A 72,089-nucleotide genomic window follows, 5' to 3' on the forward strand; every position below is an offset into this window, starting at 1 on the left:
AGCTTATCAACCTGAAACTTTTTCATATAAGCGTCGCAGCCCCAAACTTTTAAGAAACGACAACTTAGGTTTCTCTAAACCATAATTCATACGGTGTCATCTCATCGGAATTACGTGGTGCCCTATTTAAAGTGAATGTGGTTGTCTCTAATGCCTAACCCATGAACGATAGTGGTAATTCGATAAGAGACATCATGGTACGCACCATATCCAATAGGGTGCAACTATGATGTTCGGACACACCATCACATTATGGTGTTCCAGGCGGTATTAATTGCGAAACAATTTCCACAATGTCTTAATTGTGTGCCAAAACTCGTAACTCAGATATTCATCTCTATGATCATATCATAGACATTTTATCCTCTTGTCACAATGATCTGCTACTTCACTCTGAAATTACTTGAACCATTCAATAATTCAGACTTGTGTTTCATCAAGTAAATATACTCAACATTTACTCGAATCATCTGTGAAGTAAGAACATAATGATATTCACTGCATGCCTCAGCACTCATTCGACTGCACACATCAAAATGTGTTACTTCCAACAAGTTGCTATCTTGTTCCATCTTACTGAAAATGAGGCTTTTCAGTCATCTTGCCCATGTGGTATGATTTGCATATCTCAAGTGATTCAAAATCAAGTGAGTCCGAACGATCCATTTGCATGGAGTTTCTTCATGCATATACACCAATAGACATGGTTCGCATGTCTCAAACTTTTCAAAAACGAGTGAGTCCAGAGATCCATCAACATGGAGCTTCTTCATGCGTTTTATACCATTATGACTTACATGGCAGTGCCACAAGTAAGTGGTACTATCATTACTATCTTATATCTTTTGGCATGAAAATGTGTATCACTATGACCGAGATTCAATAAACCATTCCTTTAGGTGCAAGACCATTGAAGGTATTATTCAAAAATAGAGTAACCATTATTCTCCTTAAATGAATAACCGTATTGCGATAGACATGATCCAATCATGTCTATGCTCAACGCAAACACCAATCTCGGTGGTAGAGGGAGCGTGCGATGCTTGATCATATCAACCTTGGAAACACTTCCAACATATATCGTCAGCTCACCTTTAGCTAGTCTCCGTTTATTCCGTAGCTTTTATTTCGAGTTACTAACACTTAGCAACCGAACCGGTATCCAATACCCTGGTGCTACTAGGAGTACTAGTAAAGTACACATTAACATAATGTATATCCAATATACTTCTATCGACCTTGCCAGCCTTCTCATCTACCAAGTATCTAGGGTAATGCTGCTCCAGTGGTTGTTCCCCTTATTACAGAAGCACTTAGTCTCGGGTTTGGGTTCAACCTTGGGTTTCTTCACTAGAGCAGCAGCTGAATTGCCGTTTCATGAAGTATCCCTTTGTTCCCTTGCCCTTCTTGAAACTAGTGGTTTCACCAACCATCAACAATTGATGCTCCTTCTTGATTTCTACTTTCGCGGTGTCAAACATCATGAATATTTCAAGGATCATCATATCTATCCCTGATATGTTATAGTTAATCACGAAGCTCTAGCAGCTTGGTGGCAATGACTTTGGGGAAACATCACTATCTCATCTGGAGGATCAACTCCCACTCGATTCAAGTGATTGTTGTGCTCAGACAATCTGAGCACAAGCTCAACGATTGAGCTTTTCTCCCTTAGTTTGCAGGCTAAGAAAATCGTCGGAGGTCTTATACCTCTTGATGTGGGCACGAGCCTGAAATCCCAATTTCAGCCCTCGAAACATCTCATATGTTCCGTGACGTTTCGAAAACGTCTTTGGTGCCTCTACTTAAACCATTTAATTGAACTATCACGTAGTTATCAAAACGTGTATGTCCGATGTTCGCAACATCGACAAACGACGTTGGGGTTCAGCACACTGAGCGGTGCATTAAGGACATAAGCTTTCTACTGATCGCATAATCGCTACTATCAACTTTCAACTATATTTTCTCTAGGAACATATCTAAACAGTGGAACTAAAGCGCGAGCTTACGACATAATTTGCAAAAGGTCTTTTGACTATGTTCAGGATAATTAAGTTCATCTTATGAACTCCCACTTAGATAGACATCCCTCTGGTCATCTAAGTGATCACATGATCCGAGTCAACTAGGTCGTGTCCGATCATCACGTGAGACGGACTAGTCATCATCGGTGAACATCTTCATGTTGATCGTATCTACCATACGACTCATGCTCGACCTTTCGGTCTCCGTGTTCCGAGGCCATGTCTGCACATGCTAGGCTCGTCAAGTTAACCCTAAGTGTTTTCGCTGTGTAAAACTGTCTTACACCCGTTGTATGTGAACGTAAGAATCCATCACACCCGATCATCACGTGGTGCTTAGAAGCGACGAACTGTAGCAACGGTGCACAGTTAGGGGAGAACACTTCTTGAAATTTTGTAAGGGATCATCTTATTTACTACCGTCGTCCTAAGCAAACAAGATGCATAAACATGATAAACATCACATGCAATCAAATAGTGACATGATATGGCCAATATCATTTTGCTCCTTTTGATCTTCATCTTCGGGGCTCCATGATCATCATCGTCACCGGCACGACACCATGATGTCCATCATCATGATCTCCATCATCGTGTCTTCATGAAGTTGTCACGCCAACGACTACTTCTACTTCTATGACTAACGCGTTTAGCAATAAAGTAAAGTAGTTTACATGGCGTTCTTCAATGACACGCAGGTCATACAATAAATAAAGACAACTCCTATGGCTCCTGCCGGTTGTCATACTCATCGACATGCAAGTCGTGAATCCTATTACAAGAACATGATCAATCTCATACATCACATATCATTCATCACATTCTTCTTGGCCATATCACATCACATAGCATACCCTGCAAAAACAAGTTAGACGTCCTCTAATTGTTGTTGCATGTTTTACGTGGCTGCTATGGGTTTCTAGCAAGAACGTTTCTTACCTACGCAAGACCACAACGTGATATGCCAATTGCTATTTACCCTTCATAAGGACCCTTTTCATCGAATCCGTTCCGACTAAAGTGGGAGAGACTGGCACCCGCTAGCCACCTTATGCACCAAGTGCATGTCAATCGGTGGAACCTGTCTCACGTAAGAGTACGTGTAAGGTCGGTCCGGGCCGCTTCATCCCACAATACCGTCGAAACAAGATTGGACTAGTAACGGTAAGCATATTGAACAACATCAACGCCCACAACTACTTTGTGTTCTACTCGTGCAAAGAATCTACGCAATAGACCTAGCTCATGATGCCACTGTTGGGGAACGTAGCAGAAATTCAAAATTTTCCTACGTGTCACCAAGATCTATCTATGGAGAAACCAGCAACGAGTAGAAAGAGAGTGCATCTACATACCCTTGTAGATCGCTAAGCGGAAGCGTTCAAGTGAATGGGGTTGATGGAGTCGTACTCATCGTGATTCAAATCACCGATGATCCTAGTGCCGAACGGACGGCACCTCCGCGTTCAACACACGTACAGCCCGGTGACGTCTCCCACGCCTTGATCCAGCAAGGAGAGAGGGAGAGGTTGAGGAAGACTCCATCCAACAGCAGCACAACGGCGTGGTGGTGGTGGAGGAGCGTGGCAATCCAGCAGGGCTTCGCCAAGCACTACTCAGGAGGAGGTGGAGTTGGAGAGGGGGAGGGCTGCGCCAGAACTTCGTATATAGCTCCCATGCGCCTCCCCACTATATATAGGGGTGGAGGGGCTGGTTTCTTGCCCTCCAAGTCCATTGGGGCGTTGGCCAAGGTGGGAGGAAAGAAATCTCATTATTTCCTTCCCCACCGATTGTTATCCCCCCTTTTTAGGGATCTTGATCTTATCCCTTCGGGATATGATCTTATTCCTTCTAAGGGGGGATCTTGGTGCGCCTTGACCAGGGGTGTGGGGCCTTGCCCCCACTACCCACGTCCATGTGGGTCCCCCCATGCAGGTGGGCCCCACTCCGGAACCTTCTAGAACCTTCCCGATACAATACCGAAAAATCCCGAACATTTTCCGGTGGCCAAAATAGGACTTCCCATATATAAATCTTTACCTCCGGACCATTTCGGAACTCCTCGTGACGTTCGGGATCTCATCCGGGACTCCGAACAACATTTGGTAACCACATACAAACTTCCTTTATAACCCTAGCATCATCGAACCTTAAGTGTGTAGACCCTACGGGTTCGGGAGACATGTAGACATGACCGAGACGTTCTCCGGTCAATAACCAACAGCGGGATCTGGATACCCATGATGGCTCCCACATGTTCCGCGATGATCTCATCGGATGAACCATGATGTCAAGGACTTAATCAATCCCGTATTCAATTCCCTTTGTCTATCGGTATGTTACTTGCCCGAGATTCGATCGTCGGTATCCAATACCTTGTTCAATCTCGTTACCGGCAAGTCACTTTACTCGTTCCGTAACACATCATCCCGTGATCAACTCCTTGGTCACATTGCGCATATGATGATGTCCTACCGAGTGGGCCCAGAGATACCTCTCCGTTTACACGGAGTGACAAATCCCAGTCTCGATCCGCATAAAACAATAGATACTTTCGGAGATACCTGTAGTGCACCTTTATAGTCACCCAGTTACGTTGTGACGTTTGATACACCCAAAGCACTCCTACGGTATCCAGGAGTTACACGCTCTCATGGTCGAAGGAAGAGATACTTGACATTGGCAAAGCTCTAGCAAATGAACTACACGATCTTTTGTGCTAGTCTTAGGATTGGGTCTTGTCCATCACATCATTCTCGTAATGATGTGATCCCGTTATCAACGACATCCAATGTCCATAGCCAGGAAACCATGACTATCTGTTGATCACAACGAGCTAGTCAACTAGAGGCTCACTAGGGACATATTGTGGTCTATGTATTCACACGTGTATTACGATTTCCGGATAATACAGTTATAGCATGAATAAAAGACAATTATCATGAACAAAGAAATATAATAATAATACTTTTATTATTGCCTCTAGGGCATATTTCCAACACCTTCGTCGCTCGTCAGTTTGTCTTCGCGACTTCATCCTCTCGTCGACCGTCAACCTGTCGCTCGGCTCCTTGGCCGCCGTTAGTCGTCGTTGCTGCACGCGCGGCGCGGTCATCCGGCATCCGGCAAGGCGGCAATACGTATACTAAACGGTACGTATTCATGAATCCATCCATGTACATGTTCCTGATGACATGATCCATCCCCGATTCCCCCAAAGCCTTATTCCAGTGGTTTTTATTTTTATTTTTTAGTACATATTTAACTATTCATCCATCCATGATCCATCCTAATTTTCTGTCATTCTATGTACACATCTAGGGTTTCAATCATCCGATATATAAATTTCTAATTTTTTCTATCCTCTTTTCTTCATAAATTATTTGCAACTATGTTGCAAGACAAATTGAATGACTTGGCTATGTGCTGCATTGAGAAAGATATCTTGGACAATGTTGATGTTGATCTTGATTGTGTCTTTAATGACTTTGCATCAAGAAACACCCGAAGAAACTTTTTCTGAAGCACCGAAGTATTATTGTTGTCGATGGAGTCAGTCGAATTTGGTTCTTATTTAAGGTAATCATGTCATGTTCCATTTTTCTATAATTTTAGCATTTGTGTCGTAATATGACATTGTCCAAAAATTATTATAGTCAAATCTCAAACAAAAGACATGTGGTTGAAAGGTTATTCTTAATATCTTTATGTATAACGCACACATATACATATATATGGTCTTAGGACATAGGGCCCATGTCCTCGAGTTCGCCTAGGACCTCCCAAAACACAGGGCCGGCCCTGGGCGCAGGTTGCACCTCCGCCATGACGGCATTGTAGTGCGTCTGCGCCTGCTCCATGGTGAAGTCGGCATGCATAGGAGGCGCGGGAGGCGGGGCGGGTGTCATGGGAGCCCGTCTCCATCGTGGTCTCTTCCTCATCGTCGGAGACCTCGGGCAAGCTGGCCGGCAAGCCGGCCTCGATCCGCCTGGCATGGCGGCTCTGCCAAGCGGCGGCCACGGTGTGCTTCATCTCCGTGAAAAGGCTCTCCCACATAGCTTTTCCACCTGCAGTCATGGCGGATTGAAAGATCGAGGATGTCGCATAGAGGGGGGTGAATAGGCGCTTTTAAAATAATTACGGTTTAGGCTTGAACAAATGCGGAATAAACCTAACGGTTAATTTGTCAAGCACGAAACCTAAAACAACTAGGCTCACCTATGTGCACCAACAACTTATGCTAAGCAAGATAAGCAACTATGTGATAGCAAGATATATGACAAAGAACAATATGGCTATCACAAAGTAAAGTGCATAAGTAAAGGGCTCGGGTAAGAGATAACCGAGGCATGCCGAGACGATGATGTATCCCGAAGTTCACACCCTTGCGGATGCTAATCTCCGTTTGAAACGGTGTGGAGGCACAATGCTCCCCAAGAAGCCACTAGGGCCACCGTAATCTCCTTACGCCCTCGCACAATGCAAGATGTCGTGATTCCACTAAGGGACCCTTGAGGGCGGTCATCGAGCCCGTACAAATGGCAACCCTTGGGGGCGGTCACCGAACCCGTACACTTTGGCAACCCTTGGGGGCGGTCACCGGAACCCGTCAAGATGCTCGGGGCGATCTCCACAACCTAATTGGAGACCCCGACGCTTGCCCGAAGCTTTACACCACAATGATTGAGCTCCGAACACCACCAACCGTCTAGGGCGCCCAAGCACCCAAGAGGAACAAGCTCAAGGGCACCAAGCACCCAAGAGTAATAAGCTTCTCAAACTTCACTTCCACATATCACCGTGGAGAACTCAAACCGATGCACCAAATGCAATGGCAAGGGCACACGGAGTGCCCAAGTCCTTCTCTCTCAAATCCCACCGAAGCAACTAATGCTATGGAGGAAAATGAGAGAAAGAACAAGAAGGAGAACACCAAGAACTCCAAGATCAAGATCCAAGGGGTTCCCCTCACATAGAGGAGAAAGTGATTGGTGGAAATGTGGATCTAGATCTCCTCTCTCTTTTCCCTCAAAAACTAGCAAGAATCCATGGAGGGATTGAGAGTTAGCAAGCTCGAAGAAGGTCAACAATGGGGGAAGAACACGAGCTCAAAGGATAAGGTTCAATGGGGAAGAAGACCCCCTTTTATAGGTGGGGGAAAATCCAACCGTTATGCTCACAACCCGCACAGAGCGGTACTACCGCTCGTCCTCACGGTACTACCGCTAGGGATCGCGGTACTACTGCTTGCGGTGCAAAAAAAATACTTCCATACCTACCTCCGCAGGACTTGGGACGAGTTTTTTGGTTCGGAGCGGTACTACCGCTGTAGGAGCCGCGGTAGTACCGCTCTGGAGCGGTAGTAAAAAATTACATCCGCTCCAATTCGCGGTAGTACCGCTGCAGCCTTTTCAGAACACTAAAACTGCCACAACTTTTGCAAACGGACTCCGAATTTGATGAAACCAAGTTTGTTGAAAAGCTAGCGACAAGGGCTAACACAATCCTGAAAGAAATATCAATAAGAAGAAAATTAGAAAAGGCCCATACGAAAATGGTGAGAACCCTTCCTCGGATAAGATCGGTAAAACCTCCAACACCGAAAACATCATAGTAGACGCATGCGAACTCCGTTTTCGATGAACTCAAGCTTGTCATCAAGATGACCATAAGCTCTAAGACTCACAAAGAGAACCAAACAAGAACCAAGAAACATGATGCAAGGATGCAATGGTTTGAGCTCTCTACTAACGATACGATCAAGCTACCAACTTGAGAGCCCCCCTTGATAGTACGGCAAACGATCCTATAACCCGGTCTCCCAACTACCACCATGAGACCGGTAAAATAGAAAACCTATCAAGGGAAAACCTTTGCCTTGCACATGGTCCACTTGAGCTAGATGATGACGATCTTGACTCCCTCAAGTTGGACCATCTTTCTTGATTGCGTTGGCTCGATGAAGACTAGATGATTGCTCCCCCATAGTCCACTATGGGTGAGCCACTCTTCGGCACATCTTCACAAGTCCATTGACACCACAATGGATGGCAAGATTCAAGCACTTGATCTCTTCATGATGCTCCACTTGAACTTGCACATGGCAATCTTGATGACGATCACCACTTGATGTCATCCTTTCCATGGGTTGTATGATATCTTCCTCTTGACGCAAGCCCATGGACACGTACCTAACCCCATAAAGAACTCTAACATAGACCATGGGTTAGTACACAAAGTGCAATGGACAATTCTTACCATACCATGGGATCACTTGATCCCTCTCGGTACATCTTCTACGCTTTGTGAGTTGATCAACTTGATTCACTCTTGACTTAGTCTTGATCAACCTTGAATCTTTCCAACTCTCTTCATTTGGATGATGTCTTGAAGGTAAACATGAATGATCACACAATCTTCTTCTTCAAGACATGCTTGCAATAAGCTCAACACTCACATGACCAATCTTTGGATAATTCCTTAATAGCACCTTGGTCAATTCATAAACTCCTTGAAACCAACACATGGACTTCAAGAAAAGCCTATGGACAAATCCTTAAAATATAACTCAAGACAACCATTAGTCCATAGAGATTGTCATCAATTACCAAAACCAAACATGGGGGCACCGCATGTTCTTTCACGGATGTAGTGAAAGGGAGGAGGATGTGGAGGGGCTTGTGTTGTGGTGTGGAGTTAGCCAAGTGTGGCTGCCTTTATATAGCGGATTCCGGTGAGGCGAGGCATCCGGGTACGTCAATGCGCGGCGCCGGAGTGGGTTTCTCAGCCGGCGAGCCTACTTAATGACGGCATACGGACGACATTAAACAGACGTGATATATATTTGTCCCGTCCCATCCAGTCAAGGCGTCAAGCGTCTCCGGCATTGAACAGGCGAGGACACCGGAGACGCATTGCGGGCGGCGCCCTTGGCCACCGCACCGCTTCAATGACGAAGGCAGTGAAAGGTCGCGTCCATCCTGAGCCGTCTTCAATGTTGAGCGGCGCGCTCTATAGCAGCATGAATGCTGGCAGCTGGCGCCGGACGGGAATGCACGCGGGCGAGGGAGGAGGGATTTTGGTGGACCAGGGTGGTCAAAAGAGGGCCTAGGATCAAACCCCTCCCCCCTCCACACGTTTGTTTTTGGTTTGCAGGAGAAATCGCGTCCGGACCGCCCCGCTGACCAATACAGACCCGCGTTGGATGGCTTCCGCTGTCTGAACGGCGCAGTCCGTACGCATGTGGAATGTTTGCGGGTCAACGTTGGAGATGCCTTAACTGCCTATCTTTTCTTGTGTAGGGTTGCAAGAAATAACCAACTTGAAGCAAGTTTACATTTCGATACTTAACATGCTTTCTCAAAATAAATCCAACAATAAGGTTCAAATTTGATTGTGTGCATCATCTTGCAAAATTGCAGTGGATATGTCTTTTTCTTAAAAAAATAGTTTTTTTAATTCCAAAAACAGGCGATGTCTTCCCTGTTTTTTCTTGTGAAAAAAGGTTCGTAGTACTAGTAAGCAGTATGTCGGCCTCGGACAGGCGCCTGTCGAGTGGCTCCGGTCGACAGGCCAAGAAGACTGCGGGGAGGAAGGCTGGGAGCAAGACGGTGGCCTCGGAGGCTGCGGGGTCGGTAACGACGCTGGGAGGTGAATTGGGTGCGGCTTTGGTGGCGTCAGGGCCGGCAGTCAAGGCCAAGCGTACAAGGGCAACTCCGGTGTCGTCTCGGGCTCCTAGCGCTCGTGCCAAGGCCAAGCTTGGAGACATGACCTCTCTGGAAAGTGCTAAGCTCCGTGCTGCTGACAAGAACATGGACACGACAGGTAATCCTTCCCCCTCCTTTAAGATTCTGAATGCTTTCTCTGATGAGCATCTCGCCGAGATTCTGCATGATAGTGGTGTAGCGCTAGACTCCTCGTCTTTGGATTTGATTCCTTTAGTGCGCGCGCGCGAAGAGGCTCAGGCCGCCCTCGCGGAAGCAGCCGCCAGGTGCGTGGCTGCTCAGGCGGTGGAAGCCTCGGCCGCAGCATCAGTAGGGGCTGATGCTGTCCCCATGCCCAACGAGGGAGCCGAGGCCGGGGTGGCCTCGGTCTTGCCTTCTTCCAGTCGAAAGCCTGCTAGGAAGCGAGTGGCCAAGGCGGTCTCCTCCCGTGGAGTTCGCCTGCGTAACAGGATCATCTGATGCGTTATTTTTTCTAGAATATCCGCGGATGCGGGCACGGGGGGCGTCGCACGCAGCTCCGCGAGTACATGTCCAAAGAACACATTGACTTTGTTGCGCTTTAGGAGACAATTAAGGCCGATTTTTCTTTTAGAGACCTTTTGGCGTACGATCCGCTCCAGCGCTTTGATTGGTTCTGGATTCCGTCCGTCGGCCTCTCTGGGGGTCAATGCAACAAGGATGTGTGTGAGGTAATTTTGTGGGAGGCCGGCACGTTCTATATAGCTGCCACTGTTCGCCACCGGGTCTCCCAAGACTCTTGGGTGATCGCGAGTGTTTATGGGCCGGCTGACCATGCGAGGTCCGCTGATTTCTTGGGAGAAATCACAGCTATGGTGGGGGCCAAACAGTCGTCCAACCTGCCCGTGGTGGTGGGAGGTGACTTCAACTTGATCCGCTCGGGGGCGGACAAGAGCAACAACAATATTGACTGGGCTAGGGTGTCCATGTTCAATAATGCCATTGCGTCCGCTGCCCTTAGGGAGATTGCGCGTACTGGGGCAAGATACACTTGGACTAACAAGCAACATGAGCCAATTCGATGTGTCCTTGATCGTGTATTTTGCTCTAGTGACTGGGAGGCGATGTTTCCCCTCTGCACTTTAGTGGCGGAAACGCGCATAGGATCTGACCACGTTCCGTTGATCCTGTCCTCAGGGGAGGATAACGCACGTCGTAGTCATAGGTTCTTCTTTGAGACACAGCTTGGTTCGAACATGAGGGTTTTAGCCAGCTAGTCACAAATCGCTGGTCCCTGATCGGCAACCAGATAGGGCGCCAACGTGGACCAGTTGAGTTCTGGTCCTCAGCGGCTGTGGCTTTGCGTGCTTTCCTTAGGGGCTGGGGGGCTAACCATGGCAGTGAGTCCAAAAGGGAGAGGGAGCGCATCACGGCAGAAATAGCCCTCCTCGACTCGCAGGCGGATGTAAGAACCTTCTCTGGTGACGAATGGGAGCTTAGATACTCCCTTGAACATCAGGTCCTGGATATTCTCAGGGCGGAGGAGGAATATGGGCGCCGTAGGGGTGGTGCCAAGTGGGTTGTGAAAGGCGATGCCAACACAGGATACTTTCACGCATACGCTAACGGTCGCAAACGTAAGAGTACTATCCTTAGGCTTCAGTCGGAACGTGGGACGTTGATCACCCAGACCGACATAGTGAAATACATCTTTGACTTCTTCGTTGAGCTGTTGGGAACAACTGAGGTTAAGAACCTAAGTCTAAGGGAAGACTTATGGGGTATGCACGAGCGAGTCTCGCAGCAGGAAAACGACGCCTTAATGGTGTCCTTTTCGGCCCAGGAGATTGACTGCGCGCTTGCGGGTATGAAGAACGACACGGCCCCAGGGCCTGACGGCTGGCCGGTGGAGTTTTTCAAGCGCTTCTGGCCGCTGCTTAGGGACTAATTCCAAGCGATCATAAACGGCTTCGCCCTAGGTACGGTGGACCTGTCGCGTCTAAATTATGGGGCTATCTGCTTAATCCCCAAGGTCAAAGGGGCAGAATCTATCAAGCAGTTTCGGCCGATTACGCTCATCAATGTACCTTTTAAATTATGCGCCAAAGCTTACGCTTCTAGGCTAGCGCCGGTCGCCCAACGAGTCATTAGTTCGAGCCAAACTGCTTTCCTTAAAGGTAGGAACATCCTGGAAGGGCCCATAGCTCTTACGGAGATTATTCACGAGTTAAAACGATCACATGGGCAGGGCGTTATCCTTAAGCTAGACTTCAAAAAAGCTTACGATCGTGTAAACTGGGAGTTTATACGCGAGGTCCTCCTCAAAAAGGGTTTTGAGGCAGGGTTTGTTCACCGGATCATGAGTCTGATCTCGAGTGGCAACACCTCGGTCATTGTTAACGGCGAAATGGGAAATATTTCCGTAACAGGAAAGGGCTTAGACAGGGCGATCCCATATCCCCACTCGTCTTTAACTTTGTGGCTGATGCTATGGCAGCCATGCTGACCAAGGCCAGGGAGGCCGGTCACATCAAGGGGCTCGTCTCACACCTCATCCCGGGTGGCGTGACTTACAATATGCAGACGACACTCTGTTGTTGTTTAAGCCAGATTACCATAGTATTGCTACGATTAAACTTTTGCTACTAGCCTTCGAGCTCCTCTCCGGGCTCAAAATTAACTTTAGCAAGAGTGAGGTCATTACCATGGGGATGGATGACTAGCAAAGCTTACGTATCGCAAACCTTCTTAATTGCAAGCTAGGGAGCTTCTCAATTAAGTACCTTGGGCTCCCAATCTCTAACCGCAAACTCTCGATCCTAGAATGGGAGCCCCTGTACGGGAAAGTGGCTAACAGGGTAAGCCCGTGGCGAGGGCGTTTCATGTCCTCCGCTGCAAGGCTCATTCTTACAAACTCGAGTCTCTCTTCCCTCCCCCTCTTCACTATGGGGATGTTTTTGCTTGCTGATGGGGTACATGCCAAGCTAGACACTCCGAGATCCAGGTTCTTTTGGGAAGGAACTGGCAACAAGAGGAAGTACCACCTCGTCAAGTGAGCGGCGGTTTGCAGGCCTAAGAAATTTGGTGGTTTGGGAATCCTAAACTCCAAACTAATGAACATTGCCCTTCTTGCCAAATGGTGGTGGTGGCTGGCCCAAGATGAGTCGGGGCTCTGGGCAAAGCTGCTTAAAGCCAAGTACTTCCCGAATGGGAACCCCTTCACAGCCTCGGCCAACGGATCCGTGTTTTGGAGAGGGATCCAAGCGGTGCGGTCTGCTTTCGACTTAGGGGCCAAATTCCAGACCAATAACGGACTATCCACTCGGTTCTGGCTTGACCATTGGCTGGGTGATTCCCCCCTTTGGCAAAGTCATCCCACCTTATTCCGGATCGCCACAGATACTAACATCCTAGTTGGGGAGGCGGTGCATATCGATCCGCCGGCGATCCACTTTATGAGGGCCCTAACAAACGAAGAGCGTGCATCTTGGGACGGGCTGGCCCAGCAATTAGGCTCTTATCGCCTTAGGACGGGGGCTGACGCTGTTAAGTGGAGTTTGACAGCGTCTGGGAAATTTTCAGTGAAGTCCTTATATAACAAGCTTACTGGAGGGCCAGTGCTTGACATAGCCAAGGGACTGTGGAAGGCAGGCCTGCCCCTGAAGATCAAGATCTTCATGTGGCAAATGCTTAGGAATAGGCTGCCTACTTCGGACAACGTAGCTAAACAGAACGGTCCGGCCGATGGCTCATGCGTGATCTGCGGGCAAGGTGAAGACGCGAATCATGTTTTCTTTCGGTGCCACCTGGCCAGGTTTGCGTGGAGTGCAGTTCGGGAGGCCTTTCACACAGACTGGAATCCCGCTTCGGGGACCCAATTGGTTTCGATCCTTAAATCCACGAAAGGGACCTCTAACAGAATTGCCTGGCGTTGCGTAGGGGCGCTACTGTGGGCACTTTGGACGACGCGCAATAAAATTACAATCGAAAAGAAATTTCCTAACCACCCTGCAGACGTGATCTTCAAATGCCATCTATTTCTGCAGATGTGGACCCCGTTGGGGAAGGAGCGCAATGCTGAGCGTATGACAGAAGCCATGGTGCGTATCAAGACGATACAGATGAGGGCAAGACAGAACCTGGCGAGTTGATGTTGCTTTTGTAGCCTTCCGTGGAGTGTTTAGTTGCTTAGGTCATTGCACTTGCTGGTCCGTGATGTTTATTTTGATGCGATGAACCTTGTTGTTTGATGCCCTGTTGGGTGTGTAGCTGAACCTGTTATGGTGTAACCGTTGAACCTTGCTGCCTTTCAGGCTTTATTAATTTAAAGCCGGACGCTTCTAGCGTCTTCGTTCAAAAAAAAAAACAGTATGTCGTGGTATTTCCGAACTGTTGACTATCATAATCCGCGGGCGCCGTAGAACCCTAGCGCGTCTCATTAAACCCTCAACCCCCACCTTCCGTCCCCTTCCGACTCGCTTCCAGTTCTGCCCTCCGCACCAAGAAAAGCACAGCCGAGAAATAGCCGACCGACCGCACCCTTCCCCTTCCTCAAGCCAAGCCACAACCAAATCGTGAAGCTCGATGGACCACGTGAGCTCCATGGAGGAGAGGATCGTGGCGGACCGGATCCGGAAGAAGCTGGAGGAGGTGAACGTCGCCGCCCAGAAGCACCTCGAGGGCGTGCAGGACCATGTCAACTTCACTCTGCAGGTGAGCCCGCCCCGCCGCCTTAGACCCCAAATTCGGGGTTTGCCCTATGATGCGGTTTAGGGCCGAGGGGCGGGGAACCCCGATGCCTTGTTCACGGAATCTCCGGTTGGTTCGGGGGATTCGTCGATTTGTTCTGCGAGATTTTAGGGATCTTCTTCTCATGGGATGGGTAATCTCAGGACGGAGGATGCTAATCTTGCGGCAGTCATGAAATTTGTTGGTGTCCAGTTGCGCCGCAGTCCGATGCTAGTTGTTTTAGCTGTTTCAGGGGCATGAGATACTTGGGTTGTTCTAATGTAGTTCATGGGATATGATTGGGGTTCTTTTTAACTCAGGGTAGAGATTTGAGATGGAAAGACCTGAACTTTGGGGGATTGTAGCTGCTGCTAGATATGTAGGAATTTCAGTAAGCCCAGTAGTGGAGCAAGTATACTATTTATTGATATAATATTGGTTCTCGGTGATAATTTTGTAATGTTTGTCATAGTTCTGTAATTTTCTTAGCATTGCTCTGTTGTACGGTGTGAGCACTTGAAATATTGGGACATTATTGGGAAGGGGAACGATGCATGGTTTACACTAATCGTTGAAGGTGACCGCCATTCTCTGTCATATTGGGAAGGAGAAAGATAGTTCTACATGAAACATGCTGATATGCTTGATATATTCGTAGCAGGGGGTTAGAAACACCAATGCTGACGCCTGTTTGGATTTATTTTTCTCTGGTGATTTTCAGAAAGAGTACTTCAAGTGTGCACATGACTGCTTTGATAGGCGACGGACTCAAGAGGGGATCACCAGCTGTGTAGACAACTGTGGTGTGCCCGCTCTTTCTGCCAACAATGTTGTTGAGACCGAGATGGCCAAGTTCCAGGTACTTTCTGTTTCATCCACCTATCATTATTATTTTCATACATCTTATATACTAGTTTCTATAAAAAATAACTTAAGACCAGCTTTGTTTGTATTGAGTTTAGCCACTGTATCATTTTCTTGCAATAAAGTTATAGTTCTGTTGCTGTATCATCTACTTTGTAGTTCTTTGTGGAAATCAAACTGCAGCTATTTGCGCTGCCTTCTCAATTTCTATTGAATTATGCCTATGACTTATGCTCTATCTGAATGAACATGCCATATTCACCAAGTTGTATTTAACTTGAGACATTTGAATTCAGTAGTTGCCACTGGCTTTCACAAATGCTTAAAAATATGTGCATGCCGACCTGCATTCGTACCGTGTTTGTGTATGATTTATCTGTTAATGGTGTATTTAGTCAGCGAGTAAATAGCATACATATGTTCCATCATTCCATGCTTTTTTTTAGCGTGATATGTTCCATCCATGATTTGAATATAAGCAATGAGTCAGTGATTTGGATAATTGTTTGCATGACATGTCAAGAAATACTTGGGAAAAATCTCTTTGCACCAGATAGGTAGGTCAGATGACAGACCCTATATATATTCTTCGTGCAGTTTTCTGTGTCGTTAAATTAGAATCAAAGAGCGTTACTCATACATATGTACATGTTGAACTCTAGATACAATGTTTGGACAATATTTTCATCTGCTTGCTCTGGTTTAAAATATTCGGTTTCATAACATAGTTAGAATTAATGAGCAGAGGGAGTGAAAATAAGGCTCATAATCTAAATTATAAACCTGTCTTTCAACTGCCCTGGAATCCATAGGAAGGAGGTTGAAAAATACAGACATAGATACTGGAGATTACCAATTAGGTCAACACTTTTCAAACTGCCTGCTGAAATCCATGAACAGGCAAGAAGACAACCTGGCGAACCATGAAACATCTTAGCAGCTAGAGGAAAACGCAAAGCATTTAACAGGGGAACGGTAGTTCATTTAATTTCACAAACAACTGAGCATGAATAAATATATAAATGCTTAATTGCATTAGGGTTAGGTTCTTCTTCAGAGCTCTGTTTTTGTGCATTGGCTAATTTAAGGGCAATACATTTTGCTACACTTTGGCAGGGTTACAAACACTTCATCTAGCTTTTCCATTAATTAATTTTGTAAATGATTTATACCTGAATAAACCAGCAGTTATATAACAGGCAGCATATATCGGCCAGCGCAAATTATTGTATCATTTACACCCTGGTGCATACATATGTCTTAAGCTGAGATGTATTCTTCCTTGTTCCAGGAGGTTGAATCGCTCATTGATGGTCTGCCAAGACAAGTTTGAAGCAGCAAAGCTCCAGAAGATGAAGACGGATGCAACCAATGAGTTGGAGTCGTGCGTGAACAGATCCATCGACGACAGCATCAGGGTCCTGCCCCATCTGGTTGAGCAGATCAAGTCCACCATTAATATGAAGTAGAGGAATCAGACACTTTCAAATTGTCCCCCGACTCGTTTTTGCCATCGTTAGCTGAATCTATCCAGAGTCTCTAGCAACACTAATGTAACATGATCATTACTTCCATGAGAAGTCCAGAGAAGAGTTTTTGGCTGAGAGATTAATGTGTCTAAATGGCTCCGCGATACTTGACTAAATGTTGCAAACGTTGCTTTTGCATAGCACATCCTTTATCTTGATCTCATGTATTTCAGTCATAATCTCTGTAACTTGCCAGTTTGTTTGGCAATGTAGCCATGTAGGTGAGGGCACATAATGGCACAAATTTGCATACAATTGTTACAAATTTGGATACAATTGTTAGTTTCAACACATTCAAAAAATTCAAATGTCTCAAGCAAACCAAATAAATTTTGACATGTAATTTTTTGTACTCCCTCCGTTCCTAAATATAAGTCTTTGTAGAGATTTTACTATGAACTACATACAGATGTATATAGATGCATTTCAAGTTTAGATTCATTCATTTTGCTCCGTATGCATTCCATCTAATGGAATCTCTACAAAGACTTACATTTAGGAACCCAGGGAGTACAAAAGAAGACGTAGCTTATGCTTAGTTATTTCTGCGTGGTGAAACCCAACTCAGTCAGCAGCGGCCCGAGGTCCAACAGATGCCCCCTACAACTCTCCCGCAACCGCCCCCCACCGCCGCGGCCCTCGTCCGCCACTACATCGGCCTCCTCTCAGCCGCCGGCGTCTCCTCCTCCTCGCCCCTCCGCGCCCTCCTCCCTATCCACGCCCGCGCCCTCCTCAGGGTGTTCGACGCCGCGCCGCACCGCGATGCCTACATGTGGAACACCCTCCTCCGCGCCCACGCCCACTCCCACTCCTCCGTCCCGGCCAACTCCCCCGCAGCGGACGCGCTCCAGCTCTATAAAGCGGATGCGCGCCGCGGGCGTCGCGCCGGACTGCTACACCTACCCCATCGTGCTCCCGGCGTGCGCGGCGGCGGGCGCCCCGCGGCTCGGGCGGGCCGCGCACGGGGACGCGGTGAGGTTCGCACTCGCCGGGGACGGCTTCGTGCACAGCGCGCTCATCGCTATGTACTGCCAGGAGGGGGAGGTGGCGGACGCGGAGCAGGTGTTCTTGACAGCCGCCGCCGGTGCCCGCACGGTCGTCTCGTGGACGGCCATGGTCGCGGGCTACGCGCAGAACTGCTTGTTCGGCCAGGCGGTCGCGGTGTTTGGCACGATGGTTGCCCAGGGCATGCTCCCGAACGAGATCACTCTGATCAGTTTCCTGCCGTGCCTGCAGGGGCAGGAATGTCTTGCTGCCGGGGAGATGGTTCATGGGTTCGTGGTCAAGCTGGGGTTCGATGCGAATCTGCCGCTGGTGAACGCGCTCATCGCAATGTATGGGAAGTGCGGGAGCATCGCGTCGGCAAAAGAGTTGTTTGATGGAATGGCTGCGCGCACTGTGGTGTCCCGGAACACGATGGTTGCCATGTATGAGCAGAATGGTGATGGGGTCCGGGCGATCAAGCTCTTCCACAGGATGCTTAGTGAGAAGGTGGGGTTTGACACTGTCACTCTGGTCAGTGTGCTGTCAGCTTCCGCACGCACGGGAGCCCTTGAGACAGGGAAGTGGGTGCACGAGCTTGCTAGGAGTCGTGGGCTCGACACTGGTGCGAGGATCGGCAATGTTCTTGTGGACATGTACGCAAAATGCGGTGAGATTGCTTGCGCAAGGCAGGCTTTCGAAGGTTTGCGTGAGCCTGGTGTTGTGTCATGGAGCGCCATGATCAGTGCATATGCCAACCATGGTGAGCCTGAAGAGGCTCTCAGTCTGTTCTCTGCGATGAAAGATCAAGGGATAAAGCCTAATTCCTTCACATTGACCGCGGTTCTAGTGGCGTGTGGCCACTCTGGCCTTGTTGATGAAGGGCTGGCGATTTTCAACAGCATTGTCACGGACTACCATATATCACCAACACTTGGACGTGCCGGTAGACTTGTTGAAGCGTATGAAATCATCAGGGGAATGTCGATGCAACCAGACAAGTGCATTTGGGGCGCGTTCCTCGGCGGTTGCAGGCTTCATGGCAACCTGGAGCTGGCTGAATTTGTTGCCAAGGATCTCTTCCAGTCGGGCTCTAATGACGTCACGTTCTACGTTTTGATGGCGAACATGTACTTCGAGGCTGGAATGCTGGAAGACGCGGAGAGGACGAGGAGGACCATGAAGGAGATGGAACTCAAGAAGACGGCTGGGCACAGCTTAGTTTGTACCAGTAGAGAAAGAAGAGCCATCATGAGGTAGCAAGCTAGATGCAAGTTTTTTAGGTTAGACTGTTTGTAATCAGCTATTTACACATGTTCTCTTCCCAATATCACATAATTCTTTGGATATCGAATTAGGCTTTATCACAGGCTCGTGATAAACTGAGGACAAATGTTCTGTTTTCTGATAATTTTTTCACCTTGTTTTTTTATGACGGGAAATTTTTTCACCTTGTTAACTGTACAATGGGGAAGGCCGCCCAATTAAAATGTGATGAACAGTTGCATTATTGGAATGTGATGTTACATTAGAGCTGCAGAAGAGATTGAAAACAATGCTCCAGAAAATAATGTAATACCTAGTTTCTATGGTATTAGGATTGTAATGTTCAGACTTCTGCCGAACAAAAACCAAAGTGGTGGGTGTATGGCACGGGTACTGGACGAAGATCGGTGATCGGTGAGGAATAATGGTTTCCATACTACAGGAGAATACCATTCTAAGTTGATTGGCATAGAAATTTGTTTCATGGCTCAGGTGGGAAGGGCAGAGAATTGTAGTCACAGATGCTATTTTCCACTGAGATGCATCGACGGTCCAGATAATTTTTCTTCGGACAAACAAGAACGCTTATGGCAGATGACTGATTAAGTATACTTTTTCCTTTTTCATGCTGGTGGGATGAGTTCTGATGAGGTAGGACAAAGAAGTTGCAAACTGAAAATGATAGCGATTATGTAATTTAAGTACTTCACATATATTCCACCCACCATCCTCTATACTGGAAGCGAAAGAATACGAAGAACGAGAAAGTTTCAAATAGCTTCCTGCATTTTTTGAACTTTCTAAGAAAGATTCATGTCTTCTAGCATTTTGTATTGCTCTCCTAGGAAGTGTGCATTCTGAATTTTTTGAACGATTCATAATCTAGCATTTTGCATTGCTCCCAGGAAGTGTTTGTGGGCAACAGCACAGTATATAAAGTTCGGTAGTGTGCATTCGTTTTTCTCTAAAAGAAATAAATTCTGTGAACTCAGTGCACACCTTAAAATGTGAGTCGACGCAGCAGGCCATGTTACATTTTTTTTTGACACCCAAAGTACCTCTATTCATTGCTAATCAGGGTAATATCTTTTAGGAGAAGAGGTACAGTACATGGGGGGAAGGGCAATATCAGGGTAATATCATCTGCCCAAATGCCCGGTTCAGCATATTTTGCCAAGCTGGCCAGTTCATGCGCTGCACCGTTTGCCTCCCTGCGCACTTATCTTCAGTTACGTGTTGGCACTAGTGAGTAATATTGAATGCAAGGTCAATATCTTCAGACTCCTCTTCCTCCGACAACAACAAAGAACCATGTTATGCCATGCCACTGCATTATCATTAGGTCGTGCCATCGTGGCCGTCTAAATTTATGCCGCATTTGGACCAATACACGTGTGCATGTTGCTAACAGGTCAAATTTTAGATTTTTAAGATTTTTATTTTAATAAGTAAAACAAGTCAGTTAATTCATTAAGGTGGTTATGTTTATACCATATATCAATGGCCAACTCTTATCTTAGTACAAGGTTCTCTCGGAAAACCTTGTCTTTCTGTGAATTTAAATTTGGCAGTTTGAAGAAATTCAAATGAAAAGAGGAAAATGCAGAGAAAAATGCAAAAAAGAATTTGAAAAAGAAAACCACATGCCCAATGTGTGTCCAGAAGGACGACATTCAGGTATTGACCAATGAAGAAAAAAAATATAATTACGCTTGCTTCCATCAACCAATAAACCACCACCATAACATCAATTGTCACACATTTTTGGAGCAAACACCTGCTATCAATAAATCTAGTAGACGCAGCAACCACGCCATCGCTAGCCACACATGAGACTTAAAAACTCCTCTTCACCAGTACGCTTGAACACCCAGACGATGGCAATCTTCTTTGGTGTAAGCAATGATCAACCATATGTTGAGCTAACAACACAATTTATGAATGTTCCATCTCGGGCTAAACGACATAAACCTTACAGTCCATGGCAATGTACAGATGCGGAGGTAAAAGCGGTATGCTGGCCTACAGTACGTGGCAACCGGTATAAGAGCGATACACACGAAAAGGTTTTCTTTGCTGTACATGAGAGAAGAGGCCATTGGTGCAAAACTACTGCACGTCCATGCTCTACTGAACTGCCAACCGCTGGAGATGCTCCATGAAGACCTGGAAGCTCGCATCATCTGTGAATATCATATCCCCCCCAGGAGGCGGAGGACTGTCGGAGTCATATGTCACAGATGGGTTCAGCTTTGCCAGCAAGAATCGAGCCTGCAATTTCCATAAAATAAAGCATTAGACAACAAATTATATGGAAGTGCTGATCATTTTTTTAGTTTACTCCAAAATTAATAACTGATCACTGGTGACTTGATTGCAATTCTCGGCACAAATTTTGACCTTCCAGTTCAAGATTGTTGCATTTGTTCAAATTTATATCTTAACGGGATCCCCTGCAGTTGCTACTGTCACTGCAGATTGAGGAACTGCTCCTGACTACCGAGTATACAGGCACCGGATGCATACTCCTAAGAGTTCTGATGCAGAGTGTACTGACAGATTAAATAGAAAATAATAACCTGAGAACCATATTGATCGCACACAACCAAACGAGGCACAGGAAAGCGCTCCTTGATTATTGAATCAGCTTCCTCCTGTGGGGCTTGCAACAACTGGGCAAACATCTGAACATAATACAGGGTTATACATGATTTTTCGACAACAACATGCGAGAACTCAAAAGAGAAAACCAAAAAATGCAAAATATAGAGCATTGATATTTTCTATGAATTCTTTTTATTTCAAATCAAATACAGATAAGTTCTCCATAAACTTACAAGAAAGCCAACATGGAGTCGAAAAATAATAATATTTAGTGTTATCACGGTTTTTGGCCGACAAAACATTACCTCGTGGCCTTCTTGATTTTGGTAACCAGCCTTCCGCTACTGTGCGATCGTTATCCCATGGAATATGACAACGGTAAAATAAGAATCCAACAAAAGTATCCTGTCACCAGCAATTGCGCTTACATCCAATAGAACAGGCTCAGGACCTGACTGAAATGAATATGATATAAGTGATGGCTGGATCTTCACAACTGCATTTGCTACATTTTCTCTGTTTAACATCATCCTGAAATATGCAGTTTCATCTGGACTATTGTTGAAAACCTGCATGTAGTAGTTAATTAGCAGCAAAGAGAAATTTAATTCGCTTGATCTGTTGATCAGCATGACTCACTGAATTAGGACAGAAAAAATGTTTTACCTGAATAAACTGAGAACGTCTCAAATTAAAAATAAACTGTGGAAAAATTGATAGACGTGGGGACAAACTGAAAGATGAAGGTGCTTCCTTCTGATAGTCTCCAAATTTCGAACATAAACTAATCAATGCTCGGTCAAGCCATCTTACTGGATCAAAATCAACCTGAAAAAAACACCAAGAACATGCTATAAAAATGAATATAACAGACCTTACACACAGGAAGAGTCGAGTTAATTATTAATGAAACTATTCAAGGAGTCCTTGAGCAGCAAACTATTTCCTTTATGGTCATGGTTTGTTTCCTATGCAATTTATAAAAGGTTTCCTCTTAATGATTACGTTTCAAAGATAGCATATATGGCATGTTATTGAGAAAAGGTAGTTCAAAGGAGAAGCACAACCATTATAATTTCAATGTACCGATCTAGTGTGCCATCTAGTGTAGGCCTTTTGATCCTCCTAACGCGATGATTTCAATTTTCTTCACATCCTCAACTAATGAGATAATTTATAAAATTGTTCTCTTTCTCAGACTAATGTATCGCCTCCAACTAATGAATATACGGAATAATTGTTTCACAAAACCAAAGATAAATGTACAAACTAGTGCAAAACTACAAATTGACTGACCAATTTCACAACCGGAGCCCACAGGTCACAGTTACAAATCCTGGACTCCACGCAAGACGTCAAATCACTTGACCACCGATCCAACACAAGAATTTCCAGCATGGGACTGGTCCATGATTCTGTGAGTATGATGTGTGGACCCATTCTAAAACCCATAATTTTGTGATTTAAATGATCCCTAATTATGTGGTTCTGCAAAATGGTTTACTGTTGTTTTGTGATTAGCCATGGAGTTTTGCTAAATTTACTCCAATAATATCAAATTCTATGGATTAAACTAACTCGCAGATGCTGTGGTGTTACGAACATTGGTACACATCAAGGCAACTACCATGCAGAAGATGGCAATACAGAATGGATTGAAGGGGATTAGGCATTGTAAAAGGGAGATAGACTTGGAAGATGAACTTTAATGGGAGATACTTAATTCCTTTCTCTTGATCCCACGTGTTCAAGCACATAGTATTTTATAGGCATGACTCGACTTGCCTCAGTCGTGAGCTCTTATCCCTATGACCCAATACACAACTCAAATCTCTATCAGTTCAATCAAATCCAAAGTCTTATCTCTAGGTAACTTGCCTCTAATATACAGAATACATCTCCAAGGAAATAAACTCAGCAAACAAAGCAACTAGCTATTTTAAATTCTAACTCCCAACGAACTCTGTACTTCGGTACTCAAGAGGCCCATTCAACGCCCTAATCATCTTCAAACCATATTGCATGACCATCTTGTGATGGCGGTTCCGAATGTGAAAAAACGCTCAAAACATGTGGCTCAAGTTAACCTTCATACATCATTAGTACATGCCAAAGTACTGTAGATGTGCTATCGAGAAGCAGAAATGGTAAAAAAAATCATCTAAAAAGGCAGAAATGGGTGCCAGACACGGGCAGAGTTTACTGGACATTTGATTGCAATATTGCATGATCGGGCAAGAAAAGGTTTCACCTTTTTTCCATCATGCTTGCTTCAACAAATAGAACAAGGAAAAATGCAAGACGTCTAAGGAATGTACAGGAACTGAATCAGAATAAAATAATCAAACTGGACTTCACACTTTTTCTCCAGGAACTGTAAATTATGCTGCAAAGATCTCAACAGGAAAGGAAGGCTGTTGTGTACATATCACATAAACAAAAGATATACAAGGCAGGAATTTCGTGCTTCCAAATTTTTATGATGTTATATTCCATCTCTAAAACATAAAAAGATGGGTCTGTCATGGGCCATTAAGTATATTGAAACAATTTATGAGAAGTAAACAGACTATCAGAAAGTACCTCAGCTTCCATCTTAAATGAGACCAAGCGTGCCATGACTGCTGCTGCTGCCTCTTGGTCAAAGCCAGTTATTAACTCCTACAGCACATGTACTAGTCCAATAAGCAACAATATTACATTGATTTTTCCTAAAAAGTCTGTGCAAGCACTAAAACACTGGGTAACACACAGACATTGGCTAAACACAATTGTTCAGCTCAACTATTACTGAAAAATGGGTACAAATGGAAGGAGAAAAACATTTAAAAGGAAAGAACACTCATCAAGGGGAACAAAGGTAAAACTTACCTGCACACTGCCAGAACCAGCAACCCATCTTCTTGAAATTGTAGTCGATCGCAATCTCATTTGCCCATCATGATGCTGATAACTGCATGTGGCATCTCCAGGTTAGAAATATATACTTCTCCAACAATATCAATTGTTTATAAAAGAGATGGGAGGGGGAGCAGATTCCATACTAGGTTAAGAATTGGAAGTAGAACAGATTATTTTGTGATTGACCAATTGCGTCCGGGGCATCTTTTTTGGCCATATCAAATAATAGGCATAGTGATGTTTTCCTATCTAGACCACACATCCTCCAAGCGCTAGTGTTCCCCTGACCTACAACTGTATCTGAGGATAGAGGACCTTTCTGCAGAAGCAGCAACATGCCAAAAGACTAAGTATAGCATACAATCATCATTCTGAAACATCAACATGTAACTAAGCACATACTATACCTTCTCCAGGGAAGTACAAGGTCCAATGATGCCTTGAATTTTGACATCCTTGGAGCAGTTGATCTCAAATATGCCACTGCAAAAATATTTTAAATACAGAAATCAGACAACTCAATAACAAGGCTGTACTACAGCAGGTCACTGGATGACATGAACGTATTTTACACCCTTGAAACAGCCATTTCACCTAAAACAAACCTATGAGGATGATTAGGAAAAGTATAACACAAACACTTGTGCCTCAAGAGGCATAGTCAATTAGTACATCCAAGTTCAAGATCACTTAATCAGTACCGGATAGCACTAAACTTATCTGCAGTTTCTCTGATCATCATAGATGCCTTTGAAAATAAGCTAAAAGCAGCAAGTAACAATATCACGCTTCTGAGGTTGCAGCAAAAACAGACAACAACAAAGCCTTTCAAATTGGGCACGTGGATAGCTAACTTCCACGTACCCCTGTCCATGCCTAGTTCTTTGGTGATATTCCAGTCCCTCAGATCTCTCTTTGCGGACTCCTCCCGTGTCAAGTTTGGTCTACCACGACCTCTCTTGACATTATCAGCACACTTTAACCGTCCGCTATGCACTCGCATTTCTGGAGGCCGGCATTGTATATGCCCAAACCATCTCAGACGATGTTGGACAAGCTTCTCTTCAATCAGTGCTACCCCAACTCTACCACGTATATCATCATTCCGGACCTGATACCCCGATCTTTTTTTTTTGGCAGCAAAAACAGAACTCAAAGCAAATCCGTAATTACATTTGCAGAGAAGACGAGACAAACGTAAACATGCTAGAACTAGCAAAGTAGCAATGCAGCTAAACTAAGCAGGCAGAAAAGTATCTTACTTGAACGATAAGCCACCAAGGTCACTATCGCTTGACTGAAAAATGCGTCTAAGTGAATCTTTAAAAACAGAATGGCCAAAACTTTCTGCAAGCACAACTATTCCCCCAGTTCTCTCCACTGCAACCTTCATCTCAGCAACACCAACCTGAGGAATAAAATATATTATTAACCATATCATGGCAACCGTGCATAGACATCAGAAGATAACGCATAAGACAACGGTGTGCGCTGATGTGCTAACTAACAATAGTTTTTGAATTAACATTCGTTCTTATACTTTTCTTTTTGATAAATCGTATTGCATATGCCCATGTTTTTAAGGCGTCGCCTTATGGACGCTTAGGGAGTAAGGCGCGCCCTGGCAGTGCCTTAGCATTTTCTCCGCCTTAGGCGCTTAGGTTGATCGTCTTATGACGCCTAAGCGCCTTAAAAACCTTAGCATGCGCACTTCAGATAGTTATCAAAAGAAGACGGCTTGCACATTATCACTGAGTTGTCAACTAATACTCACAATAGGTCACCATTCCTCTCTGTATTTCATTAGCTGATAAAATTAGCCAAAATTCCTACTAAATCAGGTTAAGAGAAGTTTACATTATGATAATATGTACATCCACTCTGAATTCTGAAATAACAGTATCTTACAATCATGGAACTTCCAAGAAAATAAATGCTTGCACAGATAGTTGCGAGATGATAAATGCTTGAACTAATATTTTTCACATTATGGTGAGACAAACATGCTTATGAGGTCTATGAATGATATACAGCAACACTGGTTCACGTGAACAATATCCCAATTAAACAAGCTAATGCCTGATCCTTGACCAAGAGGCAAGAGGTGATATGAATAATCTATACAACAAGGGGCAGGGGACAAACCTGGTCAAGTGCACATGCAAATAGATCAAGCACATGCCCTTGATGCACGAGTTGATTTCCAATCTCCTCGTAGAATTTAACGGCTTTGTTATAAAGTGGAGCAGAACCTTTATCAAGATCTTTGTGCGAACGAATTGGATCAGATAACGGCTTAGATATTATCTGACATTTTGCAAAAAAAAAACTATTAGAATACAATAATGTATCATGCTATTTCCAAAGGAAAACCTAACTCGACAAAAGAAGTAATCAATCTCCACACTGGAGTATCATCATGACAAATGTGCATATTATTATTCGGTGGAACTTACTTTATCAGAAAAGGGATCATGATTTTTAATGAGTTATGAGCTAATTTAAGTAGAAAAGTCAGGTCGGCTTCACTACACAGAATACATACGAAACATCTATGGAATTGCAAAGCACAGAGCAAGTGAGCAAACCCACAAACTTTCCTCACATGAACTCCAAATACTATGTAATACCTACGTATGCCCATGACATATCAGAAAAGGCTTTCATCTTAGTTTGCCACTAAAAGTATCAACCAAGCTGGTAACTCAGTATGGTGTTGTCCATAGTCTATATCCCACTTCTAACTCCCAACACAACTAGGCTAGCCAATTTTGGGACTAAACTCACCACTATTAGCAAGAACAGGAGGCGAATTGGGCAGGGGTGTTAGAAATACCCCACAGCATGCTAAGAAATGTTGCATAATTATTGTTGGGAATAGAAAGCCAGAGACATGTTTGTTCTTATCACCGTGGGTGCGTGATCAGAGCACCGGGGAGGGGCGGGGGATCAGTAAAGTCGAAAATAAGATGTGATTTCTCTGATATTCATTAGAGAAATTACTTACAGAACCAAGTCCCTCTGTAGATGGGCCACCTATAAATGCCATAATTCTACCACCTGATCCAGGCACACAAATCCCCAAGAGGCTGGCTGCAACACTTAACGCAGCTCCAGTACATCTTGATGCTCGCTGATCAGCACAAACCGGCCACGGGTCCTTTTGCAGTTCTTCTATAAGCTAAAGAAATAGAAAACCAGCATCAACAAAATGCAATTGAATTTTGCCTCTGCAATTAAAAAATAATAGTATCGCGGTGCACTAGAGACCTAAAGTTTTGTCCAAGTTCCTGGACAAACTTATCATGTCTTCTTTTAATGAAAGGAGAGTTCTTAACTGAATTCAACATAAACTCACACTCCGAAGCAGGCAACAGGTACCTACCAATACTTTCTGCTGAAACACCATCCCTTGCGCCGGTGATCACACCTGTTGTGGGTTTTGTTTTCCCTGTAAGGAAACCCATTTGCTCAAGAATTTGATCCTTCTTAATCTCCTTTGTCCCCTTGAACACATGTGACTTAGGCAACAAGCCAAAACCCAATTCATGCACCTACACGAGTCAACATGTATTCATATCATTTTTTTTGTCCAGAAGACTAATAAAAAGTGAAACATTTATGAAGGAAAGGTGAATATAACCTGCACATATGTCCCGAAAGTAATGAATCCGACGAGGGATTGGTCCGGCAACAGCTCAACTGCTTGCGCCAGAGCGGACTTCAAATAGCCGATTTCCTCCTCGATCATGCAAGTGTCAACAACAAAGAGGAAGACTGGTGGCGACACAGGACCTGTTTCGGCAGTGGCCATGTACTCCACAGTACAACATTCAGGATACAGTTCGGTAGGTAGGTTGCTTTGCGAAATAGCGGAGTACTGCTGGGGGAAGTGGTTGCGCTGGAAGCAGAATGGGCAGAGCCACATCTTTGAACCGAAGTCGGCGACCGAGAAGGGGTTGAGGATGGAGCGGCAGATGCGGCAGCGGAGTGGGGCATAAGGAAGAACAGGAATGGCAGGGTTGGGGTTCAGAGGAGTGTATATGGCCGAGACAGGGACGACGCAGCTAGCAGCGTCCTGCTTGGTGCCGGGTATCACGTTCCAGGTCATCCTTACCCCATCCCGGGCCTCGAGTTCCAGAAACTCAGACATTGATTCTCTGTGATCAGGTTGCTCAAACCTAATTTCTTCAGTGAACCCTCAGCCTTGGCGACAGTATCAGGTCTCCACCAGAAGGACGAAGCTGTTGATCTGCATACATAGCCATTAATTAATCAGCCAAATTAACACCCCGCGAGAAAATTAGCCAAATTAATAGTGGGCTGAAATCGGGGCGTGAGGGTAAGTTGAACCAACAGAGCGCTGGGAACAATCGAATCGAATTCGCGGGCGAATGGATGAATGGATCGAAGTGCCTCATCGTTGCCGAATCGGAACAGCCTAGCAAGCTACGTTAGGGTTCGCGTAGCAGTAGAGGATACGGTATCGAATTGGGGCTATCAGTACTGCCCACCCCACCCCACCCTATCGAGAGATGCGGAGAGAGTGGTACCTTCGCCTTCGAGGTGGCGCGGCTTCGGCGGATGCAGGGAGGACTGTCCTGTACTCCTCTCTCCGGCGCCGGCGACGGCGACGGCGAGGAGAGGTATTTCCGGGCAGGGGCGCTGGAGTAGGGAGCGGGGAAGCGGCGGGGGTTCTGGCCTCCTGCGGCAGTTGGCCACGAACAGAGAAACCCAGAACGCCAGCGAAGCCAAGATGGTCTTCTCTCAACGTTCTTCGCTCCTTGTTCTTTGTTTTTTTTTTCTCGGGGATTCTTCGCTCCTTTTTTACAGAGAGATAATTGCATCTATAGTCCTCGTACTCGCTGGCTACGTCCACTTCAGTCCTCGTACTTGCGTATTGCATCGATACGGTCCCGGTACATGAAAATACGTCGTCAATACGGTCCCTGAGCTTGAAACGCCAGTCCTGGCTCTACACGTGCACGACGTACACCGTACTCCGCTGTATGCCACGTCAGCCCGGGACCCACCAGTCAGCTCGGACCCACCAGTCAGCTCTAGCCCCACCTGTTATTTCGCAAATTGCCCCCTGTTCTCGTCTCGATCTCCCCTGTTCTCTCCCCCCCCACGCTAAACAGAGGAGTGCGAGCAGAGAGCAACCCTAGCGGCCATGGTGTGCGGCGGCGGATGATCGGCGTATCGTGCGCCCTTTGTTCGTATTGCGTGCGGCGGCTGAAGCAAGTTGGACGCCCGGTGAAAGGAGTCAACGCAGTTTGGCGGCGATGCAGGTCCGGCGACGGCGGCCCGACGGCGAGGCGGCTCCGGCGTACGGTACGTCAGTACCCAGTGTTCTTTGGTCGATTTGATGTACAATTGGGGTGAAAAAATGTTTATTTGCTGTGATTAGGCCGTTTTGCCCATGCTAATTCTATGAATATGTGGACTGTATGCAAATTTGCAGAAATTATTCTAGGGTTTGAGTTATTTATATTCTTAATGTTCAGTTAATAATTGATGTTCTTATTGTTTTTCAGATAGAGAAAGTGGATATTTCACTGTTGAGGTGATCCATGGAGGCTTTTTCTTTGGGAGTGGGCAGAATAGGTGCTATCTGGATGGCCATAAGGTTTGCTTTGATTACTGTCATAAGGACATCACCTATTTCAGCATGTTTGAAGAAATAGTCGAGGAATTGGGTTATGAAATGTCAGGTAGAATAGATATCTATTGGTTGCCCCCTGGTTGTCAGCTTAATGAAGGTGGCGCACGGCTTTTGGCTAATGATACTGATGTGGACTGTATGTATCTAAAGATAAATCTAGGGCACCACTTTCAAATGATATACCTGGATCATTTAGATAGCCACATTTCTGGAGGAGGAGCAGAATGGGATGATGTTGTGGCTAATCCAGCAGCACAAATCCCTCCTGTTTTCAGCCCAAGGAAGAAGGAAATGAATGCAACTGAGAACAAAGATCCCTGTGAGAGCAATGTTTCTTGTGGTGTTGTGGATGAAAGTGTTGAAATTGAAAGCACTCAACAGTTCTATGTGAAGTTGAGACCAAGGGGAAGAAAAACAGAAGAGGAGGAAGAACAATACGCAGACTCAGATTCCTCAGACAGTGATTATGTACCTGAGATTGTGGATAGTGACTATGACTTGGAGGATGGAGATGATGATCTGTTACAGGAGGAGTTGCAACCAATGCATGACAAGAAAGGGAAGAAGGTGGTTGAGGATTGCAACTCAGAAGATGAGGAATTAAATGCTCCAGATTCAGATGAGGATGAGATGAAATTCAATTTCAAGTCTTTCACAGCAGCAGACATGCATGAACCTAAGTTCCATGCAGGGCAGTTGTTCTCTTCTGTAGGAGAAGAAAAGAATAGCTGAGGAGAAGAAAAGACTTTGTAGGACTGCATATGATGCAGAGGAGGCAATGTTCCTTATAAATCAAGCTGAAGAGTTGGAAAGAAGGCAATTATTTCTCCAAACACAGGAGGCATCAAGGCAGGAAGCTTGGGAGCACAACAGAAACCAAGAGGAAGAAACAAGATCTGAGGCATGTGTGCAAGAGAGAAACAAGAAGGAAGCCCAACAAATCAGAGAAGCAATGGCAGAGGAACATAGGATGCTTGCATGTCAGTCCAAACCATCACAAATGAAGAGAAGTGGAACTTCAAGTGCACCAAGTTCGAGTAACAACATGAGAGGATTTAAAAAACCTAGAAAAGTTAGCATGTTCGATGAACTAAGGTAGGACAGGAGACATGCAGGTCAAGCTGGAGGAAAGTAGATGGTTTTTTTGTGTGTTCTGCTTATGATCAGATGTGGAACATGTTAACAAACATGTTCTGTTCATGATCATGCTCCAGATCATGTATTTTGTGTTGTTACCACCAGATCAGTAACTTTTAGTATGGAATGTACTCCACCTTATATATGCAGATTCTGTACTCCACCTTATATATGCAGATTATGTACTCCAACTTATATATGCAGATTGTGTTCATGATCATGCTCCAGATCAGTAACTTTTTGTATGTAATGTACTTGTAAGATACAACACATTTTGTACTCCAGATCATCTAATATTTCACACAACACATAATGACACAACAGGTACAATATTAGAAGATCATCTCAACAATACATAGATAGTCTTACATAGTCTCACAGTTACTGAATATTAGATACCAAGTTCACAAAAGACACACTTAAAATAGATGGTGGTTCACAGACTACATTTGAGACATAGATAGTGGTTCAGACTCTTTTACACCTTAGAAATCACAGATACTGCCATTGATTTGGCCAAGCACAGTGCTGAATCGGTGCTTGCGAGTCAGGTCCTCCCCTTCATTCGGCAGCCATGCATCAGGCAGGCCTTCGACGAGCAGCGGACCACAATCAGTCACCTCCTTCATGTGACAGATCACAGGATACAGCAGAGTCTTCTTCTTCCTCGGCGACGAAGGACCGTAGGACGAGGCCATTTCACGGTCGACGAACTCTTCAAGCGACTGTGGAGGAGGATCTGTGCACAATGCCAGCATAGGCTCGGGTATCTCCACGTCCACCACTTTGCCAACTTTAGATGGGTCACGGAGCCACGCCATTACCTCCAGCTCACGCCGATTCTTCGGCGGTATGATCTCTATCAGCTCTCCGCCCAAGTCCTTCAGCAGGCCTTTCACTGACTGCTTCGACCACGCCTGATCGGGAAGGCCTTCGAAACTAAGCTTGCACTTGTACTCCAGAGCAGCCGGAGTGCCGCGAATCTCTCTTACCCAGCGCTCAAACTTGATCCACCGGCGGCAACACCTCAACTTCATCGACGATTGGAGCACCACCGTGCACTTCTCCTCCGTTGAGAACAACAGCCACATGTCATGAGGGGGGCAGGCCACCTCGATGCTCAACTCCGACGGCAGCACGGCAAAGCGCTCCTGGATGGCGGCCAACAGTGCGGCCGGCGTCAGAGCCTCCTCGCCATCTCCTACAGCAGTGGCCAGTAGGACGAGCCCGCGGTGGCGAGCCTCAAACGCATCCATGGATGGAGTGCGCGTTAGCATGACATGGCTCCTCTCCGGCCGGAGACAAGGCTCGCCCCGACGCCAAATCTCCTGCGGATAAGCCCGCGCCAGCAAGCTGCGACTCGATCCACCTCCGGGGATGAGCGCCGCAGAGAAGGTGCCGCCGTCTTCGCTCTCCGAACCGGCGGACAGGGTGGTGGAGGTGACGCTCGCGCCGCCCATCGGAGGATTTGGGTGACGAGATGCTAGGGATTGCGGGAGCGGAATTGGGGATTTTTTGCCCCACGACGTAATGGCTACAGCCTTATCCACTCCCACGGGTGGGTCCGAGCTGACTGGTGGGTCCCAGGCTGACGTGGCATACAGCGGAGTACGGTGTACGTCGTGCACGTGTAGAGCCAGGACTGGCGTTTCAAGCTCAGGGACCGTATTGACGACGTATTTTCATGTACCGGGACCGTATCGATGCAATACGCAAGTACCAGGACTGAAGTGGACGTAGCCAGCGAGTACGAGGACTATAGATGCAATTATCTCTTTTCACAGACGAAGCATAACTGATGAGTGATGACTGATAAAATACAATCAGTATCCATGAAAAAGAGTATTACTAACAATCAGCACGGTGCGAATCAACCTGTAGTTGAGTTGGTTAGGTGGACAGTGGTATCCCCAACCCACCAGGTTTCAAATCCTGGTGCTCGCATTATTCCTGAATTTATTTCAGGATTTCCGGCGATGCACTTTCAGTGGGAGGAGACGTTCCCGTCGACGACGAGGCGCCTACGGTGACTTCGTAAATCTCAAGATGATATGCCGGCTCAGTCTCTCGGAGGTGCTCATAGGGGTAGGGTGTGCGTGTGTGCGTTCATAGGGGTGAGTGTATGCGCGTGTATATGAGCGCTTGTGTCTGTATTGTTGCTCAAAAAAAAGCAATCAGCATGGTGTAATTTACTTTTTCTCTAAAATAAAATCAAAGCACGTCTTTTTCTCGAAAAAAGGTCTAAATACAAAGGAATTCAGATGCCTCGACGCAAGCCATCCCCGAAGGATGCTAAAGCAAAGGGTTATGCATTGGCGTTAATTGAGCATTCCTGGAAAAGGCAAAGCCTCGAGGATCACTAGGTTAAGGGCCAGGGACGCGACCACAAAGTGTTTTTTACACCAAATTATGTTTCAGAAGGTGAAAGAATTCATTCACTCCATTCAAAAGGACAACAACACCGCCACAACTCAGGCAGACAAGGAGGAGATAATCCATAGCCATTTCAGTCAGGTTCTAGGAACCAAAAAACCCCGTCAGTACACCCTTGAGTGACAATTCCTCCAGGAGGTCCGGATAACCCATTCAATGGGGACGATGTGTGGAGTCCGATCATGGTGTCTTCCGCCCGGACAATTTCAACGGTGCCTTTTTTCATACCTGCTAGTCAATCATCAAGAGTGATGTCATGTCCGTCTTCCATCATTTCTTCAGGCTGACCGGGGGGGGGGGGTGGGATTTTGGTGCCCTTAACACTGCAATGCTGGCTTTAGTGTCAAACAAGGACGGTGCCACATGCATGGCGGATTTTTGACTGGTTAGCCTAGTTCATTATGCCACCAAACTAATCACCAAAGCATTCTCCATCAAACTGGCGGCCGTCATCGACACCATAATCTCACCGACGCGGACGACGTTCCTCAGATGGAAGTGCATCCACGATAGTTATCTCTACGTCCAAAACTGCGTGAGACCGCTGACTAGGAAGTAAACTATGTCTCTTATGTTGAGACTTGATATAGTTAGGGCCTTCGATAGTGTTTCTAGGGAATATTTGCTTGAACTTCTCCAATGACTTGGCTTCAGTGCCAAATGGAAAGACCGTGTGACACTCCAAAAATTTTGATTTGGTTTTTATCAAAATCTTTATTTGATTTGAAGGAGGCTATTTAAAATTTTTCTTAAAACCTCTCCTTCTCAAAACTTTTATGACAAATATTTTTGGTGCTCTTCTCAACCTTGATTTTTTGTCTTGAGAGCTTTTCATTTTGTCTTGACTCTACACAAATTTATTTTTGAAAGTTCTTGAAATTCCTTCTGTTAAAAAGAAACCCTAGGGATTATGGGTTTATTCTTTTCCCCATTCAAAAAAATTCCTTTTTTGCCATGTCACCTATTGACATTGCCTTCCAAACATCCCTGCCTTGGATCAAGTCAAGACTCCCACCTCCAGCAAGTTTCAAACCAATTTTGATTTTTATTTTATTTATTTTTCCCTCAAAACTATTTCTATGATTTATTTTGGACCTAGGTGACTTACAAAGGAACTACAAGTTTCCTTTTGAGATTTGGTCCCAAACAAACTCCTCTGACTAGTCCTTAGTACCCTCAACCTAGACCCATCAAGATCCTCTTGTCCTCAGTTCAAAATTTTCAAAATTTGCCCACTGCAAGTTTGGACCAGAATTGCCATTTTTGGTGAAATTCATATTTTCCCTTTTCCAAAAATTCTGACAAAAATCAGGCAACCCCCAGATGCATATAGAGGTCACCTCACCGAAGAACAGCTCCAGAAAATTTTTCCCTCATGCCAAAAACATTTCATCGAACAGTTGACAGGCATTGTTGCTGTTCATGTTCAGAGTTCAGTGTTTAAATTCCGACGACAGCGTCGTTTTCTTCAGAGCTGGGCATCGATCTCGCCAGTGCTCACGCTGGCCTCTAGCTCACTGCTCCTCCTCCTTATCCAGAGCGCCGCAAGGTCGCTTGGCCGGGCGCGGGCGTCGGTGGCAACGTGCCTCGCCTGCGCCGGCCTCTTCCGCGATGGCAGAGCCACCCGTGGCGGCCAACAGTGGACGGCCCTGCCTTTCAGCGCCGTCCAGCACTGCCCAAGCCACCCGGAGCCTCCGCGTGGCCATCCCCTCCTCTGCGCACGCTGCAGCACCATCGCCGTGGCCTGGCGAGCACAGGGCGCGCTCTCTGCCGCCGCCGGGCCCGCGAAGCTCCATTCCATCGAGACCATGGAGCAGGTCAGATCCAACCAAGATATGCGTTTGAGTGGAACCAGTGGACCATCACGAAGCTGCCCAAGCACCTAAATCGCCCATGCAACCTCTGCATCGTCGTAATCATCGCCGGAGTTATCCCGTTCTCGGGCACCGCCTTGGGCCGGCTATAAAAGGGGGCCTCGAGCTCGTTCTCGACCAGGCATCACCCCTCCACCTCTTCAGAGCCATGCCCAGCCACTAGGGGGACCTCGAGGAGGTCTTCTTCTCCGTCTCCGGCCGCCCCGATCCGCTTCGGGCCCCGGCGCGATTCACTCTGGTGAGACCACCCCCGCCTCCCAGACCGTGCTAGTCGTCCCCTACTACACCCGATACTCTAACCCGAGCCCCAATTCGACGCCTGCAGCTCTCCTCGACGAGGACCAACCTCGCCCGAACCACCGCCGCCGGAGCTAAGGCCGCCGTCGACGTGGTGCTCGCCGACGGCCAACTCCACCACCCACAGACGCGGAAGAGCGCCGTGAACCCGTAGGTACCCTCCGACCCCCTTGCCTCGTCATGGATCGCCGCCGGCGACCACCGCTGCCCTCGGGCGCCAGGCGCTCTGTTTTGAAGATTCAAACCTGACGTGTGGGACCCCCACGTCAGCCTCTATTCTATTTATTCGAACTGTTTTCTCAAAAACGCCTTCGGGCAAAATAAGTTTCCCCCTCTGGACTGGCGTATTCATAACTGAAACGTTTTCTATTTTTATAATCTAGCCCCTGGAAACTTTCTGTTTCATTACAGAAAGGTCCCTGGACTAAAACCCTTATAACTTTTAAACAAAAGATGATTTTGACTTGAATCTTTTTCTGTCATCTTTATTTTTCTATCTAGTTTTTGTCACATTTATTTGAAAAATATTTAGGATACTTTTTTGTGCACGCACGGTATTTATGAAGTATCCGATTTTCTTTTAATACGTAGATACCGGAGGAGGTAAAGGAGACGCGAACTTCGCCGAGCTAGATTCTGACTACTCCAAACCAGGCAAGCATGTTTGAACCTTTGATATGATGAGTGTTTTGCATGTTTGTGAAGGAAATATGCCCTAGAGGCAATAATAAAGTTATTATTTATTTCCTCATATCATGATAAATGTTTATTATTCATGCTAGAATTGTATTAACCGGAAACATGATACATGTGTGAATAAATAGACAAACCTATAGTCACTAGTATGCCTCTACTTGACTAGCTCATTAATCAAAGATGGTTATGTTTCCTAACCATAGACATGTGCTGTCATTTGATTAGTGGGATCACATCATTAGAAGAATGATGTGATTGACATGACCCATTCCGTTAGCCTAGCACTTGATCGTTTAGTATACTGCTATTGCTTTCTTCATGACTTATACATGTTCCTGTAACTATGAGAATTATGCAACTCCCATTTACCGGAGGAACACTTTGGGTACTACCAAACATCACAACGTAACTGGGTGATTATAAAGGAGTACTACAGGTGTCTCCGAAGGTACATGTTGAGTTGGCGTATTTCGAGATTAGGTTTTGTCGGTATCTTTGGGCCCTCTCGGTAATGCACATCATTATAAGCCTTGCAAGCAATGTGACCAATGAGTTGGTTACGGGATGATGCATTACAGAACGAGTAAAGAGACTTGCCAGTAACGAGATTGAACTAGGTATTGGATACCGACGATCAAATCTCAGGCAAGTAACATACCGATGACAAAGGGAACAACGTATGTTGTTATGCGGTTTGACCGATAAAGATCTTCGTAGAATATGTAGGAACCAATATGGGCATCCAGGTTCCGCTATTGGTTATTGACCGAGAATAGTTCTAGGTCATGTCTACATAGTTCTCGAACCCGTAGGGTCCGCACGCTTAACGTTACAATGACAATTTTATTATGAGTTTATAAGTTTTGATGTACCGAAGTTTGTTCGGAGTCCCGGATGTGATCACGGACATGGCGAGGAGTCTCGAAATGGTCGAGACATAAAGATCGATATATTGTAAGCCTATATTTGGACATCGGAATCGTTCCGGGTGAAATCGGCATTTTACCGGAGTACCGGGAGGTTACCGGAACCCCCCGGGGGGTTATTGGGCCTACATGGGCCTCGAGGGAGAAGAGGGAAGGAGCCAGGAGGGGGCCGCGCGCCCCTCCCCTTCCTAGTCCGAATAGGACAAGGGAAGGGGGGCGGCGCCCCCCCTTTCCTTCCTCTCTTCCTCCTCTTTCCCCCCTTCTCCTACTCCTACTTGGAAAGAAGGGAGTCCTACTCCCGGTGGGAGTAGGACTCCCCCCTTGGCGCGCCCTCCTTGGCCGGCCGCCTCCTCCCCCTGGCTCCTTTATATACGGGGGCGGGGGGGGGGGCACCCGTAGACACACAAGTTGATCTACGGATCGTTCCTTAGCCGTGTGCGGTGCCCCCTTCCACCATATTCCACCTCGGTCATATCGTCGCGGAGTTTAGGCGAATCCCTGCGCCGGTAGAGCATCATCATCGTCACCACGCCGTCGTGCTAACGGAACTCATCTCCGGAGCTTTGCTGGATCGAAGCACGGAGATCATCATCGAGCTGAACATGTGCTGAACTCGGAGGCCCCGTACGTTCGGTGCTTGGATCGGTCAGATCGTGAAGACGTATGACTACATCAACCGTGTTGTGCTAACGCTTCCGCTTATGGTCTACGAGGGTACATGGACGAACACTCTCCCCTCTCGTTGTTATGCCGTCACCATGATCTTGCGTGTGCGTAGGAAATTTTTTAAAATTACTACGTTCCCCAACAGTGGCATCCGAGCCTAGGTTTTATGCGTTGATGTTATATGCACGAGTAGAACACAAGTGAGTTGTGGGCGATACAAGTCATACTGCTTACCAGCATGTCATACTTTGGTTCGGCGGTATTGTGAGATGAAGCGGCCCGGACCGACATTACGCGTACGCTTACGCGAGACTTGTTTCACCGTTACGAGCACTCGTGCTTAAAGGTGGATGGCGGGTGTCTGTCTCTCTCACTTTAGCTGAATCGAGTGTGGCTACACCCGGTCCTTGCGAAGGTTAAAACAGCACCAACTTGACGAACTATCGTTGTGGTTTTTGATGCGTAGGTAAGAACGGTTCTTGCTAAAGCCCGTAGCAGCCACGTAAAATTTGCAACAACAAAGTAGAGGACGTCTAACTTGTTTTTGCAGGGCATGTTGTGATGTGATATGGTCAAGACATGATGCTATATTTTATTGTATGAGATGATCATGTTTTGTAACCGAAGTTCTCGGCAACTGGCAGGAGCCATATGGTTGTCGCTTTATTGTATGAAATGCAAACGCCCTGTAATTGCTTTACTTTATCACTAAGCGGTAGCGATAGCCGTAGAAGCAATAGATGGCGTAACAACAATGATGCTACGATGGAGATCAAGGTGTCGCGCCGGTGACGATGGTGATCACGACGGTGCTTCAAAGATGGAGATCACAAGTACAAGATGATGATGGCCATATCATATCACTTATATTGATTGCATGTGATGTTTATCCTTTTATGCATCTTATCTTGCTTTGATTGACGGTAGCATTTTAAGATGATCTCTCACTAAATAATCAAGAAGTGTTCTCCCTGAGTATGCACCATTGCGAAAGTTCTTCGTGCTGAGACACCACGTGATGATCGGGTGTGATAGGCTCTACGTTCAAATACAACGGGTGCAAAATAGTTGCACACGCGGAATACTCAGGTCATACTTGACGAGCCTAGCATATACAGATATGGCCTCGGAACACGGAGACCGAAAGGTCGAGCGTGAATCATATAGTAGATATGATCAACATAGTGATGTTCACCATTGAAACTACTCCATCTCACGTGATGATCGGACATGGTTTAGTTGATTTGGATCACGTGATCACTTAGATGACTAGAGAGATGTCTGTCTAAGTGGGAGTTCTTGAGTAATATGATTAATTGAACTTAAATTTATCATGAACTTAGTACCTGATAGTATTTTGCTTGTCTATGTTTGTTTGTAGATAGATGGCTCGTGCTGTTGTTCCGTTGAATTTTAATGCGTTCCTTGAGAAAGCAAAGTTGAAAGATGATGGTAGCAATTACACGGACTGGGTCCGTAACCTGAGGATTATCCTCATTGCTGCACAGAAAAGTTACGTCCTGGAAGCACCGCTGGGTGCCAGGCCTGCTGCTGATGCAACTGACGACATTAAGAACGTCTGGCAGAGCAAAGCTGATGACTACTCGATAGTTCAGTGTGCCATACTTTACGGCTTAGAACCGGGTCTTCAACGACGTTTTGAACGTCATGGAGCATATGAGATGTTCCAGGAGTTGAAGTTAATATTTCAAGCAAGTGCCCGGATTGGGAGATATGAAGTCTCCAATAAGTTCTATAGCTGCAAGATAGAGGAGAATAGTTCTGTCAGTGAACACATACTCAAAATGTCTGGGTATAATAATCACTTGATTCAACTAGGAGTTAATCTTCCTGATGATAGTGTCATTGACAGAATTCTCCAATCACTGCCACCAAGCTACAAGAGCTTCGTGATGAACTATAATATGCAAGGGATGAACAAGCTATTCCCGAGCTCTTCGCAATGCTAAAAGCTGCGGAGGTAGAAATCAAGAAGGAGAATCAAGTGTTGATGGTTAACAAGACCACCAGTTTCAAGAAAAAGGGCAAAGGGAATAAGAAGGGGAACTTCAAAAAGAACGGCAAGCAAGTTGCTGCTCAAGAGAAGAAACCCAAGTCTGGACCTAAGCCTGAAACTGAGTGCTTCTACTGCAAGCAGACTGGACACTGGAAGCGGAACTGCCCCAAGTATTTGGCGGATAAGAAGGATGGCAAAGTGAACAAAGGTATATGTGATATACATGTTATTGATGTGTACCTTACTAATGCTCGCAGTAGCACCTGGGTATTTGATACTGGTTCTGTTGCTAATATTTGCAACTCGAAACAGGGACTACGGATTAAGCGAAGATTGGCTAAGGACGAGGTGACGATGCGCGTGGGAAATGGTTCCAAAGTCGATGTGATCGCGGTCGGCACGCTACCTCTACATCTACCATCGGGAGTAGTTTTAGACCTAAATAATTGTTATTTGGTGCCAGCGCTGAGCATGAACATTATATCTGGATCTTGTTTGATGCGAGACAGTTATTCATTTAAATCAGAGAATAATGGTTGTTCTATTTATATGAGTAATATCTTTTATGGTCATGCACCCTTGAAGAGTGGTCTATTCTTATTGAATCTTGATAGTAGTGATACACATGTTCATAGTGTTGAAACCAAAAGATGCAGAGTTGATAACGATAGTGCAACTTATTCGTGGCACTGCCGTTTAGGTCATATCGGTGTAAAGCTCATGAAGAAACTCCATACTGATGGGCTTTTGGAATCACTTGATTATGAATCACTTGGTACTTGCGAACCGTGCCTCATGGGCAAGATGACTAAAACGCCGTTCTACGGAACTATGGAGCGAGTAACTGATTTGTTGGAAATCATACATACTGATGTTTGTGGTCCAATGAATGTTGAGGCTCATGGCGGGTATCGTTATTTTCTCACCTTCACAGATGATTTGAGCAGATATGGGTATATCTACTTAATGAAACACAAGTCTGAAACATTTGAAAAGTTCAAAGAATTTCAGAGTGAAGTGGAAAATCATCATAACAAGAAAATAAAGTTTCTACGATCTGATCGTGGAGGAGAGTATTTGAGTTACGAGTTTGGTCTGCACTTGAAACAATGCGGAATAGTTTCGCAACTCACGCCACCCGGAACACCACAACGAAATGGTGTGTCCGAACGTCGTAATCGTACTTTACTAGATATGGTGCGATCTATGATGTCTCTTACTGATTTACCGCTATCGTTTTGGGGTTATGCTTTAGAGACGGCCGCATTCACGTTAAATAGGGCACCATAAAAATCCGTTAAGACAACGCCTTATGAACGGTGGTTTGGCAAGAAACCAAAGTTGTCGTTTCTTAAAGTTTGGGGCTGCGATGCTTATGTGAAGAAACTTCAACCAGATAAGCTCGAACCCAAATCGGAGAAATGTGTCTTCATAGGATACCCAAAAGAGACTATTGGGTACACCTTCTATCATAGATCTGAGGGCAAGATTTTCGTTGCTAAAATCGGATCCTTTCTAGAGAAGGAGTTTCTCTCGAAAGAAGTGAGTGGGAGGAAAGTGGAACTTGATGAGATAACTATATCTACTCCCTTATTGGAAAGTAGTTCATCACAAGAACCGGTACCTGTGACAACTACACCAATCAGTGAGGAAGCTAATGATATTGATCATGAAACTTCAGATCAAGTTTCTACTGAACCTCGTAGGTCTACCAGAGTAAGATCCGCACCAGAGTGGTACGGTAATCCAATTCTGGAAGTCATGTTACTTGACCATGATGAACCTACGAACTATGAGGAAGCGATGATGAGCCCAGATTCCGCAAAATGGCTAGAGGCCATGAAATCTGAGATGGGATCCATGTATGAAAACAAAGTATGGACTTTGGTTGACTTGCCCGAAGATCGGCAAGCCATTGAGAATAAATGGATCTTTAAGAAGAAGACTGACGCTGATGGTAATGTAACTGTCTATAAAGCTCTACTTGTTGCAAAAGGTTTTCGACAAGTTCAAGGAGTTGACTACGATGAGACTTTCTCACCCGTAGCGATGCTTAAGTCTGTCCGAATCATGTTAGCTATTGCTGCATTTCATGATTATGAAATTTGGCAAATGGATGTCAAAACTGCATTCTTGAATGGATTTCTGGAAGAAGAGTTGTATATGATGCAGCCAGAAGGTTTTGTTGATCCAAAAGGTGCTAACAAAGTGTGCAAGCTCCAACGTTCCATTTATGGACTTGTGCAAGCATCTCGGAGTTGGAATAAACGCTTTGATAGTGTGATCAAAGCATATGGTTTTATACAGACTTTTGGAGAAGCCTGTATTTACAAGAAAGTGAGTGGGAGCTCTGTAGCATTTCTGATATTATATGTAGATGACATATTATTAATTGGAAATGATATAGAATTTCTGGATAGCATAAAGGGATACTTGAATAAAAGTTTTTCTATGAAAGACCTCGGTGAAGCTGCTTACATATTGGGCATCAAGATCTATAGAGATAGATCAAGACGCTTAATAGGACTTTCACAAAGCACATACCTTGACAAAATTTTGAAAAAGTTCAAAATGGATCAGGCAAAGAAAGGATTCTTGCCTGTGCTACAAGGTGTGAAGTTGAGTCAAACTCAATGCCCGACCACAGCAGAAGATAGAGAGAAAATGAAAGATGTTCCCTATGCTTCAGCCATAGGCTCTATCATGTATGCAATGTTGTGTACCAGACCTGACGTATGCTTAGATATAAGCTTGGCAGGAAGGTACCAAAGTAATCCAGGAGTGGATCACTGGACAGCGGTCAAGAACATCCCGAAATACCTGAAAAGGACTAAGGATATGTTTCTCGTATATGGAGGTGACAAAGAGCTAGTCGTAAATGGTTACGTCGATGCAAGCTTTGACACTGATCCGGACGATTCTAAATCGCAAACCGGATACGTATTTTTATTAAACGGTGGAGCTATAAGTTGGTGCAGTTCTAAAGAAAGCGTCGTGGCGGGATCTACATGCGAAGCGGAGTACATAGCTACTTCTGAAGCAGCAAATGAAGGAGTCTGGATGAAGGAGTTCATTTCCGATCTAGGTGTCATACCTAGTGCATCGGGACCAATGAAGATCTTCTGTGACAATACTGGTGGAATTGCCTTGGCAAAGGAATCCAGATTTCACAAGAGGACCAAGCACATCAAGAGACGCTTCAATTCCATTCGGGACCAAGTCCAAGTGGGAGACATAGAGATTTGCAAGATACATACGGATCTGAATGTTGCAGACCCGTTGACTAAGCCTCTCTCACGAGCAAAACATGATCAGCACCAAGACTCCATGGGTGTTAGAATCATTACTATGTAATCTAGATTATTGACTCTAGTGCAAGTGGGAGACTGAAGGAAATATGCCCTAGAGGCAATAATAAAGTTATTATTTATTTCCTCATATCATGATAAATGTTTATTATTCATGCTAGAATTGTATTAACCGGAAACATGATACATGTGTGAATACATAGACAAACCTATAGTCACTAGTATGCCTCTACTTGACTAGCTCATTAATCAAAGATGGTTATGTTTCCTAACCATAGACATGTGTTGTCATTTGATTAGTGGGATCACATCATTAGAAGAATGATGTGATTGACATGACCCATTCCGTTAGCCTAGCACTTGATCGTTTAGTATACTGCTATTGCTTTCTTCATGACTTATACATGTTCCTATAACTATGAGAATTATGCAACTCCCGTTTACCGGAGGAACACTTTGGGTACTACCAAACGTCACAACATAACTGGGTGATTATAAAGGAGTACTACAGGTGTCTCCGAAGGTACATGTTGAGTTGGCGTATTTCGAGATTAGGTTTTGTCACTCCGATCGTCGGAGAGGTATCTCTGGGCCCTCTCGGTAATGCACATCATTATAAGCCTTGCAAGCAATGTGACCAATGAGTTGGTTACGGGATGATGCATTACAGAACGAGTAAAGAGACTTGCCAATAACGAGATTGAACTAGGTATTGGATACCGACGATCAAATCTCGGGCAAGTAACATACCGATGAGAAAGGGAACAACGTATGTTGTTATGCGGTTTGACCGATAAAGATCTTCGTAGAATATGTAGGAACCAATATGTGCATCCAGGTTCCGCTATTGGTTATTGACCGAGAATAGTTCTAGGTCATGTCTACATAGTTCTCGAACCCGTAGGGTCCGCACGCTTAACGTTATGATGACAGTTTTATTATGAGTTTATAAGTTTTGATGTACCGAAGTTTGTTCGGAGTCCCGGATGTGATCACGGACATGACGAGGAGTCTCGAAATGGTCGAGACATAAAGATTGATATATTGGAAGCCTATATTTGGACATCGAAATCATTCCGGGTGAAATCGGCATTTTACCGGAGTACCGGGAGGTTACCGGAACCCCCCGGGGGGTTATTGGGCCTACATGGGCCTCGAGGGAGAAGAGGGAAGGAGCCAGGAGGGGGCCGCGCGCCCCTCCCCTTCCTAGTCCGAATAGGACAAGGGAAGGGGGGCGGCGCCCCCCCTTTCCTTCCTCTCTTCCTCCTCTTTCCCCCCTTCTCCTACTCCTACTTGGAAAGAAGGGAGTCCTACTCCCGGTGGGAGTAGGACTCCCCCCTTGGCGCGCCCTCCTTGGCCGGCCGCCTCCTTCCCCTTGCTCCTTTATATACGGGGGCGGGGGGGGGCACCCATAGACACACAAGTTGATCTACGGATCGTTCCTTAGCCGTGTGCGGTGCCCCCTTCCACCATATTCCACCTCGGTCATATCGTCGCGGAGTTTAGGCGAAGCCCTGCGCCGGTAGAGCATCATCATCGTCACCACGCCGTCGTGCTGACGGAACTCATCTCCGGAGCTTTGCCGGATCGGAGCACGAAGATCATCATCGAGCTGAACATGTGCTGAACTCGGAGGCCCCGTACGTTCGATGCTTGGATCGGTCAGATCGTGAAGACGTACGACTACATCAACCGCATTGTGCTAACGCTTCCGCTTACGGTCTACGAGGGTACGTGGACGAACACTCTCCCCTCTCGTTGCTATGCCATCACCATGATCTTGCGTGTGCGTAGGAAATTTTTTGAAATTACTACGTTCCCCAACAGTTTGCTCGAGTAATTTATTTCATGGCATGTTTATATAGCATTAGTGAAATGTTATGTTACATGCAAGGCAAGCTACAGGTGAGCTTCAAAGTTTGATGTGTTCTTATGATGATAAGATAACATGATCATGTGGTGGCATGATGGGTTGCAAGCTGGTATTGTTGAAGCATGCCAGTCTTAAGTCAACCATATAACCCCAGTACTAACGAGGACCAAGTCTCGATCCCGTTCATATTCCCCTTTGTGCTGCCACATGCTTTCTGCAAAGAGTGCGATTTAGTAAGTTGCAAACCTCTTTCCTTGTACACACCAAACAGAGGGACCGCGATGAGGGTTCCATGACCCTGGATTAAAGCCCGTCGTTCGATCAGGGGGCATGGGTGTTTCCTGTTGGGACCGAGAGGGGGGCACCCCTTAGAGCGCGCGATATAAATTTGATCCAATGCTATTCGAGGTTGTGGCCTCCCCGTCTTAAGGTTTTTCTTGAACGTTGCCGAGGGTGATTCCTGGCAGCGGAATGTGGAATGGGTGTGTACTGGTTAGACGTGTTTCTTCTAAAACACCGTAAACGGAACTAGTCCTTGTGACTACTGAAATCCGTTGGCCGTGGTTAAGAGTACAAACTCTGCAGAGTCAAAACCATTCGAGTATCCATGTCCACGAGCAAGGACGTGAACATCATCTCAGTGTCAGTGTCAGTCTCCATGTCAAATCTCAGTGTCAACCCCAGTGACAGTCTCCGGAGAATAAACATGAAATCGAGAGTGGTAAACTCGGCTGAAGGTTATTAATGTGGATGGACTAACCAGTTTATGATTATATGCTGAGTATTTCCTTGCAATGATTTAAATTCATGAGCTACTTAAATTCGAATGATAAACTACGAGCCCTTTATGTGATGTCGCTCAGACGTCCGACTGTGGCATTATTGTTATTTACTTTGGATATAAGCCCTTTATGTGATGTCGCTCAAACGTCCGACTATGGCATTATTGTTATTTACTTTGGATATAAGCCATTTATGTGATGTCGCTCAGACGTCCGACTGTGGCATTATTGTTATTTACTTTTGATATAAGCCCTTTATGTGATGTCGCTCAGACGTCCGACTGTGGCATCATTGTTATTTATTTTCGTTATAAGACCTTTTCAAGATGTCGCTTAGACGTCCGACTGTGGCACGTTATGTTATTTACTTTTCAATATAAGCCCTTTATGTGGTGTCGCCTCAATGCCCGACTGCGGCATGTTAATTTGTTTTTACCTTTCGAGGCGTCGCTTCAGACACCCGATCGGTCTTCAGTTACTTTTATTGGGATTTCGGGAGGACTACCGCCTAACTTCCTTTTATTTATCGTGTAGTGCAAATCTATTATTTGATTGTGCATACTAATCTGCTCATGTGCATCATGTTTACATTTGTTATATCTTATGTCCGAACTGTCTTGCGAGTACATTCAAAGTACTCACCTGGCTTGTTGATTTGGCCAGATGTTGACGAAGGCGATCTTATGGATGAAGAGTTCGATAGCGAGTCCGACGCCTAGAGGAGTCCTAGTCAGTCTCGTGCGATCCTGGAATTGGTCACTTGTATTATATACGCTTCCGCTACCCAATAAAATCATCAAGCCTCACTCCGACGCTTGATGAGCTGTAAGATTTTAGAGTCATGCCACCCACTTCACTGTGACATATCCACCACCACCTTTATTACGAGTCAGTAGTTATGCCACCATACTCTTGTGTCATATCTGCCTTTATGTATAATATAGGCGTGCTTGTAATAAATTGTTGAGCATCCTCAGCTCAACCATGTATAATATTTAGTACTACTGGATTTCTGTATCAAGGTTTTGTCTGCCAGATGGAAGAATTCTTCTGTACTGGTCAACACAAAGGTCGGCTTTTCAATAAATGTTTTATTGGAAAACCGGTCCTGACAAACTTGGTATCAGAGCCAGGCTGACTGTAGGAAGCCACTAGGTGCGATCGCTAATCGGTTATTAGCTTATTTTATTATTCTGCATATTGTAGCAATTTTCTGTCAGTCATCATAAATTTATGATTTGACTATTCGGGATTTTGTCTACTTTTGTAGATGGCGAGCAACGATTGTGAGTCACAGGTGTTCGCCAATGTTCCTGAGGGGTTTATCAAGCTCCTCATCTCCATCGCCAAGCTCGCGATCGGGCCATCAGTCCGTCCGGAGTTCACACTCTACTGGCACAAGCTCAGCAACAGTTTGTCTATGTACCAGGCCGCAGTTCAGTTCAAGGGAGGACGCTCTGAGTTCCGCCACTTCCGATTTGTTGGGAGGGCCATGCCTACCGAGAGGCATGCCATGCAGATGGCTGCCCACGAGGCAATAGCTCGCCTCCGGGATGTTCTTCCTTCTATGAAGACTCGTCGCTACGGCTACCTTCCCTGCCACGTGCCATACACTTGTCACTATGCATTCGCTTGCGCTAGGGGATAAAGAGATGAGGCTATTGAGATGCTTGTTGAGTACCTCAAGACGCTTGAGGCAGCTTTCGACAACCTCGTGGACGACTTCGTAGCTGCTCGTATGGATTCCATCCATGGCTGCTCCGCCAATAGGAGGGAGCTCCTACATATGGCACCACCACTGACATTTGTCTCGTCCTCAGCATCCTATACACCTGCCATATTAGCCACCGCTCGACGCCTGCCTACCACTGAGGAGTTTGACCAGGTCATTGCTCCTACTCCAGTCAGAGCTGCACCACCTGCCACACCCGCGCCAGCTCCACAACCCAGTACTTCACGCCTGGAGCCTATTAGCGAGGAGGAGATTGAGTCTCCAGCACCACTGGGTCTTACCCTTGGCGGGCCAAAGGAAGTTTTCACCATCTCCGACTGAGTACGCCTAGCAGCCGTGTGATGTACCAGCTTGTATGATATGTTTATATGTGCATAGGTTTGGTGAGAAGTAGTTTGTGCGCGCATCATGTAGGGTCTCGGAGAAGTGCACTAGCCTAAATAGTATGTCAGGAATGTGTACGCACATCCTGAATGATGTATTGTATAATTACCGCTTGTGTGTAAGATATATACTGAGCGGTCCTTCTCCATGCGCAATCAAGTATTTTCTTGAAAAATGTTGGAGTTCTTAAAATTTCTGCCTTTTCAAAACTATTTATTTTTGCCACTCAATTTTTCTCATGAGATTTGCACAAATCCCCAGAGTGGAATATGCCTTGTCCCTGGACTCGTTCTATGCCAAGTCCGCCGGAAGAAAATTATGGTACCCAGACAAGTAACAATTTCACACAGGGACAGTCAAGTCAGCAAGGCAGTGAGACAACATTTTCCCAAGTATGCCGCCTTTATGAGTAAAGCCAGCAACAGCATCAAGAAATGATGAACCATGTTATCAATATGGGAAACCACCGTGAACCATATCAGCAGCACTCCAAATTGTCTGAATTACAGAAGACGCGTCCCCCAACGTTCTCTCACACTAATAAACCTCTTGAGGCTGATGATTGGCTTCGAGACATTGAAAGGAAGTTAATTATTGCACAGTGTTCAGACCGTGAGAAGGTACTTTATGCACCTCACTATCTCACGGGAGCGGCCACATCATGGTGGGAGAATTTTCTACACATTCACCCCAATGAAAACAATATCACATGAGAAGATTTTAAAGAAGGATTTTGTGGGGCGCACATTCCCAGAAGCATTATGAAGATCAAGAAAAGGGAATTTGATGACCTCAAGCAGAGAAACATGACAGTGACTATTTACAATAGTCAGTTTACCCTATTATCTCGTTATGCCAACAAAGAGCATATGACGGAGAACAAAAAGATGGAGAAGTTTCTGGATGGTCTGGCACCAGCACTTAAATGCCAGCTGGTCGTACACACCTTTCCGGACTTCAAAACGCTTGTGGACAAGGCCATTACATTGGAAAATGAGCGCCACAGCTTGGAGGAAATTCGCAAGCGGAAAAGGGACAAGACTACTCATGCTCGCAACAACCGGCACAAGACTGACCCTCAGAAGATTGGAGCAAACAGACCCACAACCAATGTTCTGCGCCCAATCAAAAAAATTCACTCAAGGGACAAGGATTTTACATATCGCCCAGGCATTACTTGATACGCTTGTGGAGAGGAAGGACACTATGCTAAACAGTGCCCAAAGCCAAGAAACTCGTCTGTAAAGCCGAACAACAATGGAAACGGTTCAGCACCCAAGCATAACAACTTCAACCCCAATAACAATCACAAGAAGGGTCACTTGAACCATGTGACCAAGGAGGAAGCACAGAATGCCCCGGATATCGTACTCGGTACATTCCCTGTCAACACAATACCTGCCACGGTTTTGTTTGATTCTGGAGCTTCTCACTCGTTCATTTCAAAGAGTTTTGCTTTGCAACATGATTTTTCGATGCTCCCTTTGGAAAAATCCATGATCATCAAGTCCCCCAGGAATAAGCAAATCACTCAGAGTTACTGCCAAGGTGTGGTTATTAAGATTAAAGAACTAAAGTTTCAAGCAAACCTCATCGTATTGGAAAATAAAGGACTGGATGTTATCCTAGGAATGGATTGGTTAACCACCAACAAAGGATTTATCGATTGCTTCAATCGGACTGTAATCCTCACTCATCATCACGGGAAGACAATAAAAGTCGCAGCTCAAGAAAGACCAAAATCACGACAACCAAGGTTGAACAAGGTGGACACCTCAGAGTTAAGCAAAGTTCCAGTGGTGTGTGAGTTCCCCGACGTATTTCCCGAAGAACTACCAGGCATGCCGCCAGACCAGGAAATAGAGTTCAACATTGAACTAGCACCTGGAACCACCCCCATCTACAAGAAACCCTATAGGATGGCACCCTCCGAGTTGGTAGAGTTAAAGAAGCAAATAGAAGAATTACTAGACAAAGGATTTATACGAGCCAGCTCCTCACCTTGGGGTTCACCCGTATTATTTGCTAAGAAAAAGGATGGGACACTGAGATTATGCATAGACTATCGAGCACTCAACATGGTCACCATCAAAAATAAATATCCGATGCCACGGATAAATGATTTATTTGACCAGCTCGCACAAGCCAAAGTTTTCTCAAAAATTGATTTAAGGTCAGGATATCATCAATTAAAAGTTCGGACAGAAGATATCCCTAAGACATCATTCACCTCCAGATACGGACTATATGAGTTTACAGTAATGCCTTTTGGACTAACAAACGCCCCCGCATATTTTGTTCACCTCATGAACAAAGTGTTTATGAAATTTATGGACAAATTTGTTGTGGTGTTCATTGACGATATTCTGGTATACTCTAAGACACCAGAAGAGCATGCAGAACATCTCGGGATTGTACTGGGAGAATTAAGGAAACACCAATTATACGCCAAATTCAGCAAATGTGAATTTGATTAAGACAGGTCAGCTTTCTAGGCCACGTGTTGACCCAAGAAGGTGTTGTCATGGACCCAGAAAAAGTCAAGGCCATACTTGACTGGAAACCACTAGCCAACGTAACGGATGTCCGAAGTTTTCTGGGAATGGCTGGATACTACCGAAGGTTCATTGAGGGGTTCTCCACTATGGCAAAACCAATGACACAGCTACTCAAGAAGGATAAGAAATTTGTATGGACTGAAGCGTGCGAGAAAAGTTTCCAAGAACTCAAGAAGAAATTAACAACAACACCAGTTTTGGTTATACCAGACATACACAAAAGTTTTGAAGTGTATTGTGACGCATCCCGGAAAGGCCTCGGATGCGTGCTGATGCAAGAAGGCAAGGTAGTCGCATACGCTTCCAGACAACTCCGAAAGCATGAAGAAAATTATCCCACTCATGACTTAGAATTGGCAGCAGTCATTCATGCACTGAAAGAGTGGAGACACTTTTTGATTGGGAATCGTTGTGAAATATATACGGACCACAAAAGTCTCAAATATATTTTCACACAGCCAGAGCTCAATTTATGACAATGGCGCTGGTTGGAATTAGTAAAAGACTATGATGTTGGCATCCACTACCATCCAGGAAAAGCAAATGTAGTGGCAGATGCTCTTAGTCGAAACCCCAGCTCGGGCAACGACAATCCACATAACTTGAGACCTGAATTTCAACAGGAATTCGCCAAACTCAACTTGGTGATGGTCACGGAAGGCACTTTGTCAAATTTGGAAATACAACCCACCCTTGTGGAGCAGATTAAGAAAGCCCAGCATGGACACCCCAGCATCGAAGGCATAAAGAGAAAAGTGAGTATGGGAAAGGCCTCGGAATTTGGCATAGACGATGATGGAATATTATGGTACGAAGACAGACTTTGCGTGCCAAATATAGAGGACCTCAAACAGAAAATCCTAACCGAAGGCCACACCGCTCCATATTCAATCCACCCTGGAGGAACCAAAATGTATAAAGACATTCAGGAAAGATTTTGGTGGCACGGTATGAAGAGGGATATAGCCACCTTCATTGCATGTTGCGATTCTTGTCAATGCATAAAAGCTGAGCACCAAAAACCAGCCGGGATACTGCAGCCAAACAGGATACCTGAGTGGAAATGGGACGAAATTGGGATGGATTTTATTGTCGGACTACCTCAGTCACAACACGGAAATGATGCCATATGGGTCATCCCCGATAGATTGACCAAGGTAGCACATTTCATCCTAGTAAAGACAACCTACACCACTCATAAGCTTGCCAAGCTTTATCTCTCTCATATAGTTTGTCTGCATGGAGTTCCAAAGACCATAATATCCGACAGAGGCACTCAATTCGTCTCGAAATTCTGGGATCATTTACAACAGGCTCTAGGAACTCAACTAGCATTCAGTACAGCCTACCACCCCCGGACTGATGGACAAACTGAACGCGTGAACCAAATTCTAGAGGACATGCTGAGAGCATGTGTTCTCACCTATGGAACCAGTTGGGAAGAAAGCTTGCCATATGCCGAGTTCGCATACAACAACATTACCAATCCAGTCTACAAATGGCACCTTTTGAAGCCTTGTACGAGCGGAGATGTCATACTCCATTAAATTGGTCAGAAACAGGAGACAGTCGTATCTTCGGCCCAGACATGCTCAAGGAAGCTGAAGAGAAAGTTAGACTCATCAGGGACCGACTCAAGACAGTGCAAAGCCGACAAAAGAGTTATTACGATCAGAAGCACCGTGAAGTCAGCTTTGAACCCGGTGAATATGTGTACCTACGAGTATCCCCTATGAGGGGCCTACAATGGTTCAAGGTTAAAGGAAAGCTAGCACCAAGATTTATTGGACCCTTCTGTGTGGTCGCACGGAGAGGCACAGTAGCCTACCAGCTAGACCTACTGTCGTGGATTTGTCACGGCAGATGTCCTTAGTGTCAGGACTTAGTCGCGAGGCCAGCGCATCTATGCGGTAGCTTGAGAGGGGTTGATCGGGTCGAGAGATGCAACACACAAGACAAGGATTTAGACAGCTTCAGACCCCGGGAAACATCATCCGGTAATAGCCCTACATGCTGTTTGAGGCTAGGTCTCATTATGCTCATGAGAGAGTCGCTGGTAAACCAGCTCTCCTCTAGTTGTCTCTAACCTTAGAGATTATTGCTCCTTGCTTGTCCCTCTTTGGGGAGCCCTGCCCCTCCTTATATATGTTGAAGGGACGGGTTACATGACTAGTCCTAGTAGGATTAGGATTACTCTATTACAAGTGGAGTCCTAGTCTTGCTTCCTTTGTAGGAGAATAGTCCTTACGCTTTCCTCATAAACCGGCCCACCATAGCGTGATCTGGCCCATCCATAAACTGCCCGTTGGGCCACTGGGTCTTTTCGCTCCTCTGACCCGCCTGCCGGATTACCAAAGAATCTCAAACCGCCAGGTCCAAGTGGGTCGCCGGTGAATCGCCAAACTCTAGCCGGGTCATACATCCGGCGGTTTATACTGCGGGGTATATCCCCGACATTAGCCCCCAGTTTAATTTGGATTCATCCATGTTAAACTGATCTGCAACATAAACACAAGAACAAATTTGTCAGGATGTGCTCCGGTTTAAATATTCTTGTAAACCGACACTTGATCATCCTTAAATCCTTGTCATTTCTTCCTCCTAAAAAATCCGAGTCAATAGACCAGTTTCATAATTGATTTGCTTGAAGAAGATATTTTGTAAATAAAGAATCCATTTGAATTGGCCTTCAATGCTCTGACTTGACAAAAATATTAATCTCTGAAATATTCAACTGATATCCAGCCGGCTTGAAGATGTAAAACTTGCCGGTTTATGATTACCGCCTTTGTCGGGTTATAAAAACTGATAATTCCGGGTCATGATTGTTGCCAACGCCGGTTCATGATTGTTGCCAACACCGGTTCATGATTATTGATGACGCCGGGTTGCAGACACAGGGTCGTAATGATTGGTGATGCTGGCTCAATCCGGTTTGCTCAAAACAGAGAATTTGAAAATAGTTCTTCGATAATAATATAATACCTTTAGCCCCCAAGTCTTAAGCAGAACAAAGTGATGGCTTAAGACTTGGGGGCTACAGGTATTATATTATTATTATCCGTCTAATCTATTTTTATAAACATATTTATTCTTTCAAGAACAGTACTCTGGTATGTATATTTTAACGTGCAGGGCAAGGATTCATTATAAATGTGACATCATATCACGGGTACAGAGTGTCCGACAGCACAATCTTGCGACCAGCATCCGTCCGCACTGGCTTATAACATCGTGGCCGGTTCATCTGTCTGCTTTCGTGACCAATTCGGTCGTGATTGATTTCAGCTTCACCGTGATGATGATCAACTCCACGGTGGATAACCCCTGGCATGATATATCAGGCGGGTTGCTTGTAAACCGCCAGGTCAGGGCGGGTCGCTAGTAACTCGCCAAGTGTCAGTGGGGTCTTCAGATAAAACGCCAAGTCCGGCCGGGTTACACTTCCGGCCGGTTTACGCCGCGGGGTATATCCCCGACATTAGCCCCCAGTTTGATTTGGATTTATCCATGTTAAACTGATCCTGTACAACAAACACAAGAACAAATTTGACAGATTATGCTCCGGGTTAAGAATTCTTGTAAACCGGCATCTGATCATCCTTAAGTCCTTGTCATTTCCTCCTCCTAAAAAATCCGAGTCAATAGCCCAGCTTCATAACCAATTTGCTTGAAGAAGATATTTCGTAAATAAAGAATCCATTTGAATCAGTCTCCAAATGCTCTGAAAAAAATATTGGTCTTCAAATATTCAACTGATATCAGCCGGTTTGAAAATGTAGAACTTGCCGGTTTATCATTGCCAAAATTGCCGGTTCATGATTGTTGCCAACACCGGTTCATGATTATTGATGACGCCGGGTCAATCCGGTTTGCTCAAAATAGATACTTTGAAAATAGTTCTTCGATAATAATATAATACCTATAGCCCCCAAGTCTTGAGCAGAACAAAGTGATGGCTTAAGACTTGCTTCAATATAAATACTGCCACTTAAGAAGAAATCCATGTTGTTCACCCTAGTCACTTAGTAAAAACTGAATACTCCGTATTATGTAGCCCCCAAGTGCCGGCTTATCATGCTTGCAGCAACCTGGGACTTGTAATTGTCTTATACTCATAAAAACTTCAACCAGTGTAGCCCCAAAGGGCCGGGTCATTATGCAATAATGAGCAGGGACTTTGTAGGTATAATCATGTAGATTTGAGCAATGATGTGTAGCCCCCAAGGGCCGGCTCAATAAGATAATATTGAGCTGGGACTTGATATATACTTCAATGAAAATAACATCATATGATGTAACCCCCATCATGGGACTTGAATCCAGGTCCACAAGGTTAAGAGCCTTGTGCTTTACCAACTGAGCAGTGGACCCTTCAATATAATGAATAAAAAGCTTTGTACCTTCAATTGTTGACAGGAGCAATAGGTAGCCCCCAAGGGCTAGCTCATTACGATGTGATGAGTCGGGTCTTCAATAAGGTGAGCAAACAATGACTTTGCATTAGCCCCCAAGTGCCATGGTGCATGCTGGCAGTGACATGGGACTTGCATATTCGATGTAATCTCAATTTGAATAATGTAGCCCCCAAGTGCCGGGTCGTAAGCTCGACTCGGGACTATTACTTTCATTGTAGAATAAATCATATCCTTTGATAAAATAATAGCCATTGCACTAAAGCGACTTTGAAAACCTCAATAATACTGGTTATTAATAACCATAATAAAAATCTAGCCATGTTGGCTATTCAAGATAATATAATCTGGTATGAAAAACCTTATTCATTCAATGTCATAATGAAAATTCAGCCAAGTTTGGCTATTTGAATAATATAACCCAATGATTTATAAGCGCATGATTCCAATGGCGCAATCCAAATATGTACTGGCGACTTATAGTCCAAAGCTAGGCCGGGTTAACAAACACTGGATAATTTCTCATCATATACTGGCGACTTATTGTCTTAAAGCCAGGCCGGTTTAATAAACACCGGATAATTTATCATCATGCTTTATTCAACTTTTCTCTGCATACAACAAGTTTAAAGTGTCCTGGCGGTTTACCGCCGGACGGGTCGTAATGCCCAACATATAACCTAGGTTTATAACCAAGGCTGCACTTAAGAATAATCAAATTTGAAATATATCATACCTGTGACATTGAATCACATCACTAGTTTACCAACTTTTTGTAGTAAGGGTGATAACCCCAATCTTGAGTAATGATAACTCCTTTCATACTGTGACGGTTTATGATAAAACCGTACCGGGTTGTGACAAACACCGGTTTAACCATATATAATACTGGCGACTCATAGTCAAACCAGACCGGGCTGATAGTCTCCGGATTATGATTTGATCATGTACTGACAACTTGTAATTGAAAGCCAAGCCGGATTAACAATGTCGGTTTAAAAAAACGCAACAAAAATAATAGTCATTTAAGAAAAAGACTGAAGCAAAAGGCAATGATAAAACCGTTGGCAAGAAAAATGCTTTATTGAGCTGATCAGATGGTGTTACTATGGTTAGACAGGACCAAGCCCCCAATAGGTGTGGCGATGGTTCAAGTCAGCCAGGTCCCCAAATGAAAACGTGGCATTTATGCCGATCAAAAGGCATGGCAATGGTTCGGGTTCGACCAAGCCCCCAAGTGATTCTGTGGCCTTAGGCCGATCAAGAGGCGTGACTGGTTCAGACTTGACCATGTCCCCAAGTGATCTGGTGGCTTTCGCCTATCAAAAGGTGTTGCATTGGTTCGGACGCGACCAAGCCCCCAAGTGATATTGTGGCATTGCGCCGATCAAGAGGTGTGACTATGGTTCAGACATGACCAAGCTCCCAAGTGATCAATAACATGATAAGCCAATAAGGCATGATACCCATGTTTGAACCGCGCATCATGGCAGCAGGTCCTCTTTGGTACCCTTTAACTCTTTGCAAGAGATAAATTCTTCTTGAGCCGGACGTTAAACCGGATATTGAGAGCTTCAAAGCTTTGTGGGAGACATCTTTCCCTTGAGCCGGATAAACTGGAATCTTTTCTGATGACCCGGAACTTCTTCATTGAGCCGGGATTTTGTAATTGTCATATACTTTCTAAGCCGGAAATTTTCTGACGGCCTTCAAATAACAGTAGCCTCCGGGACCGGGTTATCTTTCCCTCCATTGTCCTGGGGTTTTTAAATTTGCTGAAATTGGCAAGACTTGTTGCGTCATATCATCGTAGCCCCCGAGTCTCAAGGTGACTCGAAGAGTTGGCTTGAGATTCTCCATATTTGACCGTCATATAAACCGGCATAATTTGTATATCATTGGTGTTGATAGCATGATGTGAATCCACAGAAGGTTGAGGTGACTGCGGCGGGTTATAAATGATCTCGTATGAGCCGTGTCAGCAACTCGGCCAATGGTTCCTTCCAACTGGTGATTTGAAGCTAACCAAACTGTAGTGGCGACGACTTGTGTACCTGTCCATTGAGCCATCCAGTGCAGACGGCGGTTGATAGTATATGATAATTTGCCTCCTATTTGTTGAAAGAAAACCGGGCTACCCAAGCTGTGACTTACTCAAACAGTTCATGCAGACAGGTGCGGCCCGTTGTGCTGATGTAGACCAGGCCGCGAGAGACGGTCGGTAAAGATGACCATAATATTAGAGGCAGCATAGACACATGAGTCGGCCGCAGTGTTGTAAGCCGGCGCAGACAAACAAATTGTCCTCCGCGTTGTGAACCGGTGCGGACGCATGAACCGCCACGAGGGCAGATGAGCGAGTCGTCTGTGGCGTTGTAAGGCGGCGCGGACGGACGATTCGGCCAAAGGCATTGTAAGCCGGCGCGGGAGTCCGTTGAGCAAGGACGACCACCTGTGCCAAATGATGTTGACACGCCTCCATCTCCGCGGTATAATGGCATAAAAAACTTATCCTGTGTAAAAATATTACAGGGCAAAGTAATTGTTCTTTTGACAAAAAAAATAAGTGTTTAATAAAATAATTTGTAGATGGATATCACCTGATGCTTGTGAACGATAGATGATAGTAATGCTCCATATGGTCGGGCGAGTTAATTGCAGGCGTAGTAAACCGCGCGGACGGCGAGTCAATCGCGTGCGCGGTCCCGACAAGTGTATGTAAACCGGTGCGGACGCGTGAACCGCCACGAGAGCGGACGGGAGAGTCATCCATGGTGTTGTAAGCCGGTGCGAACGGGCGAGTTGATGTAAACCGGGCCACAGGGACGGCGACTTGAGCACGTTCATCCACCGGGCGATATAACACGGATCAAACGTCGGTGCAGAACATTGTCATCGCGTGCTCTGTACCGCAATATAACACCCCATTTGTAATGAACAATTGTTCTGCATCAAAAAGTATCGCAAGCCAAAGTAATTGTTCACATAAAAATTAATATGCGATGAAATAAACCGGATGGATTTCACCTGACATGCTAGTCCAGTCAATATCCACCAAGGGGTTGGTGGTCACCATGGTAAATCTGAAATCGATCATGGCCGAGTCAGCCGCGGCAGCAAGGCAGATGAAACGGCCGCGGGAACTTAAACCGGTGCGGACGAGTAAGTTAACTACATCATTTGGATGTAGTGAACAATTGTCCTGATGTGCCAGGCCGGAAATAATCCGCCATGAAATTGATGATCGCTAGGTGAAGCTGAAGTCGCTCACGGGTGAACCGGCTGCAGCGTGGTAAACTGGTACAGACGGGTGAGTCGGCCGCGACGTTTGTAAGCCGGCGCGGACAGCGAGTCGGCCACGGCATTGTTGATGTAGTCCGGACAGCGGGGGCGGCAGTTTGTGTTCTGGTTTATCAGTGTGATTTGCACAGATGCTGTTGTAGAACAGCTAGCGTGCGCTGTCCACAGTAGGGCATCACTTTTATAGCGAGCACTTGTCCTGTATAAAAAGATATAGGTCAGAGTAATTGTTCTCAAACAAAGTATGTGCGGATGGGAGGGATAGCACCTGATTCGCCCGGACAACCGATAAATCGACCATGGCATTGTAAGACGATGCCGACAGGAAGGGATGGCACCATCGTTGTAATTCGGCACAGACGGGCGAGTCGGCCGTATGTAAACCGGACTACGGGGGACGGCTGCATGTGCGCGCTTTCAGGCAGTGGTGTTGGAACTGACATATTTCACTTGCAACCTCAGGAGCTGATTTTTTTTTTCACTTCCTGACGCGCCGGGGAAAACAGGCAGTAGAGGAAGACGATGTTCTCGGCGGTTTGTGATCTGACCGCTCCCCAATCACATAATACACTGCAAAGATTTCCAATTGTTTCCTGCGACGTGATCCTTGCACTGATCGGCCGTCAGTTTGTAATGGTGACACGCCTGATGCTGTTTTGCACTCAAAATCTCCATCCATCAATCCGTGACAATAGCAGCGACCATAGCTCGGCGGGTCAACAGGGCGTACCACAACGGTAGCTCTCAGGTGGCCGCGGCTCTATCTTAGAGAAAAAAATCGTGTATCCCTTGCGTAAAAACTTCCCAGGCTTCAGCACAAATTCTATCCAAGGTTTCTTCCAAGCCCTTCCTTCCTTGTTCTCATTTGTTTGTAGAATAGAGCCAGAAACATTCGGTGCTATTCTGTCAGTTTCTGGGACAGATTCCACAACGTCTTTGAGGCACATCTTTTGTCACTTGAGCTATCCTCCATACGGCTGAGTACGCTCGAACACTGGTTCAGTACCGAGCACAACTTGGCCTACGTCTGAATTGTCAGTGAGATAACAGGCTGGGGATGATCCGCCACCCGTCGCGGTTCATCACGAAGCCACTCGCGCGGCTGTCAACGCGGAAAGTAGGCCGCCTAGGCAATGACAGAAACAGCGAAAACAGCCGGCCCGGGCGTCACGGGCGCGTGGAAAGTGACCCGGAGCTGCGGCTTAGGCCTGGCAGCTTGGTGCACGCGGGGCTGCAACAGAAGGACGCCGGCGAGGTACAACGGCGACTCAAAACACGGCGGTGGATCAAGACCACAGTAGCAGGGAATCAAGGCGCGGCGGGTCGCTGCAGGGGCGACGCCGGTGGAGGCAGCAGCTCACAGGCGGGGGCGTCCCGAGGCCTACTCCGGCAGGGGCTGCGGCTGAGGCATCAGCGAGTTGGTGAGGTGCCGGTCCAGCAGGGCCACGAGGACGGGCGGTAGTCAGAGACGTGCCCGGCGGTGGAGGTTCAGAGATGAAAACGGAAGCCGAGATTCAGCCCGTGGCCTCGTACAAGCTTGGTGTTGACTTGTCAAACCGATCAGGTGTTGGAATCCTGTATGTTCATGTAAGGCAAATCATGCTCTTTTTTTTACTTAACCTCCTGGTAGATTCCTTGTAGCAATCAGAGTTGACCAAAGAAAACCGTTTTGGCTTCAGGTGATGTACTAGTCGAGAAGTACACCAGTCTTTGAAACCATTAAGCTGTGATGCTTGATGTGATGGAAACAATTTGACCATCTCGGCAAATCATGTACGCGGCCGCGACAACTCGGCGAATCAGACCCAAAAAATAACCGCAACTTAATGATTTTCATCCGTATAGATGGAACTCCCTTTTGCACTTGGCCTCTTGCAGCGGTGCTCTCCAAATTGATTTAGCTCTGGATCGATGGAACGCCAGGTCGCACGCGGCGGCGCACAGATTCAACCCTAATTTTTTTTAAACTCAAATCTCACAGATTATAAATCTGAACCAATAAACTTAAAGTTGATGCAGGCTCTTCTTTATTCGGAAGATCACAAATTCCTCGATCCCTGGGAGAGATCCCTCCAAGAACTCAACACCACCATGCGCGGACCCTACGGTGGGCGCCAACTGTCGTGGATTTGTCACGGCAGATGTCCTTAGTGTCATGATTTAGTCGTGAGGCCAGCGCATCTATGCGGTAGCTTGAGAGGGGTTGATCGGGTCGAGAGACGCAACACACAAGACAAGGATTTAGACAGCTTCTGGCCCCGGGAAACATCATCCGGTAATAGCCCTACATGCTGTTTGAGGCTAAGTCTCATTATGCTCATGAGAGAGTCGCCGGTAAACCGGCTCTCCTCTAGTTGTGTCTAACCTTAGAGATTATTGCTCCTTGCTTGTTCCTCTTTGGGGAGCCCTGCCCCTCCTTATATATGTTGAAGGGGCGGGTTACATGACTAGTCCTAGTAGGATTAGGATTACTCTATTACAAGTGGAGTCCTAGTCTTGCTTCCTTTGTAGGAGAATAGTCCTTATGCTTTCCTCATAAACCGGCCCATCATAGCGTGATCTGGCCCATCCATAAACCGCCCGTTGGGCCACCGGGTCTTGTCCCTCCTCTGACCCGCCTGCCGGGTTACCAAATAATCTCAAACCGCCAGGTCCAAATGGGTCGCCGGTGAATCGTCAAACTCTAGCCGGGTCATACATTCGACGGTTTATACCGCGGGGTATATCCCCGACACCTACCCAAAGAGCTGTCAGACATCCATGACGTATTCCACGTCTCACAGTTGAGGAAATGCGTAAGCAACCCAGAGAAGCAAGTGTCACATGAGAACATTGACGTGCAACCAGACCTCACCTACAGGAAACACCCAATAAAGATATTAGAGGAGTCTGAAAGGAGGACCCATCAGAAAACAATTAAGTTCTTCAAGGTTCAGTGGAGCAATCACACCGAGGATGAAGCGACATGGGAAAGAGAGGACTCTCTTCGGGCAGAATACCCACACCTATTTGAGGATTAGCTGAAATCTCGGGGACGAGATTTTTCCTAAGGGGGTAGGTGTTGTGACACTCCAAAAATTTTGATTTGGTTTTTATCAAAATCTTTATTTGATTTGAAGGGGGCTATTTAAATTTTTTCTTAAAACCTCTCCTTCTCAAAACTTTTATGACAAATATTTTTGGTGCTCTTCTCAACCTTGATTTTTGGTCTTGAGAGCTTTTCATTTTGTCTTGACTCTACACAAATTTATTTTTGAAAGTTCTTGAAATTCCTTCTATTAAAAAGAAACCCTAGGGATTATGGGTTTATTCTTTTCCCCATTCAAAAAAAATTCCTTTTTTGCCATGTCACCTATTGACATTGCCTTCCAAAACCCATCCCTGCCTTGGATCAAGTCAAGACTCCCACCTCCAGCAAGTTTCAAACCAATTTTGATTTTTATTTTATTTATTTTTCCCTCAAAACTATTTCTATGATTTATTTTGGACCTAGGTGACTTACAAAGGAACTACAAGTTTCCTTTTGAGATTTGGTCCCAAACAAACTCCTCTAACTAGTCCTTAGTACCCTCAACCTAGACCCATCAAGATCCTCTTGTCCTCAGTTCAAAATTTTCAAAATTTGCCCACTACAAGTTTGGACCAGAATTGCCAATTTTGGTGAAATTCATATTTTCCCTTTTCCAAAAATTCTGACAAAAATCAGGCAGCCCCCAGATGCATTGAGAGGTCACCTCACCGAGCTGAGGAGAGGGATCACATGCATTGAAGCAATCTCAAGATTCAGAAACGATCAAAATAATGGTACGGGGCGAAGAAAGAGAGGAGAGTCACGAAAATAGGGTAAACGCAAAGAGACGATGAAAAGCAATCAGAGAGGAGAGGGAAGAATGACAATGGAAATCATAAAGCTCAGTGAGGAGCACATTACTATGAATAATAATGGAGAGGGACATTAAAGGGGAAAACTAAGCAAAGATATATATAAATATATTAGAAAAGCTTTTCACTTCTACTTCGTTTTCTTGTTTAGATTCATTACTTCAGTGATTGAACATGGGCAGATACCTATAAGGACCCCATTTCATTGACCTTCACCATTTTATATCCCTCATTAAGATATGTTATCCGGACCAACTCCCACGTAGAAAACCAAGAGCAGTGAGTTACAAAACCAAGAGCAGTTAGAATCGCGTAGCTGCGTGCCCCTTTTTCTGACTAGCTTCTTGTGAAAAACATTTCAGGCACGAGCACACCTGATGAACTCAGAAACCTACTATGGAATCAATCAACCCATCGCACCCGAGTGCTCTGCTCTCCAAGCTCTGCGCAGGTGTTTTTACATTAAAATCCCCGAACGATTTTATGCTAAGTAGGTGGATTAATGGAACGACACGCTTTGCCTGCTCCCTCCCCGTGTCCATTAGCGCTCCTGTCCAGAGCGAAGAGAAGGGGAAAAAGCGCCGCCGAAGCAGCATGAGCAGGCTTCTATTGCTACGCAACAATAGAGCAGGCGCGCCGCCCACAAAATGTTTGAATGATCGGGTAAAGAGCGAGCTTCTTATATGGGATCCGACGCATCCAGCAGAGCGAAGCAGCGTTCCATTCTTTTCAGCGGCATCCTTCCGCATTGGCGGCGAGTGGAGTGCCACAATCCCATTCATCATTTTTGATCTACATAACCCAAAGCCCATAGCACTGGCGACATCTCCGGCATAAATGCAAGGAGGATGTATAGATGATATAGGATCTTGTGGAACTGGATTTGATTCTGCAAGCGGTTCGGTATGAATGAAGAAATTTCGAACAAAAGGATCGGAACTCGCTGATAGGAAAGGAGAGAAAAACAAAGCAATGCCAAGAGCTCCGTCAATCTACTGTTCATCGATAGACGAAGCTCTCTCTTTTTCATCTCGTGCCAGATGTAACAAAAGATTAGTCCTTTTTCCTTCTCGCGAACCACGGGAGCGCCCAGCGCCCAGAAGAGCAAAGCTCATTTTCAAAACAGGGTCAAGCGGCGCATTAAAAAGGGATGGCCCGTTAAAAGGACGCTTACTTTGCGAAGGAAGTTCAGAATCAACAAGGGTTCTCCGAACGAAGGGAGTGTACAACTGGGGCGCAACCCCACTTTTTTGTTGGAGAGATAGAATGGAGTTCATCACGAAGTTCGAGACAAAGGACAAAATAAAAGTTTCTCTATAGCCTCTTTGTTTTGAGACATTATGGCTTTGGGGTCGACCCCGGTAACAAAAAAGGAATCCATAAAAACTTGGGAATCAACACCATGATAAAATACTACCCTCATGATTAGACCATGTCCCTGAGATTTGATAAAAAAGGTGCATTAGCGGTTAATACTTTGTAATTAGATAAGTTATTTGGAATATGACGGAACGAAAGACCAAGGAAAGGAAGAAGAATGCACCAAAATGCAAGTGCTGCACGAAACGCTGGTGGTTGTTTCTTGCTGTAAGTGAATGCAACGAAAAGACCTGGAAATAATGAATAATGAGAAAATTCATTTATAGACATTTCGTGCTCATTTCCAAATTTTTGCTTAGTTATTCCCATCATCCGGTAACCACAGGATGATCCCAATCTCCTTTTAGTAATAGATCTTTTTGATATGTCTCAGTCTCAGCGGCAAGGAAGAGAAAATGCATCGAGTCGTTTATCAAGAAAGTGGACGAGCATGGCGGTCCCTATATCTCTGAGGGGTGTACCACTTTTTTTTTCAAGTCAGCTTAAGCAGCTCTAGAAAAATTTCCCTCATGCCAAAAACATTTCACCGAACAGTTGACAGGCACTGTTGCTGTTCATGTTCAGAGTTGAGTGTTTAAATTCAGACGACAATGTCGTTTTCTTCAGAGCTGTGCATCGATCTCGCCAGTGCTCGCGCTGGCCTCTAGCTCACTGCTCCTCCTCCTTACCAGAGCGCCGCAAGGTCGCTTGGCCGGGGGCGGGCGTCGGTGGCAACGTGCCTCGCCTGCGCCGGCGTCTTCCGCGATGGCAGAGCCACCCCTGGCGGCCAACAGTGGACGGCCCTGCCTTTCGGCGCCGTCCAGCACCGCCCAAGCCACCCGGAGCCTCCGCGTGGACATCCCCTCCTCTGCGCACGCCGCAGCACCGTCGCCGTGGCCTGGCGAGCACAGGGCGCGCTCCTCTGCCGCCGCCGGACCCACGAAGCTCCGTTCCGTCGAGACCATGGAGCAGGTCAGATCCAACCAAGATATGCGTTTGAGTGGAACCAGTGGACCATCACGAAGCTGCCCAAGCACCTAAATAACCCGTGCAACCTCTGCATCGTCGTAATCATCACTGGAGTTATCCCGTTCTCGGGCACCGCCTTGGGCTAGCTATAAAAGAGGGCCTCAAGCTCGCTCTCGACCAGGCATCACCCCTCCACCTCTCCAGAGCCACGCCCGGCCACTAGGGGGACCTCGAGGAGGTCTTCTTCTCCGTCTCCGGCCGCCCCGATCTGCTTCGGGCCCCGGTGCGATTCACTCTGGTGAGACCACCCCCGCCTCCCAGACCGTGCCAGTCGTCCCCTACTACACCCAATACTCTAACCCGAGCCCCAATTCGACGCCTGCAGCTCTCCTCGACGAGAACCAACCTCGCCCGAACCACTGTCTGCCGGAGCTAAGGCCGCCGTCGACGTGGTGCTCGCCGACGGCCAACTCCACCACCCACAGACGCGAAAGAGCGCCGTGAACCCGTAGGTACCCTCTGATCCCCCTACCTCATCGTGGATCGCCGTCGGCGACCACCGCGGCCCTCGGGCGCCAGGCGCTCTGTTTTGAAGATTCAAACCTGACGTGTGGGACCCCCACGTCAGCCTCTATTCTATTTATTCGAACCGTTTTCTGAAAAACGCCTTCGGGCAAAATACGTTCCCCCCTTTGGACTGGCGTATTCATAACTGAAACATTATCTGTTTTTATAATCTAGCCCCTGGAAACTTTCTGTTTCATTATAAAAAGGTCCCTGGACTAAAACCCTTATAACTTTTAAACAAAAGATGATTTTGACTTGAATCTTTTTCTGTCATCTTTATTTCTCTGTCTAGTTTTTTTTCACATTTATTTGAAAAATATTTGGGATACTTTTTTGTGCATGCATGGTATTTATGAAGTATCCGATTTTCTTTTAATACGTAGATACCGGAGGAGGTAAAAGGAGACGCGAACTTCGCCGAGCTAGGTTCCAACTACTCCGAACCAGGCAAGCATGTTTGAACCTTTGATATGATGCGTGTTTTGCATGTTTGCTCGAGTAATTTTTTTCATGGCATGCTTATATAGCATTAGTGAAATGTTATGTTACATGCAAGGCAAGCTACATGTGAGCTTCAAAGTTTGATGTGTTCTTATGATGATAAGATAACACGATCATGTGGTGGCATGATGGGTTGCAAGCTGGTATTGTTGAAGCATGCCAGTCTTAAGTCAACCGTATAACCCCAGTGCTAACGAGGACCAAGTCTCGATCCCGTTCATTTTCCCCTTTGTCCTGCCACATGCTTTCTGCAAAGAGTGTGGTTTAGTAAGTTGCAAACCTCTTTCCTTGTACACACCAAACAGAGGGACCACAATGAGGGTTCCATGGCCCTAGATTAAAGCCCATCGTCCGGTCAGGGGGCATGGGTGTTTCCGGTTGGGACCGAGAGGGGGGCACCCCTTAGAGCGCGCGATATAAATTTGATCCCATGCTATTCGAGGTTGTGGCCTCCCCGTCTTAAGGTTTTTCTTGAACGTTGCCGAGGGTGATTCCTGGCAGCGGAATGTGGAATGGGTGTGTACTGGTTAGACGTGTTTCTTCTAAAACACCGTAAACGGAACTAGTCCTTGTGACTACTGAAATCCGTTGGCCGTGGTTAAGAGTACAAACTCTGCAGAGTCAAAACCATTCGAGTATCCATGTCCACGAGCAAGGACGTGAACATCATCTCAGTGTCAGTGTCAGTCTCCGTGTCAAATCTCAGTGTCAACCCCAGTGACAGTCTCCGGAGAATAAACATGAAACCAAGAGTGGTAAACTTGGCTAAAGGTTATTAATGTGGATGGACTAACCAGTTTATGATTATATGCTGAGTATTTCCTTGCGATGATTTAAATTCATGAGCTACTTAAATTCGAATGATAAACTATAAGCCCTTTATGTGATGTCGCTCAGACGTCCGACTGTGGCATTATTGTTATTTACTTTGGATATAAGCCCTTTATGTGATGTCGCTCAGACGTCCGACTGTGGCATTATTGTTATTTACTTTAGATATAAGACCTTTATGTGATGTCGCTTAGACGTCCGACTGTGGCATTATTGTTATTTACTTTTGATATAAGCCCTTTATGTGATGTCGCTCAGACGTCCGACTGTGGCATCATTGTTATTTATTTTCATTATAAGCCCTTTTCGAGATGTCGCTTAGACGTCCGACTGTGGCACCTTATGTTATTTACTTTTCAATATAAGCCCTTTATGTGGTGTCGCCTCGACGCCCGACGCCCGACTGCGGCATGTTAATTTGTTTTTACCTTTCGAGGCGTCGCTTCAGACATCCGATCGGTCTTTAGTTACTTTTATTGGGATTTCGGGAGGACTACCGCCTAACTTCCTTTTATTTATCGTGCAGTGCAAATCTATTATTTGATTGTGCATACTAATCTGCTCATGTGCATCATGTTTATATTTGTTATATCTTATGTCCGAACTGTCTTGCGAGTACATTCAAAGTACTCACCTGGCTTGTTGATTTGGCCAGATGTTGACGAAGGCGATCTTATGGATGAAGAGTTCGATAGCGAGTCCGACGCCTAGAGGAGTCCCAGTCAGTCTCGTGCGATCCTGGAATTGGTCACTTGTATTATATACGCTTCTGCTACCCAATAAAATCATCAAGCCTCACTCCGACGCTTGATGAGCTGTAAGATTTTAGAGTCATGTCACCCACTTCACTGTGACATATCCACCACCACCTTTATTACGAGTCAGTAGTTATGCCACCATGCTCTTGTGTCATATCCGCCTTTATGTATAATATAGGCGTGCTTGTAATAAATTGTTGAGCATCCTCAGGTCAACCATGTATAATATTTAGTACTACTGGATTTCTGTATCAAGGTTTTGTCTGCCAGACGGAAGAATTCTTTTGTACTGGTCAACACAAAGGTCGGCTTTTCAATAAGGGATAATTAGATTTATGCCCCTAGTTGTGTCCAACTCTGCTGTTTTACCCCTAATTTCCAAAAGTCACCGCTTCTGTCCAAGTCACTTTGCTCCTCTTATGCTTTTGCCCTTTGACCGTTTGACCGTCAGTTTGAAAACTTCATAACTAATTCATACTAAATCAGAAAAATGCAAATAAGATACCAAAATGTTCGGGAAAACATCACCTATATGTCAGTGTCATTTGCATTCATGAAAAAAAGTGTTTGAAAGTGCCCATCCGAGTTTTAGCTCTTATGCTACCAACATCAATAGTAAAATCTAAAAAAATTCAAAAAAATCAAAAACAAATTTGGTGGCAAAGAATGACAAATGTTTGAAGTGCTTGCCAAGTTTCATCAGGGAATGAGCTTCGTGGGTGCCTCAGCAAAAAAAATTAGCACTCCAAAATAGATTATTTTTTTGCCACGACTTACACGAATGTTGTTCCCTAATGAAACTTGGCAAGCACTTAGAACATTTGTCGTTCTTTGCCACCATATTTTTTTTTATTTTTTTTATTTTTTTTGATTTTACTATTCATGGTGGTATCAAAAGAGCTAAAACTTGGATGTGCACTTTCCAACACTTTTTTCATGAATGCAAATGACACTGACATATAGGTGATGTTTTTCTGAACATTTTGGTATATTATTTGCATTTTTTTGATTTAGTATGAATTAGTTATGAAGTTTTCAAACTGATGGTCAAACGGTCATAGGGCAAATGCATAAGAGGAGCAAAGTGACTTGGTCAGAAGCGGTGACTTTTGGAAATTAGGGGTAAAACAGACGAGTGGGACACAACTAGGGGCATAAATCTAATTATCCCTTTCAATAAATGTTTTATTGGAAAACCGGTCCTGACAGACCGGATACCCTTGCTTTTGTCTACATTGACTTCGTCCTTCATCCTCAACAGATCACCAGCACGGCGGTCATACATCACAGAGGACTGAGGCAGGGTGCTCCTCTGTCGCCGTTGTTCTTCATCATCCTGATTGACCCCCTGCATCGGTTACTCAAGGCTGCAACCGAGATGGGGCTCTTCGCACCACTGCCGGGTCAAGGGATCAAGCTTAGAGTATGCCGACGATGTCATTTTTCCGCTAGCCTTGGTTGGCAGGAGATCGATGCGCTCATGTTGTTCCTCCATGTGATTTCGCCGTCGTGACAGGCCTGCGCATAAAACCCTCTAAGTCTTCGGACATCCCTATTCGGTGTGATAACATCAACCTGGATGGTCTTCTTCAAAATTTTGCTGGCTAAATAGTTGGCTTCCGCGCAATTACAATTCATCCTTGACCACATCTAGGCACGACTTTCGGGGTGGAAGGGCAGGCTCATGTCAATCGCTAGCAGGAGCACTCTCCCAGGTCCCAGCTCCTATTGTGACAAATTGACATACTATGACAAATACGTATCATCACAGACGTATTGTTTTTGTAGTGACTAGCCGTGTCAGATTTAAAAACAAGCGCACTCCCCCAAACTCCTATTCCCGTTCGTCATGAATCCAAGAGACTCGCGATATGTTGACCGACCCAAATCATCTCTGCCTCTCAGAGATAGGGCACACTAACTTAGCATGACCTAGTAGGCCACTCTCACGCACCTTGGGCTACATGAAGTTAAAAAATGTTAAAAAGAAGTCCAACAAAAAATTGAACTACATGCGCCTAAGGGCATTTCTAACAACAATCCTTACTAAGGCCGTATTTGGTTCATAGGGTAGAAATGTTATGTTCGGGAACGTAGCATGCAATTTCAAAAAAAATCCTACAATCACGCAAGATCTATCTAGGAGATGCATAGCAGCGAGAGGTGGAGAGTGTGTCCACGTACCCTCGTAGACCGAAAGCAGAAGCGTTAGGTTAACTTGGTTGATGTAGTTGAACGTCTTCACGATGCAACCAATCAAGTACCGAACGTACGGCACCCCCGAGTTCAGCATACGTTCAGCTCGATGACATCCCTCGAACTCTTGATCCAGCAGAGGGTCGAGGGAGAGTTTCGTAAGCACGACGGCATGGTGACGGTGATGGTGATGTGATCCGCACGGGGCATTGCCTAAGCACTACGACACTATGATCGGAGGAGTAAACTGTGGAGGGGGCACCGCACACGGCTAAGAGAACAATTGATGTGCCTCTAGGGTGCCCCCAGCCCCCCGTATATAAAGGAGGGGAGGAGGAGGCCGGCGGCCAGGAGGGGCGCGCCATGGGGGGAGTCCTACTTGGACTCCTAGTCCAAGTAGGATTCGCCTTCCCCCCTTTTTTCCTTTCTCCACCGGAGGAAAAATGAAGGAGAGGGAGAGGGACAGGGAAAGGGGGGTGTCGGCCCCTCCCCTAGTCCAATTCGGACTGCCATGGGGGGCGGCCACACCTTGCGGCCCTCCTCTCTCTCCACTAAGGCCCACTAAGGCCCATATTTCCCCCGGGGGTTCCGGTAACCCTTCGATACTCCGGTAAAATACCCGAATCACTCGGAACCATTCCGATGTCTGAATATAACCTTCCAACATATTAATATTTACCTCTCGAACATTACGAGACTCCTCGCCATGTCTGTGATCTCATCCGGGACTCTGAACAAACTTCGGTCACCAAAACACATAACTCATAATACAAATGAACATTGAACGTTAAGCGTGTGGACCCTATGGGTTCGATAACTATGTAGACATGACCGAGACACATCTCCGGTCAATAACCAATAGCGGAACCTGGATGCTCATATTGGCTCCTACATATTCTACGAAGATCTTTATCGGTCAAACCGAATAACAACATACGTCATTCCCTTTGTCATCGGTATGTTACTTTCTCGAGATTCGATCGTCGGTATCATCATACCTAGTTCAATCTCGTTACCGGCAAGTCTCTTTACTCGTTCCGTAATGCATCATCCCACAACTAACTCATTATTCACATTGCTTGCAAGGCTTATAGTGATGTGCATTACCGAGAGGGCCCAGAGATACCTCTCCGATACACGGAGTGACAAATCCTAATCTTGATCTATGCCAACCCAACAAACACCTTTGGAGACGCTTGCAGAGCATCTTTATAATCACCCAGTTACGTTGTGATGTTTGATAGCACACAAGGTGTTCCTCCGGTATTCGGGAGTTGAATAATCTCATAGTCAGAGGAATATGCATAATTCATGAAGAAAGCAATAGCAATAAAACTAAACGATCATACTGCTAAGCTAACAGATGGGTCTTGTCCATCACATCATTCTCTAATGATGTGATCCCGTTCATCAAATGACAACACATGTTTATGGTCAGGAAACATAACCATCTATGATCAACGAGCTAGTCAAGTAGAGGCATACTAGAGACACTCTGTTTTGTCTTTGTATTCACACATGTACTAAGTTTCCGGTTAGTACAATTCTAGCATGAATAATAAACATTTATCATGATATATAAGGAAATATAAATAACAACTTTATTATTGCCTCTAGGGCATATTTCCTTCAGTCTCCCACTTGCACTAGAGTCAATAATCTAGATTACATAGTAATGATTCTAACACCCATGGTGTTGATCATGTTTTGCTTGTGGAAGAGGCTTAGTCAACGGGTCTGCAACATTTAGATCCGTATGTATTTTGCAAATCTCTATGTCTCCCTCCTTGACTTGATCACTGATGGAATTGAAGCGTCTCTTGATGTGTTTGGTTCTCTTGTGAAATCTGGATTCCTTCGCCAAGGCTATTGCTCCAATATTGTCACAAAAGATTTTCATTGGACCCGATGCACTAGGTATTACACCTAGATCGGATATGAACTCCTTCATCAAGATTTCTTCATTTGCTGCTTCTGAAGCAGCTATGTACTCCGCTTCACACGTAGATCCCGCCACGACGCTCTGCTTGGAGATGCACCAACTGACAGCTCCACCATTCAATATAATTACGTATCTGGTTTGTGACTTAGAGTCATCTAGAGCAGTGTCAAAACTTGCATCGACGTAACCATTTACGACAAGCTCTTTGTCACCTCCATAAACGAGAAACATATCCTTAGTCCTTTTCAGGTATTTCAGGATGTTCTTGACCGCTGTGCAGTGATCCACTCCTGGATTACTTTGGGACCTCCCTGCTAAACTTATAGCAAGGCACACATCAGGTCTGGTACACAGCATTGCATACATGATAGAACCTATGGCTGAGGCGTAGGGAATGACTTTCATTTTCTCTCTATCTTTTACAGTGGTCGGGCATTGA

General features: G+C 45.6%; 2 protein-coding genes and 1 pseudogene across 2 annotated transcripts; 2 read left to right on the plus strand and 1 right to left on the minus strand.

Moving 5' to 3' along the window:
- Positions 1 to 14,127: 14,127 nt before the first annotated feature.
- LOC123139379 (protein FAM136A) lies at positions 14,128 to 17,085 on the plus strand. The gene is made up of 4 exons (XM_044559189.1): positions 14,128 to 14,422; positions 15,159 to 15,296; positions 15,400 to 15,404; positions 16,593 to 17,085. The coding sequence occupies exons 1-4, from the start codon at positions 14,294 to 14,296 to the stop codon at positions 16,768 to 16,770; spliced, it is 450 nt and encodes a 149-aa protein (XP_044415124.1). The 5' UTR covers positions 14,128 to 14,293; the 3' UTR covers positions 16,771 to 17,085.
- Positions 17,086 to 17,388: 303 nt separating this feature from the next.
- On the plus strand, positions 17,389 to 19,339 carry LOC123137993 (pentatricopeptide repeat-containing protein At3g12770-like; annotated as a pseudogene).
- A 2,924-nt stretch (positions 19,340 to 22,263) lies between these two features.
- On the minus strand, positions 22,264 to 29,391 carry LOC123137994 (protein transport protein SEC23). Its single transcript, XM_044557886.1, has 11 exons — positions 29,136 to 29,391; positions 28,226 to 28,834; positions 27,921 to 28,136; positions 27,590 to 27,763; positions 26,728 to 26,889; positions 25,845 to 25,990; positions 24,990 to 25,065; positions 24,726 to 24,901; positions 24,553 to 24,634; positions 24,265 to 24,342; positions 22,264 to 22,509 (listed from the first exon to the last, which is right to left on the minus strand). Exons 2-11 carry the CDS (start codon positions 28,733 to 28,735, stop codon positions 22,264 to 22,266), a joined length of 1,866 nt encoding a protein of 621 aa, XP_044413821.1. The 5' UTR covers positions 28,736 to 28,834; positions 29,136 to 29,391.
- Positions 29,392 to 72,089: the final 42,698 nt, after the last annotated feature.

The sequence above is a fragment of the Triticum aestivum genome, chromosome 6B (assembly GCF_018294505.1).
Source record: "Triticum aestivum cultivar Chinese Spring chromosome 6B, IWGSC CS RefSeq v2.1, whole genome shotgun sequence".
Lineage (NCBI taxonomy): Eukaryota > Viridiplantae > Streptophyta > Magnoliopsida > Poales > Poaceae > Triticum > Triticum aestivum.

Excerpts from the sequence above, each read along its gene's own strand:
- LOC123139379 (XM_044559189.1), top strand. The coding sequence starts at position 14,294 with ATGGACCACGTGAGCTCCATGGAGGAGAGGATCGTGGCGGACCGGATC. Across the intron at positions 14,423-15,158 it reads ATGTCAACTTCACTCTGCAG|AAAGAGTACTTCAAGTGTGC; the intron begins GTGAGCCCGCCC and ends GGTGATTTTCAG.
- LOC123137994 (XM_044557886.1), bottom strand. The coding sequence starts at position 28,735 with ATGTCTGAGTTTCTGGAACTCGAGGCCCGGGATGGGGTAAGGATGACC. Across the intron at positions 28,137-28,225 it reads CTTTCGGGACATATGTGCAG|GTGCATGAATTGGGTTTTGG; the intron begins GTTATATTCACC and ends TGACTCGTGTAG. Across the intron at positions 26,890-27,589 it reads CTACAGAGGGACTTGGTTCT|ATAATATCTAAGCCGTTATC; the intron begins GTAAGTAATTTC and ends GCAAAATGTCAG.